Source organism: Oncorhynchus clarkii, chromosome 13, assembly GCF_045791955.1.
Source record: "Oncorhynchus clarkii lewisi isolate Uvic-CL-2024 chromosome 13, UVic_Ocla_1.0, whole genome shotgun sequence".
Classification (NCBI taxonomy): Eukaryota; Metazoa; Chordata; class Actinopteri; order Salmoniformes; family Salmonidae; genus Oncorhynchus; species Oncorhynchus clarkii.
Window position 1 is genome coordinate 39,642,180 of NC_092159.1, and position 72,089 is coordinate 39,714,268.

General features: G+C 43.5%; 1 protein-coding gene and 1 non-coding gene across 2 annotated transcripts; one reads left to right on the forward strand and one right to left on the reverse strand.

Annotated features, from left to right (window-relative positions):
• Positions 1-19,114: 19,114 nt before the first annotated feature.
• Positions 19,115-40,323, reverse strand: LOC139423936 (C1q-related factor-like). The gene is made up of 2 exons (XM_071175586.1): positions 39,596-40,323; positions 19,115-19,839 (listed from the first exon to the last, which is right to left on the reverse strand). The coding sequence occupies exons 1-2, from the start codon at positions 40,196-40,198 to the stop codon at positions 19,660-19,662; spliced, it is 783 nt and encodes a 260-aa protein (XP_071031687.1). The 5' UTR covers positions 40,199-40,323; the 3' UTR covers positions 19,115-19,659.
• trnaa-ugc (transfer RNA alanine (anticodon UGC)) lies at positions 21,670-21,744 on the forward strand. Its single transcript has one exon. It is a non-coding gene; the product is annotated as a tRNA-Ala (tRNA).
• Positions 40,324-72,089: the final 31,766 nt, after the last annotated feature.

Here is a 72,089-nt window from a genome sequence, read left to right on the forward strand (position 1 = left end):
ATAGTTTTGATGTCTTCACTATTATTCTACAATGTAGAAAATATTAAAAATAAGAAAATCCCTTGAATTAGTAGGTGTGTCCAAACTTTTGACTGCAACTGTATGTGTGTGCGTACATGGTGTGGGTGTGTCACATTTTGCTGCGTCACTAATGTGTGGGTTGTGCAGCCGGTGTACAGTATTACACAGTATTTACAACAGTGGGAGTGTTTCACTTGCATATTGAATACTTTGAAAAAGATCAGGGTGGTTAATGATGAACTTATAACCAAATGTTAGTGACGGCAGTTGATTTGTTCATCCTTAATAGTTAGTTAGAGGAAGTCCATTTTTAACATAGCCCCATGCTAACACACAAACTACAGTCTTAATTAGCCACAGCAGATCATCTGGCCTTTAACAGTGGCACTGAGACTCTGCCAAACTTTGCCGACTGTCATGGCAACCGGTGACACTGACATTTTCAAGTGGCTGCGTCCATCCCCCCCACACCCTCCCTGTCCCCTCCATCTCCCCACACCCTCCCTGTCTCCTCCATCCCCCCACACCCTCTTTGTTCCCTCATGCTTGTGCATGTGTGTCTGTTTGCACACTCCACTGAGCACAGTTTTCTCACCTGAGTTGCTGATTGTTTTCATGCTGTCTTTACGAGCAAGTGAGCGTGATCCAAATAACGGGTGTTATGATATAATGTACCTATAACATCCTCGGTGTTGACACTCATGCATGCATGTGTTGTGCATGTACAGTGAACGTATTAATTTGTCTGTATAAGTGTCGATCCGAGTGTCTGAGTGCTAGTGAGTTTATGTGCTTCGGCCCTTTAATCGAAAAGGAAAATAGAATGGCAAAAGTGTGGCCGTGCAGCCTAATTTGGCAGATGGCTTTGGTATTCTCAGCAGAACCATTCCTTAAGTGTTGGCGTGGGTGTGTATCCCACTTTGGAGACAAAGACTCCTTAAGCGTCCTCTCAATGAATCCAACTTAGGCTGTGAATGCTGCAGAGGGAGAGAGGGGTTGGAGGGGTGTGATAGCAGAGTTAGAGCCAGACAGGGAGGGCTCCCTAATCACCCATTTCTCAAGGCTCCTCTCCTCTCCTCACCTCTCCTCTATTCTTATCTCCTCCTTCACCTTGTACAGGCTCATTGCCTCCTCTGCTTAGGGGAGCTCCTTCTCAGCCTCACTGAATCACTACGGTAACGAGTTGAGCCTCTGAGATGTGAAGGTGTCAGCTGATTATTTGTTGTTCATTCTACCGCACGTCTTTTGTGTGTCAGTGAATAGGCCCTACTACACACCGACGACAGGGTCAGTCATTTGATTGTTATGTTACCATTGTTTCATTGACAGCTAAGTGCAGGGAGGTATCTCCTAGCGCTGTGCGTGCTATACAGTAGTGAGGAGAGATCCCATTGTTTAGCCTCTACCACTCCAGAAAGTTCCTGTGTGTGTTTACAGGGCTCTGTGCTCTGAACGTATGGCAGAGACTAGCTCTGATGCCAGACCCGCAACCCCCTCTCTGTGTTGGTGTGTGCCCATGTGTGTATGTGTAGGCCTCCTGGGGGTCCTCTCTCTCCTCGTCCTCCATGCTCCTGAAAAACATGCCTCATAAGTCATCCTGTATCATCCACGGGCCCTGGGCAATTGTTACCTGGAGCTTATGGACGACGTGTGAAACTATGCAGAGAGGTAGGGAGGAGGGGGAGGAGTTTGTGTTTGTGTTTGTGTGCGTGTGTGGGGGGGGGGGGGGGGGGGGGGCCTTCCGCTTCCCATGGAAAATTACAATTCAGACAATGTGCTTCCTAGGATGCATTGGCATCTAGCTCATTACCAGGGCTGATGAACTTCAAGTGACCTAAAATGGGTTTCAAATGTTTGCCCATAGAGTAGAATTTGTAGCATTTTTATTGAACAGTATAATGAGTCAAATATCCCTTACACAGCCTGGAGGTGTGTTGGGTCATTGTCCTGTTGAAAAACAAATGATAGTCCCACTCAGCGCAAACCAGCCATGCTGGTTAAGTGTGCCTTGAATTCTAAATAAATCACAGACAGTGTCACCAGCAAAGCACCCCCACACCATCACACCTGATCCCTCATGCTTCACGATGGGAACCACACACGTGGAGATCATCCATTCATCTACCTTGCGTCTCACAAAGACATAGTGGTTGGAACCAAAAATCTCAAATTTGGACTCATCAGACCAAAGGACAGATTTCCACCGGTCTAATGTCCATTGCTCATGTTTCTTGGCCCAAGTAAGTATCTTCTTCTTATTGATGTCGATTAGTAGGGTTTCTTTTGCAGCAATGCGACCATGAAGTCCTGATTCACACAGTCTCCTCTGAACAGCTGATGTTGAGACGCGTCTGTTACTTGAACTCTGTGAAGCATTTATTTGGGCTGCAATCTGAACTGCAGTTAACTCTAATGAACTTATCCTCTGCAGCAGCATTAACTCTGGGTCTTCCATTCCTGTGGCGATCCCCATGAGAGCCAGTTTCATCATAGTGCTTTATGGTTTTTGCAACTGCACTTGAAGAAACGTTCAATGTTCCTAAAATGTTCCATATTGATGGACCTTAATGTCTTAAAGTAATGATGGACTGTTGTTTCTCTTTGCTTATTTGAGCTGTTCTTGACATAATATGTGACCCGATTCAGGAAACTAGGCGAATGATGCATGTCGCGACTTCACAGGAGAGACGTTTGAACGTAAGAAAATATGTTTTTTGTCGAAATGCGTTTTTTGGCAGAAATGCCTTCTCAAACATGTGAACTTGTTGGTTAAACCACAGAAAAAAATAGCAACCTTCTCACTAGCCATGATTGGCTGAGATAAGGAGTGGGCTGGACATGCCAAGAGAGGAGTTTGGATTGGTCTGCCAAATTGAAGGCTTCTGTTTATTTGAGCTCGTCAGTCTGTGTTGGTAATCCTATTGAACGTGGCTGTTCTTTTTAATGTATTGTGTAGTGGAACTGCATAAGTGTTGCTCTCCACTTTCTGGAGGATCAAGTTTTGAAATCAGTGGAATTAGAGTATGGTAGCTAAAGAGATGGAGAAAACACCTGTCTCTGGATTACATCTTCAAACTAAGGGCAACCGATGTATGGCATCCTAACAGGGAGATGCGTCCATCATGCATGATGACGTATACAGGTAAGATAGTCTAGCGTTAGCTAGCTACATTTTCAGATAATACACATTTCTAATTTTGACAGAAAGTAGTTTCATTTGAAGCTAAAGTGTACGGTTAGCTAGCTATCTAACGTTAGCTGTCTGGCTCCCAAGCTGAAGTTATTATTTGTTTCCCAGAGCCGTTTGCTTTTCTAGATAGAGCCTAATGTTAGCTAACATTGGACCTGGTTGGTTAGCTCCCAGCACTGTGGCATTGTTGGCACTTTGTTCCTTGTTGTTTAACGAGCTAATGGCTTGCTCGTTAGCTAACGTTACGTGACTTGTGTGTTTTTAAATGTTGTTTACCTAGCTAAGTTCATTATTTACCTAGTTAGCTATATGTCTTAAACTAAAGTGTACTGTTAGCTAGGTAGCTTATTAGTTTCCCAGAGCTGTTAGCTTTCCTAGTTATAGCCAAATGTTAGGCATTGTTGGCACTTTGTTCATTGTTGTTTAACTTGCTAATGTTAGCTGGCTGGCTCGTTAGCTACGTTACGTGACGTGTGTACAACACCCGATGAATATGGTCGGTGTCAGTAAACGTCTGCAAAAAAGCATAATGAAATTGTTGCCAGCAGAGCTGGTTAGGCTGTTTTCATGTTATCCAGAGGTAAACAAATCATCAGCCAGAGCGTCAAGTGAGCACTCCAAAAGCGAAACGAGATGGATGGGGCTAAAGCTTAAGAGGGTGTGAACGATGCTGAATGAGTGTAGACAAAGAACAGCGTTTCACTAGATACCAAAACATTCAAAGGTGATTTTCTCAAAAGTGAGTTTACAAGTTGATCAACTTTCAAATCAGAATTACTTTCCCATTGTTCCTCAAATGCAGTGTATGATATACAATTTTGTAGCTCTGAGTTCTACTTTTATCCAATGTAAAAAACACCATTTCACATTTTGCTACATAAGACTGAATCCAGGTGGTGAGTCACATATGGACTCGGTCTTTTACCAAATAGTGCTATCTTCTTTATACCACCCCTACCTTGTCACAACACAACTGATTGGCTCAAATGCATTAAAACTTCTTAAGTCTAGGGTGCAGTATTCAGAAGTGCAGTTGACTGACGTGCCCAAAGTAAACTGCCTGTTACTCAGGCCCAGAAACTAGGATATGCATATAATTGGTAGTATTGAATAGAAAACACTCTGACGTTTCAAAAACTGTTAAAATAATGTCTGTGAGTATAACAGAACTGATATGGCAGGCGAAAACCCGAGGAGAATCCATCCGGAATTGTTTTGTTGTTGAGGTCATCACCCTTTGAAAATGCTTGTATATGGGAAATTCAAAGGAAATCCTCCCAGATTGCAGTTCCTATGGCTTCCACTAGATGTCAACAGTCTTTAGAAATTATTTAGGCTTGTTTTTTGAAAAATGAGTTTGAATTTGTAGTTTTTCAAGGTGGCTCTCATTTGGACTGTAGTCTTGTGGCGCGCGTGGATGAGGGTGCGCACTTCGTTATTTATCTCCGGTATTGAACATACTATTCTCCATCTTAAAAACCTATTGCGACTAGGGGGCGATATTTTAATTTTTGGATGAAAAACGTTCCCGTTTTAGACAAGATATTTTGTCACGAAAAGATGCTCGACTATGCATATAATTGACAGCTTTGGATAGAAAACACTCTGACGTTTCCAAAACTGCAAAGATATTGTCTGTGAGTGCAACAGAACTGATGTTACAGGCGAAACCCAGATACAAATCCAATCAGGAAGTGCCGCATTTTTTGAAACCGCCTCATGCCAATGACTCCTTATATGGCTGTGAATGAGCTACGAATGAGCTTAGCAAGGTGTCTACAGCATTGTGACGTCTTTTTACGCATTTCTGTTGAAGAATAGCCGTAAGGGACCACATTTAGCAAGTGGTCACATGGTGTCTCCCGCAGAAAATCTTACGTAAAATACTGAGGTAGCCATTTTTCCAATCGCTTCTTATGAGAAACCAATTGCCTCGACGGATATATTATTGAATATATATGTTAAAAACACCTTGAGGATTGATTCTAGACAACGTTTTCCATGTTTCTGTCGATATTATGGAGCTAATTTTGAAAAAAGTTTGGCGTTGTAGTGATAGCATTTTCCGGTCTATTTCTCAGCCAAGCATGATGAACAAACGGGAGCTATTTCGCCTACAGAAATAATATTTCTGGAAAAAAGGAACATTTGCTATCTAACTGGGAGTCTCCTGCGTGAAAACATCCAAAGTTCTTCAAAGGTAAATAATTTAATTTGATTGCTTTTCTTATTTTCGTGAAAATGTTGCCTGCTGCCAGCAGAGCCTAGCATAGCATTATGCCATGATAAACTTACACAAATGCTTGTCTAGCGTTGGCTGTAAAGCATATTTTGAAAATCTGAGATGACAGTGTGATTAACAAAAGGCTAAGCTTGTGTTTCAATATATTTCATTTGCGATTTTCATGAATAGGAAAATTTTCTAGGGGTATTTATGTCCGCTGCGTTATGCTAATTCGTTTGAGGCTATGATTACGCTCCCGGATCCGGGATTGCTAGTCGCAAAAGGTTAAATTTGATCATTTATTTACATATTAGGGTACCTGAGGTTAGATTAGAAACATTGTTTGACTTGTTTGGACGAAGTATATTGGTAACTTTTTGGATTGCTTTGTCTGCATGTTGAACAACTGGAACGGGTGGATTACTAAATCGAACGCGCCAACTAAACTGACTTTTCTGGGATATAAAGAAGGCCTTTATCGAACAAAACAACCATTTGTTGTGTAGCTGGGACCCTTGGGATTCCAAACAGAGGAAGATCTTCAAAGGTAAGTGATTTATTTTATCGCTATTTCTGACTTTTGTGACGCCTCTGCAGGTTTGGAAAATGTATTTAATGATTTTGTATGCGGTGCGCTGTCCTCAGATAATCGCATGGTATCCTTTCGCCGTAAAGCCTTTTCGAAATCTGACAAAGTGGCTGGATTAACAAGAAGTTACGTTTTTAAATGGTGTATGACACTTGTATTTATATGAATGTTTAATATTACGATTTTTGTATTTTGAATTTGGCGCTCTGCAATTTCACCGGATGTTGTCGAGATGGGGTGCTAGAGTCCCACCTAGCCTTAATTAAGAAGGAAAGACATTTCCCAAATGAACTTTTAACAAGGCGCACCTGTTAATTGAAATGCATTTCAGGTGACTACCTCATGAAGCTGATTGAGAGAATGCCAAGAGTGTGCAAAGCTGTCATCAAGGCAAAGGTTGGCTACTTTGAAGAATCTCAAATGTAAAATATATGTTGATTTGTTTAACACTTTTTTGGTTACTACATGATTTCATATGTGTTATTTCATAGTTTTGATGCCTTCACTATTATTCTACAATGTAGAAAAAAGGACAAATAAAGAAAACCCCTTGAATTAGTAGTTGTGTCCAAACCTTTGACTGGCACTGTATATATAAATCAATGTCTTATGTCATCAAACTACACAAATCCTCAGTTTCAGGCAAACATTCTATGTTTTTGCTAAAGGATCTGGGGAGGTAATATAACCTTATACAGACGACATTCATATACAGTACTGTATATACGTTTTTATTATAGCTAACAATTCAGTTATTAAGGATTGGCCAGTATTACATGATGTTTGAATGAGAACACTTAATTAAGGCCTAACATATGGCTAATAAGACATAATAATTTAGAGGCTAATATGTGTACCTTAAAATAAAGTGTTATCCTTCATAAACAGTATTTTTTGTTCAAACGCCTCTAGCCAAGTGTGATTTTGTGTGAATGTGTCTGTGTTCTATGAATAGACAGTGACATGTCTGTATGTATTCATCACAGATGTCTTTTCCTCCCCCGGTCCGCCCTGGTCTGTTCATGACCACCCATGGCTCCATCCCTGCCTGTCCGCCTCTCAGCGCAGGTGGGCATGAATACTACTCACCACACACCCTACAATCAGATCAGGCAGGAGGAGAAAAAATTGGTATGTTTGAGGTAGTTATTTAAATTGTTTATTATTTTGCTACTAGGGCATATTAGGTAAACTATCTGTTTGCGTTTGTCAAAAAGGTAGGTGAACTCCATGCCTACATACATGTATGAGTGTACTGTATGTCTTCATGTGTATACAGTATATTGAGTATATTGTGAGTGTAGGAGGTGTGGAGAGCATGTCTCCTGTGGCTTCTCCCCCCCCCCTGACTCTGCTCATCTTTCCCTGTCGGATCCATTTCACTTGCAGTCTAACTAACACAAATTCATGCGTTGCAATTAAATGCATGTGCTGCCGCCCACCCACGTCTGTGCTCAATCATGTCGTGTTCAGAGGAAAACGAGAGATCATCATGGGAGTTAAGGGACACTGGCCCTCAATGTTCCACTGTTTGAAATGGACTCTTCACAAATACCAATTTGTAATGGTGTGACAGACGCTACACCGTTTTCAGAAAGTTTTCACACCCTGTGACTTTTTCCACATTTTGTTGTGTGACAAAATGGGATTAAAATTTATTTAATTGTCATTTTTTGTCAACGATCTATACAAATGACTCTGTGAAAGTGGAATAAAAATTAGAACATTTGCGATAAAATGTATGGAAAATAAAAAAATATCTTGATTAGATAAGTATTCAACCCCCTGAGTTAATTAATACATGTTAGAGACACCTTTGGCAGTTATTACAGCTGTAAATATTTCTGGGTAAGTTTCTAAGAGCTTTCCACACCTGGATTGTGCAGTATTTTCCCATTATTCTTTTCAAAATTCTTTAAGCTCTGTCAAATTGGTTGTTGACCATTGCTTGACAACCATTTTCAGGTTTTGCCATAGATTTTTAAGTAGATTTAAGTCAAAACTGTAAATCGCCACATTCACTGTCTTGGTAAGCAGGGGCGGCAGGTATCGTAGTGGTTAGAGCGTTGGACTAGTAACTGGAAGGTTGCAAGATAAAATCCCGTAGCTGACAAGGTAAAACATCTGTCGTTCTGCACCTGAACAAGGCAGTTAACCCACTGTTTCTAAGCCGTCATTGAAAATAAGAATTTGTTCTGATCTGACCTGCCTAGTTAAATAAAGGTTAAAAACAGCAACTCCAGTGTAGATTTGGCATTATGTTTTAGATTATTGTCCTGCTGAAAGGTTCATTCATTTCCCAGTTGTCACGACTTCCGCCGAAGTTGGTGCCTCTCCTTGTTTGGTGCGGCGTCACCGGCTTTCTAGCCTCCACCGATCTACATTTCTTTTTCCATTTGTTTTGTCTTGATTGTACACACCTGGTTCCCATTATGTTTTTATTATTTCCCTATTTAACCCTCTGGAGCCATCATGGCTTTGTGCGTGTTTATTGTTGTCAGTTGTCCCGTTTATGTGATTCTGGATTTTCGTTCTCCTTGTTGGAAGATTATTTTTGAGTAAAGTTACTATTATTACTCATCTCTGTGTCCTGCGCCTGACTCCGCCTTACCTACATCCCCTAGACTCTGACACCAGTGTTGATGGAAAGCAGACTAAAACAGGATTTCCTCTAGGATTTTGCCTGTGCTTAGCTCCATTCTGTTTATTTTTTTATCCTGAAAAACTCCCCCGTCCTTAATGATGACAAGTATACCCATAACACGATGCAGCCACCACTATGGTTAAACATAAAAGTATTCAGGTCAAAAAGTTAATATTCTTTGCCACATTTTTTGCAGTATTACTTTTGTGCATTGTTGCAAACAGGATGCATGTCAGTAAGGACAAGTGGGGCAGGGCCCCAAATTTTTTGCAACAAAAAAAATCATTAAAAAAAGGTATAGATATGCACTACTGTTCAAAAGTTTAGGGTCACTTAGAAATGTCCTTGTTTTTGAAAGAAAATCAACTTTTTTGTCCATTTAAAATAACATCAAATAAATCAGAAATACAGTGAAGACATTAATGTTGCAAATGACTATTGTAGCTGGAAACGGCTGATTTTTTAATGGAATATCTACATAGACGTACAGAGGCCCATTATCAGCAGCCACCACTCCTGTGTTCCAATGGCACGTTGTGTTAGCTAATCCAAGATGATCATTTTAAAAGGCTAATTGATCATTAGAAAACCCTTTTGCAATTATGTTAGCACAGCTGAAAACTGATGTTCTGATTAAATGAGCAATAAAACTGTCCTTCAGGCTAGTTGAGTCTCTGGAGCATCAGCATTTGTGGGTTCGATTACAGGCTCAAAATGGCTAGAAACAAATAACTTTCTTGAACTCATCAGTCTATTCTTGTTTTGAGTAATGAAGGCTATTCCATGTGAGAAATTGCCACCAAATTGAAGGTCACGTACAATACTGTGTACTACTCCCTTCACAGAACAACACAAATTGTCTCTAACCAGAATAGAAAGAGGAGTGGGAGGCCCTGGTGCACAACTGAGCAAGAGGACAAGTACATTAGAGTGTCTAGTTTTAGAAACAGATGTCTCAACTGGAAGCTTCATTAAATAGTACCCCCAAAACACCAGTCTCAACGTCAACAGTGAAGAGGCGACTCCGGGATGCTGGCCACAAGCAACTGGGAAGTCAGACTAGGAAAATACATTTTCATCTTGGAATTGTAAAACTATTTCTTTGATGACAAAATTTGCCAACCAAGGACCTCCACGCACAACAAGGTGAGTCCTAAAATGTCTTATATTCTACTGCATAAATTATGTAATAAGCTAGGGAGATATGGTCAGCCTTATCAGCTATTTTTTTTGAAAAGGCAGTAAACGAGGCTGAATTAATTGTTTCGCTGCCAGACAAGGCTCCGCTGATTGCCAGGTGTAGCGGTGATAAGGAATCACTCCAATTTGCTGGAAAGAAAGCTCTGCTGTTGGGACAGCTTCGTGTAGGCCAGCTTCGTGTAGGCCAGCTTCGTGTAGGCCCTAACAGTTTGTGTGCACCACTTGTCGCCATTATAGTGCAATTAATGATTGTATTGTTTAGTCCTGTGTTGTGTATTGGCTTTCCTGGCATGCATCTAAAACAAAATTGGGGGGGAGTTTTCCTCTACCAAGATTTACATGCTAAAATCAACACTGATGTTTTGGAATATTTGTGATCTCTAAAGGCTTCCTTCTTTTCACTCTGACGATTAGGTTAGGATTGTAGATTAACTACAAATGTATTTTATTTTACCTTTATTTAACTAGGCAATTCAGTTATGAACAAATTCTTATTTTCAATGACGACCTAGAAACAGTGGGTTAACTGCCTTGTTCAGGGACAGAATGACATATTTTTTTTACCTTGTCAGCTCAGCTCAATGTTGCTGATCCATCCTCCATTTTCTCCTATCACAGGCATTAAACCTCTGTAACTGTTTTAGTCACCTTTGGCCTCATTGTGAAATCCCTGAGTGGTTTCCTTCCTCTCCTGCAACTGAGTTAGGAATGATGCCTGAGTTAGGAAGGACGCCTGTATTTGACTAGTGACTGGGTGTATTGATACACAATCCAAAGTGTAATTAACAACTTCACCATGCTCAAAGGGATAGTCAATGTCAGCTTTTTAAAAATTTTACCCATCTACTAATAGGTGCCCTTTTTTGCGAGGCATTGGAAAACCTCTCTGGTCTTTGTGGTTCAGTCTGTGTGTTTGAATATCAGTGCTCAACTAAGGGACCTCACAGATGTGTGGGGTACAGGGATGAGGTAGTCTTTCAAAAAATCATGTTAACTATTATTGTACACAGTCCATGCAACTTATTATGTGAATTGTTCATTTTACTCCTGAACTTATTTCATGTTGCCATGACAAAAGCGTTGAATACTTATTGACTCAAGACGTTTCAGCTTTTCTTTTTTAAAATTAATTTGTAAAAGTTTCGAAAAACATTATGGGGTAATGTGTGTAGGCCAGTGACAAAACAAATCTAAATTTAATACATTTTTAATTCCGTATGTAACACAACAAAAAAAAAAATTTGAAGTCAAGGGGTGTGAATACTTTTTGTAGCCACTGTACCAAAGTCTATTCTATTATTTTCAGCTTCAAAGCTAAACAGATCTGAGAGAATGCTCTGTGTGTGTTGACATGTCTACCCAAACATTAGTGTGATCACAATATTAGGACAGATAGCTTGATCTCTGTTTAAAGTGTGTCCTTGTTTTTCTGATGGGCTTGTGCATAACACTAGGGGGAACTAAGCTTTGAAAGGTCACAGACACAATCCGCTTGCTGAAAGGGGAAAAAAAGGCATGTCGGATGTTTGTTTGTGTCTTTTCATGTCGATGCTCAGTAAGTTCTCTGGAGACATGGTGGTAGCTACATCATGTGAGAATACTGTAGTTTGTTCAGTCGGAAGGAGAAAAAAACTCTGCGATGCTGTACACCATGACCTTCTCTGATCTGCACTGTGTATCTCAGGCTGCAGCCATGAAGGAGCATTGTGAAATGTGACGATGCATTTACCAAGAGGAAGGTGTCTGTAGGGGAAAAAAAGGATGGTTCGTGAAGAATAGGTCTGCAATATGAAGGTTAGAGTGGTATGGAGTTTGTTCAAGTAAAGTTGTGAAGTGATCGTGAACGCAGAGACGGAGAAATGGAACAACAAGGCAGGGTAGAAACCTTGACCCTGGAGTCCGCAACCTTCTAGCGCTCCGTTCTCTTTTTCTCTCTCTCTCTCTCTCTCACTCTCGTGTATTCTCTCTTTCTTTCTCTCTCCTGCTCTTTCTCTCTCTCTTGCTCACCCTCGCGCATTCTCTCTCTCTTCCTTTCTTTCTCCCTCCTACTCTTTCTCTCTCTCTCTCTCGCTTGCTCTCTCGCTTGTAAAGGGGACTGACTGTATAGTACACCTGTGTTGGCGGCCTCAGCCCATCCAAGGAAAACTGGAAAAGGCTTCTTCCTCGGCTGTGCCCTGAAGTGACAAAGGGAATCATGTACGGAGGCAGGAGCAGACAGAGTCGGGGTGACTAGGCGGCTGGGGACGGGGGGAGACTGAAGGAGGGGCTGTGGGGGACAGAGCCGTGCTGACTGGGCTGTGCTGGGTGGCTGTGGGTTGGGGGACTTTGGGAGTCTGGAGGGTGGGTTGGGGGCTTGTGGATGCTTCCATTACAGCTGGGTGTTTCTCTGACCCTTGTGTTTGTCAGAACAAAGGAAAGACTGGTACAGCTGAGAAAAAGGGAGAGAAGAGAAAAGAAAGAGCCATAGAGGGTGAGTGTACTGTAAGCAGGTTATATACAGAGAGGGAGGGAGCTGCAGATTAGAATAGGATTTTGATAGGAATGTTCTTTTCTCCCATAGCTGTGGTTATGTTTTAGCACCACTGGTATTATTAATTAGAAGCATGTAGTGTAGAGGCGGTGATGGCCTTCCCAAGAACCAGAGCAGACCAACATTTCTGCCCACCAGTGTCATATCCCATTCCTTCCTGGTCTAAGGATGGTCCACCCCTCCCACTCTACTCCTAAAAGCAATCCACTTCCCTCTCTCTGTTCACCCAATCTATATTAGTCCCGCCATCCCTATCCTTCTGTCTAGTCCTCTCTTTATCTCTCTCCCTCCCATCCTCTCCGCCCTTTTCATGTCTTCCTCATCCCCCTCTGGCTTTTCTCTCTATCTCTCCGTCATTCATTCTTCCTCTCTCCTCTACATTTGTCTCTGTCACAGCACCTTCTGCTCCTATTCTATCTCCTTCTCAGTCAATTAAATTAAATTCAAGGGCTTTATTGGCATGGGAAACATATGTTAACATTGCCAAAGCAGGTGAGGTAGATAATATACAAAAGTGAAATAAACAATCAAAATCAACAGTAAGCATTTAACATACAGAAGTTTCAAAAGAATAAAGACATTACAAATGTCATGTTATGTATATATACAGTGTTGTAACGATGTACAAATGGTTCGTGTACAAAGGGGAAAATAAATAAGCATAAATATGGGTTGTATTTACAATGGTGTTTGTTCTTCACTGGTTGACCTTTTCTTGTGGCAACAGGTCACACATCTTGCTACCGTGATGGCACACTGTGGTATTTCACCCAGTAGATAAGGGAGTTTATCAACTTTGGGTTTGTTTTCCAATTCTTTGTGGATCTGTGTAATCTGAGGGAAATATGTGTCTCTAATACGATTATATATTGGGCAGGAGGTTAGGAAGTGCGGCTCCGTTTCCATCTCATTTTGTGGGCAGTATGCACATAGCCTGTCTTCTCTTGAGAGCCATGTCTGCCTACGGCGGTCTTTCTCAATAGCAAGGCTATGCTCACTATGCTAGTCTGTACATAGTCAAACTTTCCTTAAGTTTGGGTCAGTCACAGTGGTCAGGTATTCTGTCACTGTGTACTCTCTGCTTAGGGCCAAATAGCATTCTAGTTTGCTCTGTTTTTTTGTTAATTCTTTCCAATGTGTCAAGTAATTATCTTTTTGTTTTCTCATGATTTGGTTGGGTCTAATTGTGTTGCTGTCCTGGGGCTCTGTGGGGTGTGTTTGTGTTTGTGAACAGAGCCTCAGGACCAGCTTGAAGAGGGCACGACAAAGTCGATTCCCCCTCAGGAAACTAAAAAGATTTGGCATGGGTCCTGAGATCCTCAAAAGGTTCTACAGCTGCAACATCGAGAGCATGGTTGCATCACTGCCTGGTACGGCAATTGCCCGGCCTCCGACCGCAAGGCACTACAGAGGGTAGTACGTACGGCCCAGTACATCACTGGTGCTAAGCTGCCAGCCATCCAGGACCTCTACACCAGGCGGTGTCAGAGGACAATTTTCAGGGCCTTCAAAGACCCCAGCCACCCCAGTCATAGACTGTTCTCACTACTACCACATGGCAAGGTAACGGAGTGCCAAGTCTAGGACAAAAAGACTTCTCAACAGTTTTTACCCCCAAGCCATAAGACTCCTGAACAGGTAACCAAATGGTTACCCGGACTATTTGCATTGTGTGCACCCCCCAACCCCTCTTTTACGCTGCTGCTACTCTCTGTTTATCTTATATGCATAGTCACTTTAACTATACATTCATGTACATACTACCTCAATTGGCCTGACCAACCTGTGCTCCCGCACATTGGCTAACCGGGCTATCTCCATTGTGTCACGGTGTCTGTATATAGCCGGTGTCTGTACATTGCCTTGCGAAAGTATTCGGCCCCCTTGAACTTTGCGACCTTTTGCCACATTTCAGGCTTCAAACATAAAGATATAAAACTCTATTTTTTTGTGAAGAATCAACAACAAGTGGGACACAATCATGAAGTGGAACGACATTTATTGGATATTTCAAACTTTTTTAACAAATCAAAAACTGAAAAATTGGGCTTGCAAAATTATTCAGCCCCTTTACTTTCAGTGCAGCAAACTCTCTCCAGAAGTTCAGTGAGGATCTCTGAATGATCCAATGTTGACCTAAATGACTAATGATGATAAATACAATCCACCTGTGTGTAATCAAGTCTCTGTATAAATGCACCTGCACTGTGATAGTCTCAGAGGTCCGTCAAAAGCGCAGAGAGCATCATGAAGAACAAGGAACACACCAGGCAGGTCCGAGATACTGTTGTGAAGAAGTTTAAAGCCGGATTTGGATACAAAAAGATTTCCCAAGTTTTAAACATCCCAAGGAGCACTGTGCAAGCGATAATATTGAAATGGAAGGAGTATCAGACCACTGCAAATCTACCAAGACCTGGCCGTCCCTCTAAACTTTCAGCTCATACAAGGAGAAGACTGATCAGAGATGCAGCCAAGAGGCCCATGATCACTCTGGATGAACTGCAGAGATCTACAGCTGAGGTGGGAGACTCTGTCCATAGGACAACAATCAGTCGTATATTGCACAAATCTGGCCTTTATGGAAGAGTGGCAAGAAGAAAGCCATTTCTTAAAGATATCCATAAAAAGTGTTGTTTAAAGTTTGCCACAAGCCACCTGGGAGACACACCAAACATGTGGAAGAAGGTGCTCTGGTCAGATGAAACCAAAATTGAACTTTTTGGCAACAATGCAAAACGTTATGTTTGGCGTTAAAGCAACACAGCTGAACACACCATCCCCACTGTCAAACATGGTGGTGGCAGCATCATGGTTTGGGCCTGCTTTTCTTCAGCAGGGACAGGGAAGATGGTTAAAATTGATGGGAAGATGGATGGAGCCAAATACAGGACCATTCTGGAAGAAAACCTGATGGAGTCTGCAAAAGACCTGAGACTGGGACGGAGATTTGTCTTCCAACAAGACAATGATCCAAAACATAAAGCAAAATCTACAATGGAATGGTTCAAAAATAAACATATCCAGGTGTTAGAATGGCCAAGTCAAAGTCCAGACCTGAATCCAATCGAGAATCTGTGGAAAGAACTGAAAACTGCTGTTCACAAATGCTCTCCATCCAACCTCACTGAGCTCGAGCTGTTTTGCAAGGAGGAATGGGAAAAAATTTCAGTCTCTCGATGTGCAAAACTGATAGAGACATACCCCAAGCGACTTACAGCTGTAATCGCAGCAAAAGGTGGCGCTACAAAGTATTAACTTAAGGGGGCTGAATAATTTTGCACGCCCAATTTTTCAGTTTTTGATTTGTTAAAAAAGTTTGAAATATCCAACAAATGTCGTTCCTCTTCATGATTGTGTCCCACTTGTTGTTGATTCTTCACAAAAAAATACAGTTTTATATCTTTATGTTTGAAGCCTGAAATGTGGCAAAAGGTCGCAAAGTTCAAGGGGGCCGAATACTTTCGCAAGGCCTTTCTACTCCTATATAGCCTTTCTACTCTTATTTTCAAATGTCTTTTTACTGTTGTTTTATTTCTTTACTTACCTACACACACACACACACACACACACACACACACACACTTTTTTTTCCTCCGCACTGTTGATTAGAGCCTGTAAGTAAGCATTTCACTGTAAGGTCTACATCTGTTGTATTCGACGCATGTGACAAATAATCTTTGATTTGATTTGCTTAGGGGACTCTTCTCCAGGTTCATCTCTCTGTAGGTGACGGCTTTGTTATGGAAGATTTGGGAATCGCTTCCTTTTAGGTGGTTGTAGAATTTAACGTCTCTTTTCTGGATTTTGATCATTAGCGGGTATCAGCCTAATTCTGCTCTGAATGCATTATTTGTTGTTCTACATTGTACACGGGGGATATTTTTGCAGAATTCTGCACGCAGAGCCTCAATTTGGTGTTGTGAATTCTTGGTTGGTGAGCGGACCCCCAGACCTCACAACCATAAAGGGCAATGGGTTCTATAACTGATTCAAGTATTTTTCGCCAGATCCTGATTGGTATGTCGAATTTGATGTTCCTTTTGATGGCGTAGAATGCCCTTCTTGCCTTGTCTCTCAGATCATTTGCAGCTTTCTCTCCATCCTCTTCTCTCTCTCCCTCTCTCCCTCTCCCTCTCTCTCTCTCTCTCTCTCTCTCTCTCGCTCTCTATCTCTCTCTCTCTCTCTCTCTCTCTCTCTCTCTCTCTCTCTGTCTCCCCCTCTAGCCTTCTCCGGTGGATAAATGGTTCTGCTGTTGATGAGTATCTGTGGGTATAGGCTGAGATCTGTTTTTATTTTCTTACCTTTATTTTAACTTTACTGTGGTGTTCCTTCAGGAGTCATCATATTCAGTAGATTTATTCCACTGCTGCGCTGGCAGAATTTGCTGGAGTCAGATGGACTTTATCTTGCAGCCCACCTTTTCAGATCCATAGCTTCTCCACAGGAGAGGAGAGGAGTGGAGGATATTGGGAGGGGTGCACCCTTCCTACCCTCCTTCTTGCCTCCCTGATACCTATCATCCCAAATCATCTCTGGTTAGACTGATATGAAGGAGAGAGAGAGAGGAGAAGGCATTTATAACAGGATCTGTTTCATGTTTGCTTAAACAGAAAATTGGTTCTCTGGTGCTCGGTTGGTAGAGCATGGCGCTTGCAATGCCAAGATTGTGGGTTCGATTCCCAGGGGTCACCTATATGTAAAATGTATGCATGGTTTATTATATACATTTTTGTAAAAGTTTAAACGATACTGAACAAAAATATGAATGCAACATGTAAAGTGTTAGTCCCATGATTTATGAGCTGAAATAAAAGATGCCAGAAATGTTCCATTCACACAAAAAGCTTATTTCTCTCAAATGTTGTGCACACATTTGTTTACATCCCTGTTAGTGAGCATTTCTCCTTTGCCAAGATAATCCATCCGTCTGACAGGTGTGGCATATCAAGAAGCTAATTAAACAGCATGATCATTACACAGGTGCACCTTGTGCAGGAGACAATACAACTCTACAATGTGCAGTTTTGTCACAGAACACAATGCTACAGATGTCTCAAGTTTTGAGGGAGTGTGCAATTGACTGCAGTAATGTCCATCAGAGCTGTTGCCAGATAATTTAATGTTAATTTCTCTACCATAAGCCGCCTCCATTGTTGTTTTAGAGAATTTGGCAGTACATTCAACCGGCCTCACAACCATGCTGTCTGCACTCTAAATAGTTCAACACAATAAGAGTATTTGGGGTAAAATAATTATCTTGAGACGAGTGACTCCAAAAATCCCATTTATTATTTAAATGTATTCAACAATTCAAAAAGATAAAATTAGATAGACAAACATAGCATAGATTTCATTTACAAGCTGTTTGTTCTTCTCATCATCTCTACAGAGGCTCCCCTCCCTACATAATGCAATCTCATTGTCTGCTGAGTAAAATATCTGTCATTGGCTGTAGCACAGAATAACAGAAAAACAACAATGTAGCAATGGCACGGCGCATGCTCTGATGCAAACACTCAAATACACCAACACACACAGTCACACACAACACACACACACACACACACACACACACACACACTCCCACACACACACAAACACACAATGCTAAGAAGCCAAGTCACTCACTCACCCAATCAACTTCATTCTAAAGCAAGCTGTCAGTCCGCCATGTTGAGTAAATATTACCATAATGCTTGTATGTATCAGTGAATATGCAGCTAATGACATCCAGTGAAGCCTCAGACACTGAAACCGAAAATCTGCCTCGCCTTTAAACTTCCCATCTCTCTCCCTCTCTCTCTCTCTCTCCCTCTCTCTCTCTCTCTCTCTCTCTCTCTCTCTCTCTCTCTCTCTCTCTCTGTCTCTCTCTGTCTCTCTCTGTCTCTCTCTCCCTCTCCCTCTTCCTCTCCCTCTCTCCCTCTCTCTGTCTCTGTCTCTCTCTCTCCCTCTCTCTCCCTCTCTCTCTCTCCCTCTCTCTCCCTCTCTCTCCCTCTCTGTCTCTCCCCCTCTCCCTCTCTCCCTCTCTCTGGCTGTCTCTCTCTCTCTCCCTCTCTCCCTCTCTCTGTCTCCCTGTCTCCCTCTCCCTCTATCTCTCTCCATCTCCCTCTCTCTCTCTCTCTCTCTCTCTCTCCCTCTCTCTCTCTCTCTCTCTCCCTCTCCCTCCTTGCTCTGCTTGATATTTTTTACTTCACCACCGCAGAGTGCTCGAGGACGAAGCTGAAGTAATGGACACTGTTGTTTTATAAAATGGGTTACCTCCGAATCGGAATATGTGGCTTCATTGAACGATTCTGGTGGTGAAGGATATCTACATAACTAGAACATCTAATATTAATTTGAGTCTATTCTCAACCCACTTTGGCCCTGTATAGACAAATAGGATAAGGGTATAGAGACGGGACAAGGGGCAAGGATAGAGACTCTAGATGCGTTGGATGGGACAAGGGAAAATGTCATGTTGTATCTGTATAACATGCCTTGCATGAATAACATTCAGCCACAAACCAGGTCTGTGTTCCCACAGCTGACATCACACATAAACAAACACCATGTGATAGCCAGGTGTCAAATGCAAGAAATCATTATTAGAATCATCTTCAGAAACCATAATGGCACCTTTTCATTACCGTTTCTCAACTGAAGGCTTCGGAAATCACAATCAACATCTCACAAAACCGTTCTCTCAAAGTCAAGTTTTTTTTTAGGGATAAACGTATTTTTAATATCCTCTTTTGTGTAAATATACGATGCAGTAGTATCTTTCACAAAAGTCAAATACTGATATTCTAAGGAAAAGCACACAACCACAAGATAGGACAATTTCAGTCAACAGAGTCCATATAGCCAACTGTTATGGAGAGAAGATGATGAGGCCGGATCCACTTGGCGTTAGTTGGTTTATTTTCCAGTTTGAGGAGGAGAAATATTCAGAAAGCGAGGAGCAACTGACAGGATAGAATTCTGATGAGGAGGGCACCTCTCTCTACCAAGCTTCACCCCCCCCACTACTCCCTCCCCTATCATCGTGTTCTCTCTCCCTCCCTCACAGCACGGCAGACAGGCAGGCCAAGCTGAGCTGGAGAACCTTGATTTAGGGCTGATGTGTTTTATAAGCAGAGGTTGGTGTGACGATGGAGAGAACCAGGAAACTAGAAAGCATTCTGGCTTTTAACCCCCTCCTTCCCTCATTAGAACTCTTTCTCTCAATCTCTTACTTTCTTGTCTTTCTCTCTCTGGACGTGGCACCTGCGTGGGTTCAGTCGGCGTAGAGGATGAACCCAGAGAAGGTGCTGTATTTGTTGTTGTTGCCGCCGTGAGCCTTGCCCCCGTCCAGCTTGATGTAGACCTCGTCGCCTGCGTCTAGGTGGAGGATGACGCTATTGGAGGCGTAGTCATAGTTCTGGTCAGCGTCCTGGGCGATGGCGCTGGCTCGCACCTGGAACAGAGAGGAGAGGAAAGAGAGGATGTGTAGGTTAGAAAAACATTCTGCACTCATTTGATCTGAAATGGAAGTCATTTCTGTTACAAAGCTTTGATTTAGCCTTGTTCACAAAAACAACAAGTGACGGGTCAGGAGCCTTCTGGCGCATCACACACCACAACATGATTTTAATTAGGCTGTCATTGGTGCGTCATTGAACGTTCCGCCATGAATTGAAGGCGGTGGGCTGGGGTGTTGGGTCAGATGGTTGTTGTCTCTGCTCAAAGCGCTGCTCAGTGTTCTCCACCTGAGTAGACGTTCTAAGAACGTCTCACTCTCTGACCTGGTTCTATTATACACATAGAAATATAAAAGTACCAGCTAGAACCTTAAAAGCTTTTACTGCAGTGGGCGAAATCAGGGTAGTCTTGGTAGTCTTGGGAGTCTTACATTTAAAGTTTGCATCCCAATATTACACATGATATACGTCACAGAAGACTGAAATACAACAAAACCTTTTGATGTAGAAATAACGGATTTTCGGCAGTTTGTTTTCTATGTAATGTTTCTCAATTATGAGAAATATGAATAACATTCCACCCATGAGGCCATTAGGTCATTTGACTGCAGGAAAGGGCTACAGGGTAATTTGGCTGTCCCCATAGGAGAACCCTTTGTTGGTTCCAGGTAGAACCCATTTGGTTCCCCCTCTGTATAAAGGGTTCTACATGGAACCCAACATGCTTCTACCTGGAACCCTTTTTTCTGAGTGTAGAGGGAACTGCTGAGGAGTCACAGTGAAATACATCAAGGACACCCACCTCACATCAACTTATAAGAAAGTGAAAAATAAATCCTTATTCTTTAGTGAATGAGAGAATACTGTGAAAGTAAGATATGGTGTGATTTAATGAATACATTACTGTAACACTACCACAGCAATTGCATTTATGTTGGCCGTAGCCTATGTGGTGAGTATGGTATTGCCAGGCTGCTTGGCAGTCTGAGTGTTTGGAGCTGGATCTCCCTGACCTCTGGTCCTGGCTAATTAAGCTTCCATCTGAAATGTTAACCACTCTCCTGGGAGAACAGCGTGGGCTGTAGTGAGATACGGGTGCCCTGACAGTAATAACTGTGTGTGTTTAAGTGTGTGTGTGTGTGTGTGTGCATGAGACATAAATAAATACTTTAAAAGCTAACCATTGACCATTCATGTAGAGTTTTACAAAATATAAACTGAAGTGCGGCAGTATTGCACTGCACTGAGACATCACCAGTACACAAGCGCACAAAGATAAGGGCCTAAATAAATAGCATCAGCACCATACATTTTGGAAGACCAAAGCATCTGAGATATGCATTTAGTTGCCATAAACCCGGATATTGTCTGTAGTTAAGGATCTTTTATAATCTGCCCAATGAAGAACACAGCTGTCATAAACTCAATCAAACTACTATTTTCCCCGTGCATTTCTTCTCTAAAAAGCTTCTGGATCTGAATCTAAAGTATGGGCAGGGTCCCAGATCTGGTGTGCCGCCCGGCAGCCTGGCTGAGCAGGTGGCAGGGATAAGATGGGACAATTAATTGGCCCGTTTAACCAGGGGCCACACACAATGGATTTATTGACACATCTGAGGGCCAAGGGGCTGGCACAGACCTCCTGCAACAACACACTGATGGGTTTAACCCTGTAGACCTGTCAGTGATTGTCTGTGTGCCAGGGTTAGGGGAGAGCGGGAGATCAGAGGGATGGGTGGAGGAGTAGAGAGAGAAGGTGGGAGACTTGCTGTCTAATGAATCTATGTATTTCACTTCCCTCCCTCTGCTACTGCTGTAATTATGAGGGTCCCGTGTGGCTCAGTTGGTAGAGCGTGGTGCCTGCAACACCAGGGCTGTGGGTTTGATTCCCATGGGGACCAATACGGTATCTACTGAATGTTGTTCTGGATAAAAGTGTCAGATAAAATGTCTTTGTTTGTTTTATCTTTTCCAAGTCGTGAGAGCAGATCGTTAACTATATGCATTATGTCCTGTAATGTCAGTCTTTAAATGTTTTACTAGAAGGTAGCCTATATAAAGACAAATTCATCAACAACAAAAACAAATATCTGACATGACAGCCATTTTAATTGGAGAAACATAATGTGCACGTTGTGAAAATGCAATGCAAGCTAATTCAATGGAAGCAAAAGGGAACTCATGCCGAATACCTGTGATAGGTTGTGAGTCACTACAAGCAACAGGCAGGGACATTGAAGCTGTCTATTCGATTTAATCAAATAACAGCGTTTGAGTCAGTGCTGAACAAAGTGTTTTGAGAGATACATGTATTGGTTTGACACACTGTGTTTAAAAACCTGTCTAAGCTACGCTATGGTGTGAGTGACAATGCATGATCAATAGATCACAAAATTGACTGAAAACGTCCCGTCATCGCGAGCATAACGACATCCGTCAGAGAAAGAATTAATGAGTCCTCTAAAGGCTTTAAGAAATCAACCAATATGAAAAAAACATGGTCATATTTTTGTCCCCATTAAAGCTGGGAAAACTTTTGTCCAATATTCCAAAGAAGGTATATGAAAGTCTTTAGAAACTGTGAAAGACTAGTACTGCGTGAGAGAGAAATGGAAAGCTTCTCTAAGGGCATGCGAAGAAGAGTTGAGAATACCTCAACTACCTCTGTAACGATTGTTGTCGGGAGAAGGAGAAGAGGACCAAAGTGCTCGTCATCCGTTTAATAAAGATGAATACCGGAACAAAAACGACAAGCGAACAGTTCTGCAAGGTGTAACAAAAATCACTAAACAGAAAATAACTACCCACAAATCATAGTGGGAAAACAGGCTACCTAAGTATGGTTCTCAATCAGAGAACAACGATCGACAGCTGCCTCTGATTGGGAACCATACCAGGCCAAAAACAGAAATACAAAACCTAGAACAAAAACATGGAATGCCCACCCTTAACTCACACCCTGACCAAACTAAAACAGAGACATAAAAAAGGAACTAAGGTCAGGACGTGACAACCTCGTTACCCTGTCCATTGACTCGGTACTGGTACTCCTTTTATATAGCCTCATTATTGTTATTTTATTGTGTTACTATTTATTTTCTAACTCTACATAACTCTGAATGGGCTTGTAAGTAAGCATTTCACGGTAAAGTCTACACCTGTTATATTTGGCGCATGTGACCAATAAAATGTGATTGGATTTTTAGAAGAATGCCAACTGCAAGATCATTTTCAACATTGATAGGGCACACATCCACTGCTAACACCTCACGTGCCTGTCATCCCTTCTCTTTAGCAGGTCTTGTGACAGACGGAAAAGCTTAACTTCTTCACCGTGGAGACAATACGATAATACACTATTTCACATGGAGCAGCATTTTATCCACTGACATCAGTGCCTCATCGCTTTCATCACATTCAGGCATCTTGGAAGCCTTGCCAGTCCTTTGGAATCAGCCTACTTCTTTGACAGCTGGGTATGAAGCACCCTGCTGACCCTCAGACAGTCACGATAATGAGAATCTGAGAAATCTCAGTGATTTCATGAAGCCTTCTCCTTAGTGTATCTCCCTCTTGTCTATTCCACTCTTCTCACAACAGAGGAAGAAAGTAATTGTGGCTGTTGAGACACATCATGCCAGACGCCTTAGATTATCCTCAGCCAGAATAAGAGGAATGTTCAGTAACAGTTGTCTGTAGCTAAGAAATTCCAGCTTGCATGGAGATCTTTGCCATATCTGAGAGTACTTTCAAGGTGAAGTACTCTGGGTAATGCTATGAAGGACTATGCCAAACAGTTATGCTGAAGCCAGCCTTAAAGGTGCAGGTTTATTTATGGCACATTGTACTATACGCATCTTTGATTCTTTTTTTTCATTGTTTACCTTCCTGATTAAATCTCGCAAGGCTCATATCGATGTGCAAACAAAGCCTCTATCCTGATCTGTAGCAGCAGTCGTCCAGTTTATATTAATATGAGATGATTCGCCCTGAGCACACAAAGTCAACACGCTCTTATTAGAAGGTTGCTGCTTTGTGCCGGATGGGGGCGGCGGACAGGGGCTTGGCTGGATCTGTCTATGGGGATTTTGATGAGACTTCTTCAAATATTTCTCTTATTGCCTTCAGATTGAACTCTGGGACCTCTGATGTCAGAGGTGTGTGATATGACTCGCTTCAACTCCTTGTGTTAGAAAGTTAAGGAAGTCAACTTGCCAAGGACTATCCTGAAGCTATTAGAAATCCGATGCATTTGTTCCCAGCAACGGTTGATCATAAAGAATCTGACCACGCTGTAGTTGTATTACATTATTGAGATTGAAGCTGTCATTCATTGCTCAATTCATTGTTCATTCTCTATTTCTTTCACTCAGTTGCTGTTGTACACAATGACAGAGAAGCCACATAATTTACCCTCACACTATACTCGGAACAACTCACAAGCTGGAAGCGCAAGCCATAGGTTAGACTTTGGAATGCGAGAGAGAAAGAGAGGGAAAGAGGGAGTGAGCAAAAGAAGCAGCGAGATGGAAAGGGAGAACAAAACGGAAACTGGCAGAGCATGGCCTCAAAATAGAATACGACGTGGAACTTTTGACACAACAAATCAAAGCATAAGCGCCCAGGCCAGCCTAGCCTACCGCAACAAATGCAAATGGCTCCAGAGTCGTCTGACGTTGTCTCGTCTCCCCCCAGCCGTAGCTGCTGAAGCATGTTAGCATCCGTCACATTGTCGCTGTGATGCCTCTGATTGAATAATGCTCTGCGTGGTACTGGACCACTAGAGAGAGATGGGAGCTGAGGGCTGAGGCTGGGCTGCTTCAGCCTAATAGATAATGCACCCCCCCCCCCCCCTCCCCCCCCACAGACTACACAGTGAATACCACTCCACTTGGCTCCTCTCGCATTCTGAAAACATTTGAATATGAATGTGGAGTTTATCAATAATGACAGCACTCGTACCTATAATAGGCCTCTGAGATGAAGGGACGACAGCTTTTTGCATATTCACTGTCCTCTGCTAAAGCTGATTAGTCCTACAGAGTTGGGAATCATGTTGAGTTGCGATGGCATTTTGCATTATCCTATAGCTAACAGCTGAAATGTCTGGTGTTGTGTTGTTGTCTCTATTGCCAATACAAAAGATCCAAACAACCCATTGAAATATTGTACTGGAATAGGGCCTCGTTGGCCGAGCTGTTTGCTGGTGTCAGTAACAGTCCCTTTCTTGGACACTCTTGGACACTGATCTGTTCTCTCCAGTTGGAGTGACAAGGACATGTCTGGATGGAGGACAGCTTCTGACGTTTCTCTGGCAGGGACTTGTTGACTCACCGTTAAGCTTCCATTCTTTAAACTTCGCTCGCCTCTTTCTAAATCCAAGTGTGCCGCCACCTAATTGGGTTTGAACACCCAACCGTGAGCCGCATGCCTAATGGCAGCTTAGCCACCTTGTCACAACCCTGTCACATCTCCTAACCCACACCACCAACACACACTCAAGCACACAGAGATACACATGCACGCTGGAGCAAACACACACACACACACACACACACACACACACATTTGCATGCGCTCAAAGACGCACACACACATACACAAATCTCCCTAGTCAAAAGACCGTTGCCCAACAGATTTTTGGTGTCAGGTGTTGTTCTGAGCAAGGTTGTCATGGTGTCAAAAACTTCCATTCCTCTTTTGTGTTATTGGTGTATTTGTGGTAGGAACCTGATTAAATACATGATGAGTTGTTGAGAGAAGGAGATGGTACGGGAGAGCCACCATCTGTCAAGGAGAAGGAGAGTAAGGCTTTGTGCATTAATCACCGCATCTGTTCTGTTTGTACCTTCGGGGCCTTTTTTCCCGGGAACGTAGCATGCACCTCTCCACAGTTTATACAATTGTTTATATAATGCCAAGTGTCCCTCCCACTGGGTGTCAAGTCAAATCAAAGCCTGTCATCATGGAAATGCCTTATGTATTACAGTTCTGTGTCCTATCGGTTAGTAACAACGACCACTCGGGAGGATAATGACACGACAACACACAGAGGCGATGGATGGGGCAACCGTGATAACGATGGGGCTGTAAAATCCTCTGGCTTGTTGTGATGCCGATGTATTGGCACAGACTTATCACTGGGGAAGGGGAGGAGGAGGAGAGGAGAAACAGAGAGAGGCAGAGGGGAAGCGTCAACTCTGACCTACGCGTGTCCTAGCCACCCTTGTCTGTCGGTGACTCACTCTTGTCAGTCAGATACTGTGAGAAATGCTCAACTTTCAGCACTGCTCAGTCTCAATCCCCACTCACTCCCTGCACCTTGGTAACACAGTGTTTTTAGGGTAGAATCTGGTGACACGTTGAACTCCCTGCATCTTGGTACCACAGTGTTTTTAGGGTAGAATCTGGTGACACGTTGAACCCTTGCACAACATAAGGCAAGTTTATTTTAGTCGCTATGAATTTTAAAAAACAGTTATTGTTTGAAATGCACCACAAAGTATTGTGGGATATTGAGAGGAGTGTTTTGCAGTGTGAGAAACCTCCCTAACGAGGCAAAGCTTAGGCAGAAAGTGCTAATAGTCTTGAAGGAGAGGCAGGTTCAGACGTTTTGCTGCCACATGCATTTTTCATGAAGTGCCCTATTCATCATTTCTGGCTGGATGGATTGTTTATATCTCACTGTTGATATCTCCCATATTCATATTTAGAGGGGAGAGCCACCTTGTTAGGCACATGCAGTAACTTAGCCATCTGAGTGTGAGTCACTTTGGAGCCATTGACATGAGGGTTCCCTGTGCTGTGAGAGAGGGGGTTGGGGGTTATCACAATGGATTGAATTGGGTGATGGCGAGATGTCAGGGCTTACAGAGAGATGTTTACATAAGGACAGGCCCATGGGTGCTTTCCCGTCCCCCGTATGTGCTCTCATTATAATGAAGGAGTCTTGTGAGTCAACACCAAATGTCATGCGGGAGTCAGTCATCTCCAGACGGAAACCCAGAGGCTATTTTAGACCATACGCTCCTGTGTTTCAAGGTACGGGGATGTTACAGCACTTATTCATAAACTATTCAATCGGAGATGACAGTGGAGATGAAGTCCTAGCGAGTTCTGGCCGCTGCTCTGCTATTTAGAGGGACAAGACCGCAGAGAGGCTGAAGAAGAGATGGCGTTGGAGAGAAGCAGTAGTATGGGGATTGTGTTTGCTTTCCGTTGGGAAACTTTTACGATAAGTGATAGATTTTCTTCCGTTGGTTGGCGATGACAGCCGGGTGTCATCTTGACATTTCCAATGTGTGTGGTATTTCTTAACAACATGGGCAAATATTCATTTAATAGTCCTACCGCACCTAATTAGACTGCTTCTAATGTTCCACTCGGCAGAATGTCAAATCCGATGTCCAATTACACAGCAAATCAAGGCCAGAGGGCCGCCTCTGCTACCCCTCCAGCTGATTATAGAGTGGGGGTCATAGACTACATGCCGGGTCTGTCAGAGTGGGAACGGGTTACACACACGCAGGCACATGCATGAATGCACGCACACAGACAGAAACACACGCACGCACATGGTGGGATCGATACCAAGGGCCTAGGGCAGCTCGCCTTTCCCTACCCCAGACACCTCCGTCTACTCTAGACATGATGACATACAGAGATGAACAGCGGCCCCTCAGTCTCAGTGCTATAAAACCCAAACCTATCCCAAAGATACTAGCAACACATATTAGCAACTAATTAAGTTTATAAGTGTGTATATAAGTAGCTTATAAGGCCTTAATGAGGTCTTATTAGCCATATATTAGGCCTTAATGAAGTATTTTCTAATTCAAACATTATAAGTCATGTATTACTGGACAATCCTTAATAACAGCATTATTAGCAATAATAAAGGCATATTAACATTTAATAAAGAGCAAGTAACACAAGAAACAGACTATTAACAAGCTGGCTTAATGTTGAACTGATAAGGGGATTGTACCTCAATCTGTGTTCCCTATTTTAACTATCCATAAATGACCTCATTGGACAGAAAGGGGCACAACTCCGTTCACATATGCCATACAGCCAACATTCTAGTCAAACTTCTTATGTAAACTACATTTCTATACAGTATATACAGTAGTTCCATATGTATATATATATATCAATTTTGGTTGGATAAGGCTGTATTATGAATTGCAAAGGGTCACACCTCCCCACACCTTTGAGCAAAATCATATAATGTTTGCCTGAAACTGTGGAGTTGTGTAGTTTGATGACATAAATTGATTGACATATGTCAAATAACCCACATTCAAGTCTGATTTTAACAATTGATGTAAACAATTAGTTTCAGGTAAACATTATTATGGTTGTGCTCATTTGTGTGTCGGGAGGTGCACTCCCTTTTGAGATTCACATTATATCATGCAACATCCATACATGGAAGTATATATTGAAGTTTAGTTGCTCATTTAAAAAAATGTTCATGTCAAATGACTAGAATGTTGGCTGTATGGCATTTATGAACGGAGTTGTGCCCCTTTCTGTCCAATGAGGTCATTTATGGATAGTTAAAATAGGGGACACAGATTGAGGTACAATCCCCTTACCAGTCCCACATTGAGACAGCTTGTTAAGAGTCTGTTTCTTGTGTTACTTGTTCTTTATTAAATATGAATATGCCTTTATTATTGCTAATAATGATGTTATTAATGATTGGCCAGTAATACATGACTTTGAATAATACATGGCTAATATGACATAATAAATAAGATCATTATATACATACTTATAAACCACAAATAAGTGGCTAATATGTGTACCTTAAAATAAAGTGTTACCACAGATATATATTGATTCAATGTCGAGACTGTTCTGAAATAATAGATGCTACAAAGTAAATGAATGCAATGCATAATTGTGTATTTTAATACCAAACATTTTGTGGATTGAATCATTTGATAATTACGGGAAAATGCTGCTTTTTTTCCCACCAAATTTTCAAACAGGTTTCATTAATCACGACAGACACTAATATAACATGCCAGATTCGGATCCAGATGGTTCATGTTTGTTCAATTTGCTGTGTATAGATTGCCATGCTAAACACACTGCATGGGTCACACCTGGATACACAGCAATAGGCTAAACAGTCTTGTGTTGATGTGCACCAGAGCATAAGAAACCCCCAGAGACATGAAGAAGGAACCACTGAGATGCATGTTGATAGGTTGGGAAATGACACGCAGGTAACAGCTTTATTCACACAGTATTGTATTTCCAACAGCCCTCTAGGGGGAAATACAAAGACATTTTCTAAATGTTGCTTTGGATAATACTTTTTACACACATAATAGGGTTGGATCTGTGACATCCACTTGTATTGATTATATCTTCACTAATGCTGCAGAGCTTTGATGCAACGCTGTATCAGTTCCCATTGGCTGCAGTGACCATAACATTGTGGCAATAACAAAGCCAAAGTGCCCAAGGTTAGGCCTAAAGTAATTTAGATATGACATTTTTTATAATACATTTTTGTTCATTTTATTTAGTATTTTTCACACCAAATACAAACATACAAATACGAACAACAACTTACAGACAACGACTACATCTCATCTGCCCAGACCCACATGCTCACACCCCCTTCCCTAGTGCCTGAACGATTGTTTGCCTTAAATTGTACCAATTTGTTCTCCTCGACCATTCTATTTCAATAATTTCAATAATATATCATTCGATTTTTCCATTATGTTAATGACAGATTAATTTCCACATTTTTTTGTATCCGTTTTTTCAAGATGAGTGATGATACTTTTGACAGACAACTTTTAATCTCGCCCATAATTTATGGACTTTATAGCATTCCCAGAGATTATTGAGTCATTGTTAGTTTTACACTTAAGACATGACTCTGCCGTTGTGCTGTAAAAAAAAAAAAAAAAAATGTCTCTTCCATAATACATTCTATACGTTTGTTTATACCGGATTAAACATACATTGTCGTTACCTGTAATTTAGTTAGTTATGCTCCAACATTCCCTCCATCTTGTGCCAACATCAGTTCTTTTTAAGTCTTGTTTCCAATAATTTATATTTTCTTCTAAGAGATTGTCAGTTGGATATGCTCTCTGCAAGGTTTTGTATACCTTACCTATCATATGAACATCCTTTTCTGACTCAAATAAGATTCCCTCAAGGTTGCTCTGATGGCCAAAATATTTCATTTGAAAATCTACATTGTTCAGTCCAATATTGCTTTTTAATTCTATCATGGAAATAAATGTATTTCCTGTTACCAAGTAATTTACGGTTTCTATGCCTTTAGTTTTTATCTGTGAATTCTGAAAAGCTATCCAAGGATTGTTCAATAGGGTTGTGTTATTAGGGAGTGATATTGATTCATTTTCTTCCATATTGTTAAAGTGTTCTTAACTATGAAGTTATTTATGTTTTTTAGCTTTAACCTTTGAAAACAGACACATAAATATTGATGGATGAGCGTATCTTCAATATGCACCCATTGTTCCTCTTTAGTCCATTTAACTGTTCTGTATGTAGCAAGTAAAAGCCTTGGGTAGCGAGTTAACACAATTCCCAGTCTGGAAGGTTAAACCCCATATCAGACTAAGATGTAAAACTTTCCTTTTTATGCCATGATTTTTTTTTCCCATATAAAATTTATTATGACTAGTATACTTTTTAAAAGAATGTCTTCGGTGGGGTAATTGGTATTACCGAAAATAAATACAAGAACTTTGGAATCCGTGTAATTTATAAGAGATTATACCAAATGTTTTCTCAGGTTTCTCAGGACTCAGGTTTTTGAAGATGTGTATGAGGAAATGAATCCAGATCCAGCAATGGGAGTATTTGTAAAAGTATTCATGCCAATTGCTGACAAGCATGCACCTGTTAAGAAATGAACTGTGATGAACTGTTAGAGCCCTCTGGCTTAACAAGGAATTTAAAAAGGGTACGGTTCAAATAAATTATGCAAAAGCGGTGGCAAACAAGTCAGGCTGCTCAGCTGATTGGTTGACATACTGTACATTGAGACATTTGGTGACTACAAAAAGAAGAAATGATATTACCAAACCAAGATAAATTACATAAAACACAATGGAAAAATACTCTTGAGTATCTTAAATGATATCATGGCAAGAACTATTGTTGTGCATCAATAACCGCCAGGTATAGACAACCTTGATGGGACACTATTGAGAATGGTAGCAGACTGTATTGCAACCCCCATTTTCTTTATCTTGAACCAAAGCCTAAAGGAGTGTATATTTGACCAAATACAATGAAATTCAACTTGTTCTGTACTGACTCAGATGACAGATGATTGGTTAAAATAAATGGATAATAAATTATAGTTGGAGCTTTATTGTTAGATTTCAGTGCAATATTTGATGTAATGGATCATAAATTGCTATTGAAGAAACTCACTATGCTATGGCTTTATATCACTTGCCAGCACATGGTTGGAGAGTTATTTATCCAATTGAACCCAGAGAGTGTTCTTCAATGGAAGCTTCTCTAACATCAGATATATTCAGTGTGGTGTCCCTCAGGACAGTTGCCTTGGGCCATTACTCTTCTCTATTTTTTCAAAATATTTGCTGCTGGTCTTATACAAAGCTAGAATGACTATGTCTGCGGATGATTCCATACTCAGCATACTGTATCAGCACCCAAAGCCAGTGAGCTCACTGAAATTGTAAATAAGGAGTAACAGCATCAGAATGGGTGATTAGTAATAAACTGGTCTTAAATACATCTAAAACTAAAAGTATTGTATTTGGTTAAAAAAAAAACTTAAACCTCAACTGGAGTTGTGTATAAAGGTAGTGACCATTGAGCAAGTTGAGGAAGCTACACTCCTAGATATAACATTAGATAGTCAATTATCATGGTCAAGTCATATTGACAAAGTTGTTGTGAAGATGGGGAGGGGTATGTCTGTTATTAACAACAATCAACTGTACTAGTTGTTCAGGCTCTGGTCATATCTTATCTTGATTACTGTCCGGTAATATGATCAAATGCAGCAAAGAAAGACCTAGAAAAGCTGCAGCTGGCATATAACAGAGCAGCGCAACTTGCCTTTAAAATATACTTTTCATGTTTTGCAACCAAATCAAACATTTTGATGTAAAATGCTATAGAAGGGTCCAGACACCTTCCGTATGATTTCACATGTTTTTGAGAAACTTACCCCAAACACCAAATCACTTCCTCATCCTTGTTGTGTAGTATGGGGGCACCGAAAAAACATGAACAAAGGTTCCAAAACACCCCAAATACGTCCTTTTACAAACGGCAACACTCAGTATAGTGATACAAAGCACAAGATACAAGTGTCACGCCCTGACCTGAGAGATCATTTTTATGTATCTATTTTGGTTTGGTCAATGTGTGATTTGGGTGGGCATTCTATGTTCTATTTTCTATGTTTTTGTATTTCTTTGTTTTGTTCGGGTATGGTTCTCAATCAGGGACATCGTTGTCTCTGATTGGGAATCATACTTAGGCAGCCTTCTTTCCCTGTTGTATTTGTGGGTAGTTGACTTTTGTTAGTGGCATTATAGCCCTGTGAGCTTCACGGTTGTTTCTTCGTTTGTTGTTTTGTTTGCGACATTTTTAATAAAAGGACAATGTACGCTCACCACGCTGCACTTTGGTCCACTTCTTTCCACGGCCATGACAGAACTACCCACCACCAAAGGACCAAGCAGCGTGGCCAGGAGAGGCAGCCCCCCAAAAAAATAAATTGTGGGAGGGGCACACGGGATGGTCGGCGGAGCCGAGGATGGAACCAGAGCCAGTCGGGGTGAACTTGGAGGGGAGCGAAGGGAGCGAAGCAGAGACAGTGAAGGAGTTGATGGGGAGATTGGAGGGGAGAGTAATGAGAGAGCTGCTGTGTTGGTGCATGAGGCATGACATTCGCCCTACGGAGCGTCTCCTCGGTTTGATGTCACCTGAGTCAGCTCTCCATACTCGTCCTGAGGTGCGTGCTAGCCGTCTGGTGAAGACGGTATATTCCAGTCTTTAGTGGTTGAGGGTTGACGAGAGAGTAGCTGCTTCTCTTCTAGTTTTTATGAGAAATATTACTGTGATGAAAATTCCTGATTGTCTGCATAATCAAATAACATTCAGCTCAGACACCCATATGTACCCCACAAGACATGTCACCAAGTCCAAAATGAATTCACTGCAAAGCACATTACTATACCGAGCCATGATCACATAGAACTCCCTTCCAACTCCAATTACTCGAGCAAATAACAAAATTACCTTTAAAAAATCTAATCTCATTGAATGGTGGGGACTGTGAGTGGACACAAATGAAAACAAACAAACACGCACACACAAACACACTCTGTTGCATTGTTTGTGTATCTTTGTGTTAAAAATGTGTGTGACTGTCCTATTCTATCAGTTAATAAGTGTTTTGTTACTTGTCATGTTCTGTGTCTTTTTGTGGATCCCCCGGAAGAGTAGCTGTTGTCTCTGCAAAAGCTAAAATGGGGATCCAAATAAACAAGTAAATAAACCAGTCTGTGAAGATGATCGCAGTACTTCACTCCACAGCACCGTGTGTCTACTTGGATACATCAATTCAAAGGCGCCAGTGACGGACTGTGCCAAGATTTCCCCTAGTTTCTATAGTACAGTCCAGAATCTTTCAAGTGCGTTTTTGCTTTCTAAGCAAAACAATATTCCTGAAGTTAACCTCCAAGAGCCAAACTTTATGTCTCCAATAATAATCAAGACACATATTGATATTAAATTGTCAATAAAGGGATGGGCGTAAACTGTGCACTTCTGGAGGTCACCTTGGATGGCTAGAACAGAGCAAGGAGATGTAGAGGTCAGTACACAGTGGGGGGGGGGGGTTGCGTGTGCATGGTGGGAAGCAGGGAGCAGTAATTGTTGGGGAAGAGCCATATGCGCTGCTCGGAGGACGCTGGAGCTTATTAAAGAAGGAGACAGAGTGATTATTCACACAGGGCCCTCCTGAGAGAGTGACGCTCACGTCATTGCTTTTAATTAACTCTGAAACGGTTCTGCGGATTAATAAAAATATTAAGAAAGGAACCGAGGAGGAGCACAAACACATCCTGGATCTTGTTCAAGGTTCTATACTACGATTAAGAAGGCTCTTTGGCATGACAGAACCTCCCGTTTTTTTTCTCCATTTGTAGTAGCGTGGCAATGGATTTGTCTTTACTGTCATTGCCTCGTCTCCCAGGGTGTCTCCAACTCAGGGAATCGAGACTCTGACACATCCGTCTGAGAAGATTGGGATTGGTTGGAGATAGTTGTCAAGCGAGTAAAAGAACGTCAGAAATAAGAAGCCAAGGAGAGAGGAGAGGAGTGGAGAGGGAACTTGGAGAGCAGATGAAGTGCACCGGGCTGAAAATAGAATCGCATTTGCCTGCTTACCAAGAGCAGCTAACTCTTTGGTGTAGCTTGAAATGTGTCAAGGTGCTGGGGACAATGTTGACACTCTCCCAATGCAACCCACAGAACCAAAAGAGGGAGAGGGAAGAAGGAGAGGGAGATAAAAAAAAAAACAGCAAGGCGTGGAGATACAGGGTGCAGAACAACTGCAGTGCTCGGGCCTGAGAACCTGCAGTTTCACATGATGCACCAAGGTCAAAGGATGATAAAATACTGTCATTGTCTGCTATTCCCAGTCCTCCCCAGCCTCCTAGTCCCTACACAGCTTCTCTCGGCCTTAAATGAGCAGAGGAATGCTCCGGCCCAGAGAGCGCTGCTCTACGACCATCAGCCTTCCCGTGGCCACTTCATCAATGACACAGCACGAGTTACCCCACATTTATAACCATTCACAGTAATTTACACAGACAGACACACTGGGGTCTCACCTCCACACCAGACCCACAGACAGACGCGCACACAGACCCACACAAGGATAGACCTTTCTGGCAAGATTCTCTGGCTATAGTGAGTGTAAGCTACATCCCCTTCTAAGCTATTCAGAGAGAGAGAGAGAGAGAGAGAGAGAGAGAGAGAGAGAGAGAGAGAGAGAGAGAGAGAGAGAGAGAGAGAGAGAGAGAGAGAGAGAGAGAGAGAGAGAGAGAGAGAGAGAGAGAGAGAGAGAGAGAGAGAGAGAGAGAGAGAGAGAGAGAGAGAGAGAGAGAGAGAGAGAGAGAGAGAGAGAGAGAGAGAGAGAGAGAGAGAGAGAGAGAGAGAGAGAGAGATGTTTCATTAGCCAAGCAGTTACCACTTTACAAACATTACCCCAGTCTCTGGAGATGTCTGTTGCCTGTGTCTAACTTAAGTGCTTCCCCTCCCTCCCCTTAGGAACACAATGAAGCGGGAACAGAAGGTGCTTTATAGGAACATATGTTCGCCTATTATGTATCAACACTTTTACACCCCCATAAACATTATGGTGGAGTGAGACATTATATATAGAGGAGAGGCCCTTCATGGAGACGCCACCTCCCCTCTCCTTGGGTTTGCTGGGTGAGAAGTTTGTCAGCTTGAATAGGTCAAAGGAGTTGAACTCAGGGAGCCATAGTGAGACTTGGAAAATGACTGCAAAGAGCTGTGTCAGTAGCAAGCAGACTGATACTTTTTCTGATCTATTTGATTTCTTGCCCTCCATGCTTATCATGTCGACACTCTAACACGGCAGAAATGGATTTCACTTAATTCATCACTTCTTATTCCAGTCCAGTTCAGTGATCTTATCACGTTTCAATTCATACATCACCAGCACACCAAAACACAATTTTGGATGAAAATAGAAAGTAGCCTAGTCTATAAAAAGTATTGCACAAAATGTACAGTACATCAGATAGATTGTTACTGACATTTATCCCGACCTTTATGTTGAACCCCTCACATGCATTATCTTCCTACAATGTTACATTAGTATTCCATGGCTGAAGCCTCCAGGTGCCTCAGGGGTGATATGTCAAATGCAGCCGCGGAAAATAGGCCTTCCCCACGAGGACACACTCTCAGTATCTGTCCAACAGACACAAGATCAGAAACACCACACTGAACCGCCAACAGATATGCCTCTGAAATGGTATTTATCTTTCTGAAATATTGCCAGAAGGGCCCGTTGCTCTGGTAACAGTGCCTTCATGTCACAATGTTAGTGGATGATGGAGAGCTCTGACCTCACTGGTCACAGAGACCAGACCCAGCACTCTTTACAATTACACACTGAGTGTACAAACCATTATGGACACCTTGCTAATATAGAATAATTTGCCCTCAGAACAGCATCAGAGGGATGCTGGCCCATGTTGACTCCAGTGCTTCCCACAGCTTCCAACAGTTGTGTCAAGTTGGCTGGATGTCCTTTGGGTGGAAGACCGTTCCTGATACACATGGGAAACTGTTGAGCGTGAAAAACCCAGCAGCGTTGCAGTTCTTGACACAAACCGGTGTGCCTGGCACCTACTACCATGCCCTGTTCAAAGGCACTTCAATAACGCCACTTTAATAATGTGTACATATTTTGTATTACTCATCTCACATGTATGTACTGTTTTTTATACCAGGTATTGCATCTTGCCTCTGTCATTGCTCATCCATATATTTATATGTATATATTCTTATTCCATTCCTTTACTTAGATGTGTGTATATTAGGTAGTTGAGGTGGAATTGTTAGATTACATTTTAGATATTGCTGCACTGTTGGAACTAGAGGCACAAACATTTCGCTACACTGGCAATAACATCTGTTAAACATGTGTATGTGACCAATAAAATTTGATTTGATTTAATTGCCAATTCACCCTCTGAGTGGCACACATACACAAGCCATGTTTCAACTGTCTCAAGGCCTTAAAATCCTTCTTTAACCTGTCTCCTCCACCCCACCTACACTGGTTGAAGTGGATTTAACAAGTAACTTCAAGGGATCATATCTTTCATCTGGATTCACCTGGTCAGTCTTTGTTGTGGAAATAGCAGTTGTTCTTAATGATTTGTACACTCAGTGTGTCTGTGTCCTTTCTTTCCATTTCAGTCATATTTTCTCTGTAATTGTAAAAGTGAGCAATGGCCATTTCAAGTGGTTGGACAATAGAATTAACCAATTAAAACAACCCTTCTGTGACCATGGGATGGATATTTCTCTATGGCAACATATGAAGAGCATTGCACAACAAATAAAGACTTGATCAACATATCTGTCTCCTATCCTCTATTTGACAACAATAAGTTTTACATTAGATGAATAATGCTGCCAGACATACCCTAAGGCCTACATAGATTTCAATTGAGATTGTGTTTTATAGTTGCTAGAAATCTATATGCCTTTATGAAAGAAAGTGTTCCCTATTTCTTTTTTTTTTAAGAATGAGGATGTTCTCTCTCTGACCTATACTGACAACGGTTGATTCTTTGGAGATCCCCATCTAAATGTAACATATAGCTGCAATCAAGTCCACAGAAGTCTTGAGTCGAAGGCAGGAGTTGCCTGCGCATGAATCGGATTGCAACCGATTGTGAATTGTGAAATAATCGATTATATTATGTGTACAAGTGTTAGGCAAAACACCCGTTAAAGCATAAAATATAGCAGGGAAGCATGTGCTCAACAGAAATGGCATGATGTTGTGTTGAGCTCAACCCCCAAAACCCTAACCTCTGCGTTAGCAGTAGGCCTACAAGGTAACCTTACAGATGAAGTCTACTTTAAACATGTTGAAACTGGCCAACTAAGACAGGTTGTATTCAGTCATGATGACAAATACATTTACAGTACACTATGTGAACTACATATTAACGTTTAATTCCATTATAAAATATCATGTAAACCTTAAGTGCTGTAATATCAGGGTAATAAGTCAAACAGATATACCTTGGGTTTATAATCGAATGTTCTGCAGAAACACCGGGAGCAAAAGTTTAGACCTAGAAAAATAAATAAACGTAGCCTAATTAACATTAAACAAAGTAACTCAAAAGTCTAATTAACAAAGCAATATGTTGGAGACCATGCTGTTAGGGCATTGAAAAACATTGCATGGGGCTTAATGAAAGATAATTGTGAGGATTTTAATTATACACTATAGGCTAATGGAGCTGTAATATGTCATGTAAAAGAGTGATGTGACCTTTACCCTATAGGCAAGTGGTCATGAACAAATAATAAGAGGAGATTCAATCACAAAATGTTTGATGCGCGCTGAAGCTGTAGTATAATTTATGATTGCCTCGATGCATATTGCAAATGACTTGACGGTAATAATATATATATTTCTCTTATACTCTCCTGCGCGTTAAACGTTGCCGCCTTTGCTGGACGCGAAAGTTCTCGAGTCGCACACACTCGAGGTACCTGAGAGCACCCCCAGGGCGCAATAAATCCATCTCCAGACCCGTCAAGTGACGCGGAAAAAAAAAAAAGAGAGAGAATACATCATGCAAATTATATTTATTTCAAGCGGATGTTACGCAAATATTCCCTTGTTTTATCAACCATATACAACCGAAATAATAAGCAATACTTACATTTCCCAGTCTGTGCACACTGTGACGGATAAGTAGACTAATTGTCATCCTCTTGTTTTACGCACGAGACGTTCGGATAATTGCGGTCTTGTTGAGTCTCTCCAGGAGTACAACGTTAGATTACATGTAATTAAATATGTGAACTCGACAGTTAAATGTAGCACAATGTAATTTGTGTCTGAACGCATCACTTGCTGACTTGCTGCAGTTCACAGATGTATCGAGCACAGAGAAGCAGACCGTTCTTGGTTCACAATTAAACTTTTCGCAATAATAATGATAGCCACTGTCTGGGATTTTTTTTTAAATTCTTAAAATATCTGCCGGCTGACTAAAAGCTGCATCTTCTATAGTGCGCTTTCACACCACTCCTGTGACTCCACTTATTTAATGTACTTTCCCTGTCTAATCAATTTAGTCTACACAAGCCGAAATGCGAAAGTAATACGATCCGAAATTACTGGTTAATATCTTATTTCTGAAAAGATAAATGATTTGTTACAATTGCGTAAAGATCTGAGTCAATTAAATAGCGCTAGTCCTAACTGACAAATAGAGATGCTTCCATAAATCAGGCACATACACTTGTTTCACCTTATATTACATTCCAAGTTAAATAAACAATTACACCAGTATAATATTGCAAACGAATCAAGTTTGAAACAAGTAGAAAGTGACATGGACTTCGGGGGTAACTGTCTGTCCTTTGATTTGAGGGATGCGGGCAATGTCAGTGTGTATTTATGCAAGGAGGGGACGCGAGCCAGATTAGGCATCATTCTCTCTGGGCGCGTTTGGTGCCACAGCTGTGTGACCGTCATCTGCTCGCTCAGGGGGGGGGGGGGGGGGGGGTCTTGGGAGCGCACGACAGATGCTTCCGCTACCCACCAGCCTTCCGTCTCCTCGGAAATAGAGCCTCTGTATTAGAACGCGGTTTCAGGGCAATTTGATTGTGAAGCTCCGATTAAATCTCCACCAACCAAGTTACCACAGTGACATCAGGTGACACCCAGCGATAGAAAGAGAGAGGGGGAGGGAGAGAGAGCACAACAGAGTAGCAAGGCATAAGGTGAGATATCTGTAGTTTAGAAGGAACCTGAGTCTGTAGCAGAGAAACCATTGGAGTGCTAATTAAAAAGAGCAGTGTACAGTGAGTGGTACAATGTGTAAGATCCCTCTATGCTGAGTGACTGAGCAGTATAAGACTTGGACAAGTGAAACTTGGAGAAGCGAATTGACTCACCTGTTCGTTTTTGCAGAGGTCTGCCCACATACTGGTCCCATCCCCACCTCTCATTAGCACATGGTAGATGAAGAAGTAGGTGCCAGGGATGCTGCAGATGAACTTGCCTGAGATGCCGTCGTAGTTGTTTCCCAAGTTGGTGACCACGTCGTCAAACTTGAGGATCTCATAGCCTTCATGGGGGTTCTTAAGCCCTGCGTAAAAGGCCACCCGGGGCACTGTGCTGTAGGTGGCCGTGCTGATAGCTCCGTTCCCCCCCAACCCCAAAATCCCAGTCCTCCCTCCAGACCCTCGGTCTCCAGGGGGTCCCACTGGCCCCGGTGGCCCTGGCTCTCCAGGTGGTCCCGGGAGTCCAGGTTTACCTGGCCTGCCTTGCTTGCCCTGGGGGCCCTGCACCAGCGTGGAGGGCATGTTGCTGTTGTCGCTGAGGGCCTCGGCTTCTGCCTGGATGCCACTGGAGCTGGTGCTGCTGGCCGTTGTGCCCTTGTTCAGGTAGGGGTCACACACCATGCGGCAGGTACCCAGCATTTCAAAGTGGCTGGTGTCGGTGCCCACGGAGCTGACCAGAACGGGGATGAGGACCACCAGCACCAGGACCAGCATGACCCCGACGGCAGCCGCCACCAGGGTCTTCCTCCCGATGCTGAGTCGGGGAAGGGGCTGTGCTGCCAGCGTGGCTCTCCCTGGGGCGGAAATGGTGACTGCTGGGTGTGGGGAGCCTGCCACCGAGGAAAGGGACACAGGGATCCCAAGTAGAGTAGGAGGAGGAGCGGCGAGTGTGTGAGTGTAAGAGAGAGACCCACATACACTCACTGATATGCCTCGCTGCTTTCACTCACACAGAGGTAGTTCCCGTACACTCTCGCTCACCAGCGTGCACACTGACGCACATAGGGAGCACACACGAGCCGACATACAAAATTTAGTCCCAAACTCTTGGCATGAAAAAGGAGAAAGAAAGAGGATGCAAAGGAAGGAACACTCAGGAGGAGGAGTGTTAGAGAGAAACAAGAGGAATGGTAAGAGGACGAACAGAGAGTGAGTGTGAGAAAGAGAGACGGAGAGAGTAGTCATAGAGTCCGCGTGCGTACGTGTGGTGTGTTTGTGGTGACGGATTCTCAGGCTTGGCTTTTTATATGGCAGTAAGAGTGGAGCCCCCCCCTCCACTCATCCTCCCCTCATCCTCCCCTACTCCTCCCCTCTCCTCCTCCCTTCTCCTCCTCCTCTCTCCTCCTCCCCTCCTCTGGTTGGCGTGGTTACGAATAGGGGGAGGAGGGAGCCCCACGCTGTCCCCTCTCCCTCTCTGTCTCACTCAGAATGGCTCTCATCACATTACTTTCTACCACACTACACTCCCTCTGAGCCAGTGATGAGCCAACACACGCTCCCTCCCTCTCTCCTTCTCCCTTTCTGCTCTCTTACCCTGACTCCTCACTCCTTCCTTCCACTTTTGATGCTTTCTCTCTCTCTCTCTCTCTCTCTCGCTCTCTCTCTCTCTCTCTCTCTCTCTCGCTCTGCTTTCCTCTCACTTTCCTCTCTCTCTCACTCCTCACTTCTTCCACTTTTGATACTATTTCTCTCTCCTCTCTCTCCTTCTCTCTCTCATCAGCCTCCAGCCTCTAAAAATAAAGATGGAGCACAGGGAAGGGGAGCTGCAATTTCCTGGAGGTGCCAGGAATGTATATGCTTTCAACACTTTCTATCTGGCGTATCCACAAACACAAACACACACACACACACACACACACACACACACACACACACACACACACACACACACACACACACACACACACACACACACCAATCTATGGAAAGGAGAGACTCTTGCGAACAAGTGCCACGGGACTCATCTGAAGGTGACCAGTACTGGATTAAAAAAACAAATGGAAGTATGAAGGTAGTTTTGTGCCCCCCCAAAAGGGGTAGGCACAAATATAGGCACAAATATCTCCTAGATTTAGGGCAGACACTTCAAAACCTTGTTTCTTATGATTTATATTTTGACTATACTTTTTGCCATTTATGAATGTGTTATTCAATGCATTTCTATGGGCTTTAGTAGTAAAGACCAAAATCAATATTTTATCAAATCATTTTTGATATATATATTTTGTTTTATACTGTACCTAAAGGGGTCCTAAAATTCCAAATCAAATAGCTAAATGATCCATAGTATGACCATCTTAAAACAATTCCATCTGTTAGCTTAGCACCCATCCCCCCTCCCCCAGCGTCTTAGACGCTAAAGAATTCAAATGTGTATGGTGTTTATTAAGAAGGCTAATGCTAAATACCAACACATGAGCCAACAGCACATACTGTGCACACTAGTAACACGAATCATTAATCTACTGTTGGGTGGCGCCATCACTTCCTGGTCTTTCCTGGCAGACAGCCTCCTCCCGGGGGAGATTTTATTCAGGGAAAAAGACAGGGTTAAAGGACAATGGGGAGGTGCCATCCATGGTTAATGTGCCACTGACATTGACTCCATTTTACTGTTGCTGGAGTCCACTTTTTGCCCTCTCTCAGCGTCAATAACCGCACTTCTGCACCTCAATGCGCTGACACCGTTTCTTATTGGTATCTTTTTTTTGAGCTATTGATCTCATGGTTTTATTCAATTAAGGGTCCCCCGTTTGACGGGGGATAGATCTCTGCGCAGTGGTGATGTCATATATTTGACATTTTCATCTTTCAGAGTGATGAATGAGAAATATGGAGGGAAATGACAACATTAGAAAATAGTCATTCGTGCACAGTTCTCCTCCTCTGGACCATGTCTTTGGAGAGGAGGTCAATTAAATGAGGTCTGGATTTATTTAGCACAACACGTAAGGCTGAGTGAGTCTATGTATTACACAAATCCACTCGGCTTTTACCGGGGATGTGCATTAGAATTTGTCATAGCAAACAATTGAGGCTTATATCCTCGAGTGCTGTTGTTCAGCATTTAATTGAAGTTGTTGTTGTTGTTGTGCCGTTGCTGTCGTGTAGGGATGAGGGCCAGGCCAGCATGGTGAAACATGATGTAAACCTCCCCCAGATGGAGGGCTTTGGCGTTGTTTGCACTAGGTTTGGACAGGGCTCTCATGGAAGATTGAGATGGATCAATGCACACCAGGACGCCTGAACATTTGTCACCACTAGGCTTGACTGGTCACCAATTAGAGCATTCCACTTCTGTCTCTTTATCATCATCAAACAGCCATTGCAGTGTTATGGCGTAACCGGTTGGCTCTCAAATGTATCTTCCAGGGTGAGTCCATCCACAGACTCAACACACAACCCAGATCACTCACAAAAGACCAGGTGTGCGTCTGACTCGGTCGGGCGTATATTTGACCACTGTGTGTTAAGCTTTATAATTGTCATGGAGTTTGTCCGTATGAAGAAGCAAACAATACCTAAATTGCTTTCTGGGTTTGCTTAGTCGGATTTGTTTGTTTTAGGCACCTGCCGGCAGTACCTGCCAGTGAGTCTGTCGTCAGTGACCCAAATCTCTACATCCTTTAACCACTGAGAGATCAGTTCACAGCACAGAGGACAAACACAGAGGTAGGGATGCGAGAGAGATGAGAGAGAGAGGAAGACGGTCTGGAGAGAGGGAGACAGAAGGAAATGAAAGAACAGGAGAGAAGTCATTGGAAGCTGTGGGAGTTGAGGCATCTCAGTGGAGTAGGTTGGCTTTGATTGGTTGGTTGGGAAGTAAGTAGGGCGGAGGGAGTAGGGCTGTTGTGGTGAGAGAAGAAAACGGAATTAAAAATGATGATTAAGCTGTTATACAATACATAGTCTACCGCATATTACGCATGCACAAAATCTTTTTTTTTTTATGATTTAAGATGTCTTTGGTACATAATTGGTGTAGCCTACTGTATACTCACTTGATGAGAGATTGACTATGCAGCCTGAGGCAAGGAACAGCTTTTTTGCTACTTTTTGCTACTATAGCCTATAGTCGCATCATGCAGCTCACTTATGTTCATTTTAAGGTTTGTATCATTCACAACTAAAGTTACCAAATCATTCTAAATCTAGCATACAGGACCTGTTTCAAATGATCACTTTTACTCTCATACTGTATGTGCAATCGTGCCGAAAGGGAAAAATATCCTTTCTATTTTATTCAGCTAAGTTCAATTATATTCTTCTTACTATAAAATCATATAGTATAAAATAATGGCACGGGACTTATAATATCTTGTCAGCTAAATAAACAAGCCTACATCCTATGGCATGGAGCATAAGCAGATAACATACAGTAGGTCAACTCCTATTCTCTTCTTCTGAAATACATTTTCTTCATATCATGTTTCTTTAGACCTGACTACTAATGAATAATGGATTATTGTGATGCTGTATATTAAAATGATTAATTCCTTTTTTTTAAATGTAGATGTTCCAAAGGTGCGCAACAGTGGCTTGTATCCGTGGAGATGCTAGAGGTGTTTATGTTAATTACCGCTCAATTACCGTGAGAGCGGCAGTCTTTTGCGTGACAATGACCCGTCTGACAAAATTTTATGGCCAATGAAAATCATGTGTTTTATGGGGATTGATTTATTGAACGGAAGGAAATGTCTCGTATTGAAGTGACAGAACATTAAGGGTTACGCAGTAATACAACTCTCTAGGACTTTGGAACAAACACTTGAAAGGTTACACCTCCTCCCCCTTGTAATACAATGAGGATAATTCACTTAGCTCCGTGTCCAAGTCTTCATTACCCTTAAAACATAGATGTCAATCTCAATGTGACTTCCCGGGTTAAAAAGGATAAATACAATACAATTGAAAAAAAAACTGACCATCCTCTAAGGGACATTGTTTCGGAAATCAGACCTGCTTGGTTTAGAAAAGATAATTAGGAAAAACATTGCGGGAGGCTCACAGCTCAGTTGAGCCTTCCCCCGATCCCATGGAGCTGTTCAGTGGAAGGGGGTGCTGAAATCCCCCACTGCTCTGCAACTAGCACCATGTGAGAGAGAAGTTAAACCTGATATTTAACTGATGGTGGTTATAAACAAGGTTATTTAGTGAGTGAGAGGCTGATTAGTGGTATCTTATGTTGATCAGGTGCCAATAGCCAAAATAGCAGACAAAAACAAATATCAAGGTTGAAATGGACGTTTTCAGGGTTTAGACATCCGGTTTGTTTCTGTGAAAGGGGGGTTTGAAGGGGGGAGAAGAGGGTGCAGAAAGCTTTTAAAATTGAAAGAGTGAAATGCTGGTCATGGCCTTAGCCCTGTGGCCTGCATTTCCTCAGAGATGTTTTAACACGTGGCTGGCTGGGGTCAGGAGAGGAGATCGTCTCCACTGAGGCATCAGACACAACCAACCAAACATAGCTCAATGCACTACAGCTTTGTAGTGTTTTTCTCCTCAAGAAAAACAAAGATCTCAAAATGTGTTTGAGAGAGAGAGAGAGAGAGAGAGCTTCAGAGGTCCACAAGGAGGACAGACTGAACATACCGGAGTAAGAAAAGAAATAAATAAAAAAAAAAGGGTCGGATTCTTTTAAGAGAAACCTGGACCAGGTCAAACAGTAAAATAAAAATGGCCAAGATAAAGCAAAGCAGTTCGACACATACAACAACACAGAGTTACACATGGAATTAACAAACATACAGTCAATAATACAGTAGATAAAAAATATATATATACAGTGTGTGCAAATGAGGTAAGATAAGGGCGGTAAGGCAATGAAATAGGCCATAGTGGCGAGGTAATTAAACACTGGAGTGATAGATGTGCAGAAGATGAATGTGCAGGTAGAGATACTGGGGTGCAAAGGAGCAAAATAAATACATAAATACAGTATGGGGATGAGGTAGTTGGGTGGGCTTTTTACAGATGGGCTATGTACAGGTGCAATGATCTGTGAGCTGCTCTGACAGCTGGTGCTTGAAGTTAGTGAGGGAGATAAGAGTCTCCAGCTTCAGAGATTTTTGTAGTTCGTTCCAGTCATTGGCAGCAGAGAACTGGAAGGAAAGGTGGCCAAAGGAGGAATTGGCTTTGGGGGTGACCAGTGAAATACACCTGCTGGAGTGCGTGCAGCGGGTGGGTGCTGCTATGGTGACCAGTGAACGGAGATACGGTGGGGCTTTACCTAGCAAAGGCTAGTGGGTTTGGCGACTAGTATGAAGCGAGAGCCAGCCAACAAGAGCGTACAGGTTGCAGTGGTGGGTAGTATATGGGGCTTTGGTGACAAAACGGATGGCACTGTGATAGACTGCATCCAATTTGTTGAGTAGAGTGTTGGAGGCTATTTTGTAAATGGCATCGCCGAAGTCGAGGTTCGGTAGGATAGTCAGTTTTACGAGGGTATGTTTGGCAGCATGAGTGAAGGATGTTTTGTTGCGATATAGGAAGCCGATTCTAGTTTTAATTTTGGATTGGAGATGTTCAATGTGAGTCTGGAATGAGAGTTTACAGTCTAACCAGACACCTAGGTATTTGTAGTTGTCCAAGTCAGAGCCGTCCAGAGTAGTGGTGCTAGACTGGCGGGCAGGTGCGAGCAGCGATCGGTTGAAAAGCATGCATTTAGTTTTACTTGCATTTAAGAGCAGTTGGAGGCCACGGAAGGAGAGGGGTATGGCATTGAAACTCGTCTGGAGGTTTGTGTGTCCAGAAGTATACAGAATGGTGTTGTCTGCGTAGAGGTGGATCAGAGAATCACCAGCAGCAAGAGTGACATCATTGATGTATACAGAGAAGAGAGTCGGCCCGAGAATTGAACTCTATCAGAGAAGTAGTTGGTGAACCAGACGAGGCAGTCATTTGAGAAACCAATGCTGTTGAATCTGCCGATAAGAATGTGGTGATATCGTTTAGGACCTTGAGCGTGGCTGAGGTGCACCCATGACCTGCTCAGAAACCAGATTGCATATCGGAGAAGGTACAGTGGGATTCGAAATGGTCGGTGATCTGTTTTTTTTTTTGTGTTTTTATTTATTTATTTATTTTTTACCCCAATTTCGTGGTATCCAATTGTTAGTAATTACTATCTTGTCTCATCGCTACAACTCCCATACAGGCTCAGAAGAGACGAAGGTCGAAAGCCATGCATCCTCCGAAACACAACCCAACCAAGCCCCACTGCTTCTTAACACAGCGCACATCCAACCCGGAAGCCAGCCGCACCAATGTGTCGGAGGAAACACGTGCACCTGGCCACCTTTGTTAGCGCGCACTGCACACGGCCCGCCACAGGAGCCGCTGGTGCGCAAAGAGACAAGGATATCCCTACCGGTCACAGCCGGCTGCGACTCTGGGCGCGAACCCAGAGTCTCTGGTAGCACAGCTTGCGCTGCGATGCAGTGCCCTAGACCACTGTGCCACCCAGGAGGCCCGGTGATCTGTTTGTTAACTTGGCTTTCGAATAACTTAGAAAGGCAGGGTAGGATAGATACAGGTCTGTAGCAGTTTGGGTTTAGACTGTCTCCCCCTTTGAAGAGGGGGATGACCGCGGCAGCTTTCCAATCTTTGGAACAGTACATAGACACAGTCACTGTCCTCCTGTCTATCCAGTTGGGTTTGGCTCTCTGATTGACTCCCCTGTGCTGTGCTGTGTGGGTCCTGGCTGGGCTTTATCAATGGGCTCTTTTCATACATAGCTGAAACAAATCACCGCTGTCTGCGCATGGTCACTTGGCTCCCACTGAGAGGACTCACAACACAGAGGAGAGAGAGAGACAAAGTCAAAGTGCAGTGAGCTGGCGGGGTAGGAGGGGAGAGGTGGGAGGGAGGAAGGAAGGAGGAAGAGATGGGGTGCATTTAAGGGAACTGGGTGGATGGTGTATGATAGGGTAGGAATGTCGGAAAACAGTTGGCACAGAGATGACATGGAAAGTTGTAAATGTGCATGTGTGTGTGTTAATGTGTGTAAGCCTGCTCTGCCTCACTGCTTTACTTGCTGATGTGGCACTTTAACACACTGCACATCCAGGTGAATGAAGAAACAGAGCGAGGGGCATGACTTCAGTGAAAACAACAAACACTAACACTGTACCCTCAGGGTGTGTGTTCCACTAGAGCAGCCATGACTTCATCAACTGCATTGTTTACTAATGTGACAGCACTGACGATGGCCAGAGCTTTCCCATGATGTTGCACGATGATTTAAGTCCATAAGTCATCATTTTAGTCAAACAATTATATATTTGGGCTTGATGTGACAAATCCAAACTCCCCACTTCGTGCAAATCTGTGTGAATGCGGTATATTTTACTATGATATGATGTATAAATTATTTTCAGCCTAGGTATCGTTGAATTTTTATGTTTCTGCCCACCAGCATGGCGTTGTTTATTAAAACAGCTGCAAAGTTATTCCTCTTTGTGAGTGAGATGAGCCAATCAGTCTTGTATCCACTCGGCCGCCAGAACCATATAACTAATTAAAATATGGTAAACCTTTTTCCACCTTTTTTACCAAAAAATGATCACAATCTATTGGCTAGTTGGTGAATTTGCACTTATTTTTTAGCTAGTCTGTAGTAAAAAAAAAATATATATATATAAATATATATATATGCAATTATTTTCTAAATGGTATAATTGGTTGATATGATAGCATTTTGCAACCCCCTCTCCCCGTCACCCTAAGATGAATGTTTTTGATCACAAAAATGTTGCTTCACTACATGCGCCACTGCTTTGATTAGTGTAACGTTAACTAGAAACCACAAGTGTCTATCCAGATACTGAAAAGGCACCCGCAAAATAAGTTTCATTTGCGACGTGCATGATCATGAGCAAGGTCATTGGAGTCTATCGTTTCACTTCCCCTGTGAGAACCATGAGCACGGGCTGACTTGGCTTTGTTGAACCGCAGCCGAAGCCTGCCAGCAGCTTACCCACCAAAGGTTGCACCTCGTCCATTATGAGGTCGAAAAATGCATATCATCGATCTTTCCATAGTTATCCGTATTACCGGTGCTTCATCTTATTCTTTCTAACTATTTCTGCAGCGGAAGATGCCAAGACTTTGGAGAAAACAATAGATGGTGAAGTCAAAGATAGGCCAGTGGTTTCCATCTGTGACAAAGTTTTCCCTAAATCAATGCTTGATGACAAATCCAGCTCCAGAATCAGCTATAGAGCCAGCTGGCTAATCTTTTTAATATGGTGTAGCAAAAAAAAGCAATAGCATTAGCATTAGCATAACATTAGCTAGCGAGATGAGATTAGCCAGATGTCAGTGCCCTATTTGTTGATGTTTATCAACTCAACGTGGAAATTCCCACACCCATTTTGTGACTACGTATAGGTAGCCTTCGTAATTCTTTCGAGGTGGAACCTAAAGTGCATTTCCTCTCAGGAAAGTACGTCAAAATAGTGGTGGCAACTTCCTCTGGGGGGGGGGGGGGGTCCTTTAAGTTGGACGTGTTGAATGTCTGTGAATAGAATCATTAATGCGCAATGAGGTCTTTAGAGAAACATGCTCTTAGGAGCAGACGAGCAATGACTAATCCAGGTGTTTAGTCGAGGTAAACAACCGAAGATCAGTACTTCTGTGGATGGTTCTTTTTTCTGTCGGTGGTTATTTTTCCGGGAGAGCGAAATAGATACTTCAGTGCACAATCATAACTCAAAGGTTGTGCAAAACCAGTCAAATTACTGTACCGCTGTCTAGACACATGCCTGGTGCTTTAGTTCAATAAAGTGTACAGTTTCTTTAAATACACACTGCATTCACTAAAGCTAACTGTCAAATGAGAGATTATGTACCTGCTATGCACAGGCTCAACAAACCCTCATTGCAGCCTGCGCTGTTAGGCAGTAATAAGAAAAACAATCATTTGTCATTCTTCATTCCCTAAATCCCGTTCCCCATGGTCATGGCTCAGTGTGTGTTTGTTTATTGTCTAGTCCATTTTCCCTGACAGCGACATACAGTGACCCAGGGTAGACAAGGTAGGGCCTTATGAAGTAACTATTTTTCATGCAGTGTGCTGACACTCACTGGGCTGTGACATGCTGTTGAGTGAATAAGAGTGTGAGATCATGAAGAGGCCTTGCTGTCTGTCCCAGGGGTTCTGCTCTGTGAGTCACATGGCACGTAGGGCTACACAGTTTTGATCATGATAGAGTTATCATTGATAGTACCCTTAATCAATAACATTATTCCAGCATCTTATATATCCTTTCGCGATGAGGGCTTCTCTCTGTCTAAAAATAGGGAGATTCATTGGCAGTCCTCCCACTCCGCCAGACACTACTGAATATCAGTCTTACTGACTACATTTAAATACATATTCAAAGAGGTGCTGCTAGTGCTTGATGCAGACAAAAGAGGTGGTCAGTCTGTAGAATATAAACTTAGAAAGGGTTCTGGACAGCCACTTCAGAAGTGTCCCTCATGCATCTTCTAACCCACAGGGAAAACAACCGACAGACACTGTGCACTACTGCAGTGTCCAAGAACATAGACGTTTTCCGGCGCAGCGTAGTCCTCTACAGTGACGTTATATTTGATTAAAAACCTTGCTGCTTTTAAACAACTGCTAGAGCTATTGCTCCGGGTAAATGGCAATATGTATCGAAAGAAAACCACACTAGGGAGTAATAACACTCAAACGTGGAAACATCTCACAACTGTAAGTGATTCAGCTGCAATTGAATGCGTTTTGGGCTTTTTGGTATTTCCTTTTCGCTCCTCAGTCGTGCCTAGGGCTTGACTGGCTACCCAAAACCCTTGCTCTGGCCAAACGCTACACCAAGCCCACGGGCGCTGGTTTCTTCTCTGCAATGAGTCTGGATTTGAGTACCTCCACAATGATTTTGAGAATCGATATTCATTCTAGACCGTCTGATTGGTGTCAGAAACTGATGGGTGGGCCAGAGCCAAAACACACATGGGTATAGCGGTGAATTTGTCATTGGCTTTGATACTCTTCTTGGTTTGAGATGATCCAATCACTGATTGTTTTGTAGATCACCCCTCTTGTTGATGTCTCCACAAACGACTTCAATGATGGCAGTCTCAGACTGAAGTATGTCGTGAACGATAGAGCAGAGGAAGACTTCCGTTTGAGTCATCAGGCAAGCCAAGGTCATGGCAGTCAGAAATCCTTAGTGAGTCGGACCCTTTGGCCTGAGTTTAACGGATAGAAGGATTCAGTGTTACAAACTCTCTCTTTACCCTACCTCCCCTGCACACACACACACACACACAGGCATACACACACACACACACACACAGACAGGCATACACACACACACACACACACACACACACACACACACACACACACACACACACACACACACACACACACACACACACACACACACACACACACACACACAAGCCATAGGTCCTATTCCTGGCTGGACTGCTTGGTGTGTCACTCACATTGTTGTCATTGGCCATGCCCAGAGGTTGCTGCCATGGAGGATGCCACTGTTGACAGTCTCCAAGCAGTGAAAGGTTGCATAGAATGAGACAGTGCAATAATGTATACAGTGGGGAAAATCACATTATAGGATTTTTAATGAATTTATTTGCAAATTATGGTGGAAAATAAGTATTTGGTCAATAACAAAAGTTTATCTCAATGCTTTGTTATATACCCTTTGTTGGCAATGACAGAGGTCAAACGTTTTCTGTAAGTCTTCACAAGGTTTTCACACACTGTTGCTGGTATTTTGGCCCATTCCTCCATGCAGATATCCTCTAGAGCAGCGATGTTTTGGGGCTGTTGCTGAGCAAAACGGACTTTCAACTCCCTCCAAAGATTTTCTATGGGGTTGAGATCTGGAGACTGGCTAGGCCACTACAGGACCTTGAAATGCTTCTTACGAAGCCACTCCTTCGTTGCCCGGGCGGTGTGTTTGGGATCATTGTCATGCTGAAAGACCCAGCCATGTTTCATCTTCAATGCCCTTGCTGATGGAAGGAGGTTATCACTCAAAATCTCACGATACATGGCCCCATTCATTCTTTCCTTTACACGGATCAGTCGTCCTGGTCGCTTTGCAGAAAAACAGCCCCAAAGCATGATGTTTCCAGCACCATGCTTCACAGTAGGTATGGTGTTCTTTGGATGCAACTCAGCATTCTTTGTCCTCCAAACACAACAAGTTGAGTTTTTACCAAAAAGTTATATTTTGGTTTCATCTGACCATATGACATTCTCCCAATCTTCTTCTGGATCATCCAAATGCTCTCTAGCAAACTTCAGACGGGCCTGGACATGTACTGGCTTAAGCAGGGGGACACTTCTGGCACTGCAGGATTTGAGTCCCTGGCGGCGTAGTGTGTTACTGATGGTAGGCCTTGTTACTTTGGTCCCAGCTCTCTGCAGGTCATTCATTAGGTCCCCCGGTGTGGTTCTGGGATTTTTGCTCACCGTTCTTGTGATCATTTTGACCCCACGGGGTGAGATCTTACGTGGAGCCCCAGATCGAGGGAGATTCTCAGTGGTCTTGTATGTCTTCCATTTCCTAATAATTGCTCCCACAGTTGATTTCTTCAAACCAAGCTGCTTACCTATTGCAGATTCAGTCTTCCCAGCCTGGTGCAGGTCTACAATTTTGTTTCTGGTGTCCTTTGACAGCTCTTTGGTCTTGGCCATAGTGGGGTTTGGACTGTGACTGTTTGAGGTTGTGGACAGGTGTCTTTTATACTGATAACAAGTTCAAACAGGTGCCATTAATACAGGTAACGAGTGGAGGACAGAGGAGCCTCTTAAAGAAGAAGTTACAGGTCTGTGAGAGCCAGAAATCTTGCTTGTTTGTAGGTGACCAAATACTTATTTTCCACCATAATTTGCAAATAAATTCATTAAAAATCCTACAATGTGATTTTCTGGAATTTTTTTTCTCATTTTGTCATTTTGAACTTACACAATTGGTGGCTGACTAAATACTTTTTTGCCCCACTGTAGGATAAGTTAGTGATTGGAAAGGATTACAGTGAGACGGGGCTTGGCAACCTGAAGAGCATAACTGTGGGAAATTATATTCAATCTACCAGGAAAGTTTTAATATCATAATAATAACTTTATTTGTATAGCGCTTTTCAAGTAACAAAGTGCTTCACGTCATAAAATAGAATTACTAACAAAGAAACAAAAACAGCAGGAAGGAGAATGAAGAAAGATAGCCCATTAAAATAACACATTGAAATCATACATTAAAAGCATTTGTAGCACTTTAGAATAAAGCATTCATAATGGATTTGTAAATAGTTTATTCATCGTTTATTAATCATTATTCCCACATTTGTAGATGTTAGCAACCTAGTTATTCAAGGATTTATCAACAGCTTTTAAAGTATTTAATAATGATTCATGCCATTAGTAAACATTCCAACAGTACCTGATGCTCCTTAAGGTCTCAAAATGGCCCCTAGATTATCAACGGTTACAGGGCCGGCCCGCTCATTAGGCAGGATTATGTGGACGCCTATGGAGACAGATTGATGAGGGCGGATTTTTAAGAGCTAAACTGACCAAGACACACCTCCAACAACATAAAACTTCACATAAATCTGCCCAAAAACAATTTCTCTCAACGAGTGGCATATGGGCATTTCAGGTGAGGGCTGATTCTGCCATGTGATAAAAGCAGTGCCCACTTTGTCAAAGACAGGGGCGCAAAATATTTTGTTTGTCCCTGTTGGAGAGACGCTTAGCTGTGACGCTCAACCAACATTCTGACAAAAACGTTTATCTAACATAAATCATGTAGCAGATATAGCCAGGGTAACACATTCACAATAATTCAGACAAAATGCTATTACACCACTTTTTATCATTACCGCATGTCATAGGTATGACTCCTTTCCCTTGTATTCCCCAGGTAGTTTACTCTAAATGAGAATGTGTTCTCAGTCAACTTACCTGGTAAAATAAGGGTTAAATAAAAAATAAAATAAAGAACAAATAGCCATTAATTAATAGCCAAATGTGTCATTACACTTTTTTTGTGTTTTGTGTAACAGTAGTGATTTCTTTGAAGTACTTATTTGACAATCAGATGAAAATATCTTGACTTGGGTTGGGTAGCTGATATTCAGAGTTTAAATAGCCAAATTGATTAGTCACAGGAATCAGGACTAATAAAGCCAATGCAACTGCCTGTTTCACAAACCGTGGGCCTACCACATGGATGGGCATTCATGAAATGCATTTGGGGGTCGACATGGTAGAGTACACCACAGTAAGCACAGACCAACGTCGACGTTGGTTTTTAACCTGTTCCGGACTAAATCTGAACCAATCATAGACGTCTATGTTTTGTTCAAATTTCACAGCCGTGAATGGTTAAACAATAAGGACACAATACAGAGGATGTTTAAGAAAATATGTTGAGAATTGTATTCCAAAACAGTCACACTGTTGTAATAGTGTGCTGTGTAACTTTAGACACACTATGCTGAGTAAAATAAAAGCATGAATTCTGAAAATGTTTCTTGGCACTGACGTTTCTACCAAAACCTCCCGCTCATTTTACTTCACATGCGAAGCAGTCGAAGGTAAATGCACTGCCTTCGCCCAAACCTGGTATGTTCATCTGTGATGAAAACACAAACTCCAAAACGACTCCTTATCCTATGCATTATGTCGTAGTCGCAACAGATTCTTCGGGTTATGCGTAAAATCTGCCCACGGGCGATTAAGAGCAGTCTAGAGAATTTCTTACGAGGTAACGAAACATACCTGAATAGATTATTTCGCTGAACTATCCCATGACGTTTAAAAAGTTACTACGTTTAAAGAACAAGTAAAGGTGCCACCAAACAAAGCCATGTGCCAAAATAGTCTGGGGTTAAAAGACTGAGGCACTGGAAGCAAAACATAGATAAAGTATTTATAATTTATAAAGTATAAACAGCCCACACTTTAGATGAAGCCATGCAAAAGACAGCTAAGTAAATGTTTTATAAGGACCTATATTCAACATCTGATGAATGGAATAATGATTCCTAAATGATTTACTAATCCATTATAAATGCGTTATTACGTGGAGTTATAAGGTTCTATCAAAGCATCTTTATAAAAGTGCCTTCAGCAGGGATTTTGAAAAGAGGCACTGAATCTGCAAGCTTGGCCCCATGTGGCAGACGTTTCCAAAGTCTAGTGGCCATAATGGCAAATGTCCGGCAAATGGCAAATGTGGGAGAGTGGCAGGGAAAATGGAATTGGATTGTGAGTTGGGGTAAAGTATGGGAATTAGGCTTTGAGGAGAATGGCAGCTGACCACGAGATTTGATAAGAGCCATGGAAGGCATTGTGGACCTGGTACAGAGAAGCATCTTGTGAAGGTGATGGCTTGATTTGTCTGCCTGTGACATTATACAACACTTCCTTTCCCACAACAAATTGCAGTGAAGGAAACCATTCTGAACATGGGAGAGCGAAAGGGAATACACACAAGGTGTTGATCGATACTCCACTCTTTGAGCAGACAATATCCCCAGTTTAGCCTTGTTTATACCTGGCACTATCATGCATCATGTGTCTTGATCTTGTCCCCATTCTTATTGTGACCACATCTTCAGAAATGTTTCTACACATGGTATTAAAGTGTGTCTGTTATCCGTCCACTGTGACTGCATTGTGAACACATTTCCTGGTGTCACCCTGTATGCAAATTATTTGTAAGATATCGTTTCAAAATAATATTCATGTTATCTGAAATAAAATAAAAAAGCGACCAGAACAGGCTGCGAAATTGCTAAATTACAGTGAATTTCCATATTATGTAAAACGGAAATGTATACATTTGTCCCTTAAACTTTTTCTTCCAAAGTACATTCCACATACACACTTCAGAAAGTATTCACACCCCTTGACTTTTTCCACATTTTGTTGTGTTACAACCTGAATTTAAAATGTGTTCAATTGAGATTCTGTGTCATTGGCCTACATACATAATATCAAAGTGGAATTATGTTTTTAGATTTTTTTTTCAAATTAATAGAAAATGGAAAGCTGAAATGGCTTGAGACAATAAAGCAAAAACAGGTTTTTAGAAATGTTTTCAAATGTATAAAAAAACAACTGAAGTATCACATTTCCATAAGTATTCGGACCCTTTACTCAGTCCTTGTTGAAGCACCTTTGGCAGCGATTACAGCCTCAAGTCTTCTTGGGTATGATGCTACAAGCTTGGCACACCTGTATTTGTGGAGTTTCTCCCATTCTTTTCTGCAGATCCTCTCAAGCTCTGTCAGGTTGGATGAGGAGCGTTGCTGCACAGCTATTTTCAGGTCTCTTCAGAGATGTTTGATCAGGTTCAAGTCTGGGCTTTGGCTGGGCCACTCAAGGACATTCAAAGACTTGTCCCGAAGCCACTCTTGTGTTGTCTTGGCTGTGTGCTTAGGGTCGTTGTTCTGTTGGAAGGTAAACTTTCTCACCAATCTGAGGTCCTGAGCGCTCTGGAGCAGGTTTTCATCAAGGATCTCTCTGCACTTTTCTCCGTTCATCTTTCTATTGATCCGCTGAAAAACTTCCCCACAGCATGATGCTGCCACCACCATGCTTCACCGTAGGGATAGTGCAACGTTTCCTCCAGAAGTGACATTTGGCATTCAGGCCAAAGAGTTCAATCTTGGTTTCATCAGACCAGATAATCTTGTTTCTCATGGTCTGAGAGTCCTTTGGGTGCCTTTTGGCAAACTCCAAGCGGGCTGTTTTGCTGAGGAGTGACTTCCGTCTGGCCACTCTACCATAAAGGCCTGATTGGTGGAGTGCTGCAGAATTGGTTGTCCTTCTGGAAGGTTCTCCCATCTCCACAGAGGAACTTTGGAGCTCTGTCAAAGTGACCATTTGGGTTCTTGGTCATCTCCCTGACCAAGGCCCTTATCCCCTGATTGCTCCATTTGTCAGAGCAGCCAGCTCTAGGAAAAGTCTTGGTTGTTCCAAACTTCTTCCATTTAAGAATGACAGAGGGCACTGTGTTTTTGGGGACCTTCAATGTAGCAGAAACGTTTTGACACTCTTCCCCAGATCTGTGCCTTGACACAATCCTGCCTCGCACCTCTATGGACAATTCCTTCGACCTCGTGGCTTGGTTTATGCTCTGACATGCACTGTCAACTGTGGGAACTTATAAAGACAGGTGTGTGCCTTTCCAAATCATGTTCAATTTATCATCAAGTTGGAGAAACATCTCAAGGATGATCGATGGTAACAGGATGAACCTGAGCTCAATTTCGAGTCTCTTAGCAAAGGGTCTGAATACTTATGTAAATAAGTTTGTTTTTTAGTTTTAATACTTTTTAATAATAATATTTTTTTAAATGTCTAAAAACTTGTTTCGCTTTGTCATTATGAGGTATTGTGCATAGATTGATGATTTAAAAAAATACATTTTAAAATAAGGCTGTAACGTAACAAAATGTGGAAAAAGGGAAGGGGTCTGAATACTTTACGAATGCACTGTATATATATTTTATTACATTTGGAATTTGGTCTTTACTACTATAGCCCAAAGAAGCGCATTGAATAACACATTCATAAATGACAAAAAAATATTTTAAAAACGTATTTTAAAATACAAGGTTTAGACGGTTTAGAAGTGATTTTGATGGGGATTTTTTTATTATACTACTTAGATTCAAGCACCGGTGCGTCAATCGATTTTTCAGGGAATATACACCAATACAGGCACTATATGTACATTTAGAGGGTAGATGGTTTCTGTATTACAGTTATACCAAGTAATTATACCACTGACAGACTTTTATGAGCCGTTTTGACTGCAACTAAGCATATACGTCAGGTCATTTTTATTTTGTACATGGTCATGCCTTGTTATAACCAGTTATAACCATGGGCGAGTATATAAGGTGCCTCCTTTCTGCATGTGATCTGTCTATGTGGTCAAAATCCCTTCAACAGTTCCCCTCCACCCTGTGAGGATATGTATAACTTAATATTATATCTCCAGAGAAACCTGGAGTCAAATAAATGCATTTATTCATTTGCCGTAAATGAACTACTTTTCGGACAATACACACCAATACATCGCTCTGTGTCGATTCAGACTGTATCTGAGTTCTGTATTGCTGTCACGACTTCCGCCGAAGTTGGCTCCCCTGCCTGTTCGGGCGGTGCTCGGCGGTCGTCGTCACCGTCCTACTAGCCACCATCGATCCCTTTTTCGTTTGTCTGTTGGTTTTGTCTTATTAGTTTCACCTGTGTGTATTTTAGTTTATTGACGTCCTTATTTATAGTAGGTTGTCCCGCCCTTGTTTCGTGCGGGATTGTTTTGGTTTCATGTATTTTAGTGATTACGTATTGTGCTATTTGCTCCGATATATCTTAATCCTGTGTTGGATTATTTCACCCTGTTTTCGGGTTTTCAGTGTTTGTTCCGGAGAATAAACATTCGACTCACTGCACCTGCTCTCTGCGCTTGATTCCACCTACCTTGTTAATACGTGACAGAATCCCGCACCACCCATGGAATCAGCAGGAGCAGCCGCGTCTCCTCTCCCATCGATGGAGGAGAGAGTCCTCCACCACACCAGCGTGCTCCATCGGATTGGTTCTGCCATGGACCAAATGATGGAGAGGATGGATCGATGGGAGAGGAGTGGTCTTCCCACATCATCACTAGCACCCCCTTCTCCAGCACCTCCTGTTCCTGTGACCACATCTGGCTCCGGGGCTCTGCGGTTGACACTCCCACGGGAGTATGACGGAACGGCGGCTGGGTGCCAGGGTTTCCTCCTTCAACTGGAGCTATACCTGGCTACCGTGCGTCCTGCTCCCTCTGGAGAGGAGAGCGTGAGCGCCCTCGTCTCCTGCTTGACTGGGCGAGCCCTCGAGTGGGCCAACGCAGTATGGAATGGCCCGGACTCGGCGAGGGATAATTACCCAGAGTTCACCCGCCGATCCCGAGCTGTTTTTGACCATCCACCAGAGGGTCGGGCGGCGGGTGAACGGCTGTTCCACCTGCGGCAGGAGACGAGGAGCGCTCAGGACTTTGCTCTGGAGTTCAGGACCCTGGCCGCAGGAGCAGGATGGAACGACAGGGCCTTGGTCGACCATTTCAGATGCAGTCTCAGGGAGGACGTCCGCAGGGAGCTGGCATGTCGGGACACCACCTGCACACTGGATGAGCTCATTGACTTGGCTATCCGTCTCGACAATCTGCTGGCTGCTCGCGGGCGTTCGGATCAGGCCCTGTCGTTTCCACTTCCCAGCCCTCCTGCCCCTATCCCTATGGAATTAGGAGGGGCAGCTTCGAGGGAGACCGGAGGAGGAGTGTCCTCCTGCACCAGTTGTGGTCGACGAGGGCACACGTCAGACCGGTGCTGGAGGAACTCGTCTGGGAGTCGGGATGGCAGGCGGAGCACTGCTCGATCACCCCAGGTGATTAAGCACCAGACTCACCCAGAGCCTCCTGTCGGTCATGTGTATGTTTTGATTTCTTTCCCTGGGTTTTTTCCCTCTCTACAGCATAAGGCGCTAGTCGATTCAGGCGCAGCTGGGAATTTCATGGATCGTGGGCTTGCGTTAAGGCTAGGGATTCCCCTGGTGTCGGTAGATCAACCTTTCCCCGTGCACTCATTAGATAGCCGACCATTAGGGTCAGGAGTGATTAGGGAGGCTACGGTGCCACTGGACATGGTAACGCAGGGGGATCATAAGGAGCAGATTAGTCTGTTCCTTATAGATTCACCTGCGTTTCCGGTGGTGTTGGGGGTTCCCTGGTTAGCTCAACACAACCCGGTGATTTCCTGGCGACAGGGGGCTCTTAAGGGGTGGTCAGAGGAGTGTTCAGGTAGGTGTAGAGGAGTTGCCGTTGGTGCGACTACGGTGGAGAGTCCAGACCAAGTTTCCACCGTGCGCATTCCCTCTGAATATGCCGATTTGGCTATCGCCTTCAGTAAAAAGAAGGCGACCCAATTACCACCTCATCGTCGAGAGGACTGCGTGATAAACCTTCTGGAGAACGCTGCACTTCCTAGGAGTCACGTGTATCCATTGTCCCAGGAGGAGACGGTAGCGATGGAAACATACGTTACTGAATCACTGAGACAGGGGTACATTCGGCCCTCCGCATCACCCGTCTCCTCGAGCTTCTTTTTTGTGAAGAAGAAGGATGGAGGTCTGCGTCCGTGCATTGATTATAGAGGTCTAAATTCCATCACAGTGGGGTTTAGTTACCCACTACCTCTCATCGCCACGGCGGTGGAATCATTTCACGGGGCGCGTTTCTTCACAAAACTGGACCTGAGGAGCGCGTATAATCTGGTGCGTATCCGGGGAGGGGATGAGTGGAAAACTGCATTCAGTACTACATCTGGTCATTATGAGTACCGCGTCATGCCATACGGGTTGAAGAATGCTCCAGCCGTTTTCCAATCCTTCGTAGACGAGATTCTCCGAGACCTGCTCGGGCAGGGAGTGGTAGTGTACATCGATGACATCTTGATCTATTCTGCCACACGCGCGGCGCATGTGTCTCTGGTGCGTAAGGTACTTGGGCGACTGCTGGAGCATGATCTGTATTGCAAGGCGGAGAAATGTGAGTTTTTCAAACAGTCCGTTTCCTTCCTGGGATATCGTATTTCCACCTCTGGGGTGGTGATGGAGGATGACCGCGTTACAGCCGTGCGTAATTGGCCGACTCCGACCACGGTGAAAGAGGTGCAGCGGTTTTTAGGGTTTGCCAATTACTACCGGAGGTTTATCCAGGGTTTTGGTCAGGTAGCTGCTCCCATCACCTCGCTGCTGAAGGGAGGACCGGTGCGCTTGCGCTGGTCAGCAGAGGCGGGCAGAGCATTCACTCGTTTGAAGGAGCTGTTCACCAATGCACCCGTGTTGGCGCATCCGGACCCCTCTTTAGCGTTCATAGTGGAGGTGGATGCGTCCGAGGCTGGGGTCGGAGCCGTGCTGTCCCAACGCTCGGGCGTGCCACCCAAACTTCGCCCTTGTGCTTTTTTTTCGAGCAAGCTCAGCCCAGCGGAGCGAAACTATGATGTGGGGGACCGGGAGTTGTTAGCTGTAGTCAAGGCTCTGAAGGTGTGGAGACATTGGCTTGAGGGGGCTAAACACCCCTTTCTCATCTGGACTGACCATCGTAATCTCGAGTATATCCGGGCAGCGAAGAGAATGAATCCACGTCAGGCTAGATGGGCCATGTTTTTTACCAGATTCCGGTTTACCCTCTCATACCGGCCCGGCTCCAAAAACACCAAGGCCGACGCGCTGTCCCGCCTCTATGATACCGAGGAGCGGCCCGTTGAGCTAACTCCCATCATTTCACCGTCATGTCTCGTGGCACCGGTGGTATGGGAGGTGGACGCAGAGATAGAGGGGGCCTCACGGTCAGAGCCGGCCCCCCCCAACTGTCCAGTAGGAACCCAGTACGTACCGAGGGGGGTCCGGGACAAGCTGATTCGGTGGGCCCATACTCTCCCCTCCTCGGGTCATCCGGGCATCGAGAGGACAGTGCGGAGTCTGAGAGGGAGATACTGGTGGCCCACGCTAGCTAAAGACGTGAGATTTTATGTCTCCTCCTGCTCCGTGTGTGCTCAGAGCAAGGCTCCTCGGCACTTGCCTAGAGGGAAATTACAACCCCTCCCCGTTCCACAACGGCCGTGGACACACTTATCGGTGGACTTTCTTACCGACCTTCCCCCGTCCCAGGGAAGTACTACAATCCTGGTCGTTGTGGATCGGTTTTCTAAGTCCTGTCGTCTCATCCCGTTGCCCGGTCTCCCTACGGCCCTGCAGACTGCTGAGGCCTTGTTTACCCATGTCTTCCGGCACTATGGGGTGCCTGAGGACATCGTTTCTGATCGGGGTCCCCAATTCACGTCCAGAGTATGGAGGGCGTTTATGGAGAGACTGGGGGTCTCGGTCAGCTTAACCTCAGGTTTTCACCCCGAGAGTAATGGGCAGGTGGAGCGCGTAAATCAAGAGGTGGGCAGGTTTCTGCGGTCCTATTGCCGGGACCGGCCTGGTGAGTGGGCAAGGTATGTTCCCTGGGCTGAACTAGCTCAGAACTCCCTACGCCACTCCTCAACTAACTTGTCTCCTTTTGAGTGTGTGCTAGGTTACCAGCCGGTCCTGGCTCCATGGCATCAGAGCCAGACCGAGGCTCCTGCGGTGGAGGAATGGGTACAGCGCTCCAAGGACACATGGAAAGCCGTTCAGGACTCACTACGGTTAGCGGGCGAACGGCAGAAGAGGAGCGCTGACCAACACCGCAGTGAGGCCCCCGTGTTTGCACCGGGGGACAGGGTCTGGCTCTCGACCCGGAACCTGTCCCTCCGCCTGCCCTGTCGGAAGCTGGGGCCGCAGTGTGTGGGGCCGTTTAAAGTCCTGAGGAGAATAAACGAGGTGTGTTACAGGTTACAACTTCCTAGGTATTACCGTATTAACCCCTCGTTTCATGTGTCTCTCCTCAGGCCGGTGGTGGCTGGTCCCCTGCAAGAAGGTGAGGTGCCTGAGGTCCCTCCGCCCCCCCCTGGACATCGAGGGGTCCCCGGCGTACACAGTTCGGGGCATTCTGGATTCGAGACGCCGGGTGGGGGGCCTACAGTACCTCGTGGACTGGGAGGGGTACGGTCCGGAGGAGAGATGCTGGGTTCCGGTGAGGGACATTTTGGACCCTTCTCTCCTGAGTGATTTCCACCGCCTCCACCCGGATCGCCCAGCACCTCGTCCTCCGGGTCGTCCTCGAGGACGGTGGCGGCGCGCTGCGGGGGCCGCGCGTCAGGGGGGGGGTACTGTCACGACTTCCGCCGAAGTTGGCTCCCCTGCCTGTTCGGGCGGTGCTCGGCGGTCGTCGTCACCGTCCTACTAGCCACCATCGATCCCTTTTTCGTTTGTCTGTTGGTTTTGTCTTATTAGTTTCACCTGTGTGTATTTTAGTTTATTGACGTCCTTATTTATAGTAGGTTGTCCCGCCCTTGTTTCGTGCGGGATTGTTTTGGTTTCATGTATTTTAGTGATTACGTATTGTGCTATTTGCTCCGATATATCTTAATCCTGTGTTGGATTATTTCACCCTGTTTTCGGGTTTTCAGTGTTTGTTCCGGAGAATAAACATTCGACTCACTGCACCTGCTCTCTGCGCTTGATTCCACCTACCTTGTTAATACGTGACAATTGCAGTTGTATTAAGTATTTATACCATTGGCAGACTTTTCATATACCATTACATATTTTGGAATTCCCAAAAATATGGTAACTTTGGTTTTGTACACAGTCAGACAAACGTGGTATAGAAAAGGACAATCTTGAGTGAGTACATGGGGAGTCAAAATCACTGATGCAGGTCCTCCTCCACCCTTTGGTGGTCTGGATAACTTCTGTCTCCTGAGAAAATAAAGGTCCTATCTACAGTTTTACATTACTATAGACTAACTGTAGGTGTTATTCAGCCTCCAGTGTTTATACTGCAGTAGTTTATGTGTCGGGGGGCTAGGGTCCTGGAGTATTTCTCCTGTCTCAGCCTCCAGTGTTTATACTGCAGTAGTTTATGTGTCGGGGGGCTAGGGTCTGTTATATCTGGAGTATTTCTCCTGTCTCAGCCTCCAGTATTTATGCTGCAGTAGTTTATGTGTCGGGGGGCTAGGGTCAGTCTGTTATATCTGGAGTATTTCTCCTGTCTCAGCCTCCAGTATTTATGCTGCAGTAGTTTATGTGTCGGGGGGCTAGGGTCAGTCTGTTATATCTGGAGTATTTCTCCTGTCTCATCCTGTGTCCTGTGTGAATTAAAGTATGCTCGCTCTGATTCTCTTTCTCTCTTTTTCTCTCTCTCTCTCTCTCTCTTTCTTTCTTTCTTTCTCTCTCTCGAGGACCTGAGCCCTAGGACCATGCCTCAGGGCTACCTGGCTTGATGACTCCTTGCTGTCCCCAGTCCACCTGGCTGTGCTGCTGCTCTAACTGTTCTGCCTGCGGCTATGGAACCCTGACCTGTTCACCGGACGTGCTACCTGTCCCAGACCTGCTGTTTTCAACTCTCTAGAGACAGCAGGAGCTGTAGAAATACTCTGAATGATTGGCTATGAAAAGCCAACTGACATTTACTCCTGAGGTGCTGACCTGTTGCACCCTCAACAACTACTGTGATTATTATTATTTGACCCTGCTGGTCATCTATGAACACTTGAACATCTTGGCCATGTTCTGTTATAATCTCCACCCGGCACAGCCAGAAGAGGACTGGCCACCCCACATAGCCTGGTTCCTCTCTAGGTTTCTTCCTCGGTTCTGGCCTTTCTAGGGAGTTTTTCCTTGCCACCGTGCTTCTACACCTGCATTGCTTGCTGTTTGAGATTTTAGGCTGGGTTTCTGTAGAGCACTTTGTGACATCAGCTGATGTAAGAAGGGCTTTATAAATACATTTGATTTAATTAGATTTTTGGCTCGTGTCAAAATGACCCCAAAGGACTTCCATTTTTTTGTTGATACAGAAACACTATAAACTATAAAATATTTAATCTCCCAGTAATTTATTGGGTAAATTGTTTATATATAGAGTGTGCGACTCTCTTTATTTTCATAGTTTATAGTTTATGACCTGTTAGTCAGCACACCCACAAAATACTATTTTCTGGGTGTGCGCCAGCTCATGTTTATTATGATACAGAAACACTAAGCAGTGATTTAGATGTATTAAAAACAAGTTGATTGAAAAAGTAATGAACAATTTGAAGAATTGAATGAACCACCTTTGGACCTCATTTGGTATGAGGGCTAAGTCAGTAGTGCCCCCTGTCAATAATTTTAGAGGGCGGGATAGTGACGATTTTAACAGTTTCACTGTCCAGATCTGTCTACACTTGTAAGATATCCAGATACATTGTGTGCCTGACTACCTCTGGGTGTGGCCAGGAAGATCCGATCAAGGTGCATCTTTTATTTGTTTACACCTTTCTGAAAATGTGGGCACAATCAGAATGTGGAAAAGCGTTGGACGAAGGATCCATGTTAGAACCAGATATAAATGGGGCTTTTGTGTCTGTGTTGTGTAGTATCCAATGATTGAAATGTCTTTCAAAGTTTTTGGTTAAAAAAAGTATTTTCGTTGAGTTTCGTTGAGCTTTTGTTGAGTTTTTGAGTGCTCTCAACAACCTATTTGTACTGACAGAATATATAAATAAATGGGAGACTTTTGAGTTGTCTGTTTTCCTCTCTTTTATGTGACCCAAGGGAGAAATCCCAGAGTGGTTCCCATCATCCAGGCATTGGAGACAGGGGCCTGTCAAAGCCTCAGCAGGAGCGCAGCTAGGGTGCACTGTGACCTGGCCTCGCTCACAGCCTCGCTAGAGTGTTTTGGAAGAACCATGGAGGAATTGTAGGTCCCATGGGAATAGAGTCTGGTGTGAAGTGGGGTGTTTCTCTGGAGACAGGAAGGATGGATGGTAGAAGAGGAGTGGAAAAGGCTACCTCCATCCTTTCAGCTCACCGAACCTTTGTCATGTATCACCTTTTTAACATGTACTATAGCTTGGTGTTCCCTTGTGAATATGAATTGAATTGAGAAAACACCATAAAGACATGAATATACAGTAAGCTTATGTTTTAGCTCATGGCCTGGGGGTTATCGCTGTATTTTAGAAGTAGGTTCATTTTGTTAGGGCTGTCTCAACTAAAATAGTTCAAGTCCAGCAAACCATAGATTTCTTACCATAGATTTTAGACCTGTAGATTTCTTTACTTGAATGTTGAGAATGACTTATTAGGCTTACAGGCGTATCGCTGTGTATTTCACTGAGGCAAATCCAAGCTCTGTTAACTTCTCGACTTCAAATCTCCAACAATCCGAGCTGAGCACTCAAGTGCCCTCCACGGTCCTTAAGTACCTTAACAGCATGAATCTAAAATTAGCCCGAAATATTAAACAGCATGAAGTGCTTCGTGGCAATGTAAATATTGATGTCATTGAAGTATTATATAATGGCGTGGCTCCTTATTACTGTTCAGCAGTAAGCTCATAAGTACACAAAAGGACGAGGAGACTCATAGGGGAAATAGATGCGTGATCACTACATACAGTTTGGCCTGAGGAGCTGAGGGGGGACGTAGGGGGAAGACTTTGAGATAATTGTAAGTGCTGAATAAGCAGTACCCCAGCTAGAAAGCTCTCAACTAATATCAGTGCAAAACACACACACCAATAAGCATGACAAAGGCACACACTACAGTAACACACAGACACAATAACAACACATAAACTAGCACACTCAAAGAATTATACCCACTCACTCAATTATACCCACTCGTCTTGGATTGCCTATACCCCCCCCCCCCCCCTCCTTTGATGAATACATAGTATATTCATGTCCTTATAGTGTTTTTGAAGAACAGTTCCTCGTTAGGCTGTGAGGCAGACCCCCCATGTCACCACAGTGTTGCACCTTGGGACTCTTGCCCAGCCAATCACCAAAGACTACCCAGCCGGAGGAGGGAGAACCCGCAAGCTTTGTACCCTTAAGTATTTATGGTAATGAAGTGGTCTGGATTAATCATGAGCAATGTGGAAAGAATTCTGATGAACTTGGAGTGCATGGCTGTGAGTCACACTCATCATCGGCGATCTGAGTTCCACTCCAGGCACGGATATCTCCTCTCTCAATTATACATCATCTAGCTGCCAGGGAGGAGTGTATGCTACAGAACATAATTAATATGGATCTGAGAGGAGGGAAAGGACACAGCTTGATATAATGAGAGGTGCTCTGATTACTATTACAGTCGCTATGTCCTATAACACTGGTACAGCAAGCAGAGGCACGTTTATTATTTATACTTATAGGACTATGTAATATGTTGATGTTTATGCTTGATCATACAGTAGTAGTGGCAAGTGTACGGCTCTGATACTCAGAAAACCTTTAACTGGGATACCCAGTAAACTTTAAGTGCTGATTCTCAGACAACCTTTAACTACTTAACCCTTGTTAGTGTCTGTCCTGAACCGCTATCTCGTTCCTTTAATCTTTAGCAAACTTAAACAACTTTGAACTTAAAGGGGAGGTGTGCTGTGATAGATCAATAGTCTGCAATGTAATGGTGGCTTCGTCTAAGGCCTTTTACTGCAAACTTGGCTTATTTTTGTACTGTCTGATTTGCTGTTTGTTTTTGGCTTCTTTTTGTCTCTAAAAGAGAATCAGTCCCATCTTACTGTACATTTATCCTGCTTAGTCATCTGACCAACTGACTGGCACACCTGAAGCCAGAAAGCGATCCTAATTTCTCCCATGAGAGAGAGATGTGGTAGAGAGAGATGTGGAAGAGAGAGGGAAGGGAGAGGGAGAGAGAGAGAGAGACTAAAAGAGAGGGAGTCAGATTGAGTGAGCGATAGAGCACAAATGGGAGCAACTGAAAAGCATTGTGTCGCTCCCTCCCCGTACCTCCCTCACCCTGTCTCCCCCCTGTGTCCCTCCCTCCCCTGCCTCCCCTGTACAGCAGTTAATTTAAATTCTGCAAGGAGACAACCAATAAATCACCTGCATTCTGACTAATGGTTCCTGCACTGAGGGGAAAACTCTCTCTCTTTCTCTCTCGCCTCTGTACCTAGAGACAGTTCACACTGCAAAGAAATATAGGGTAGTGCTATTAGCTAAATGTACACTACTTGTGCGCGCGCACACACACACACACACACACACACACACACACACACACACACACACACACACACACACACACACACACACACACACACACACACACATACACACACACACATACACATACACATACACATACACACACACACACACACACACACACACACGTTATTGCATAAACATTCACATTCTCACAAAAACACACGTACCGTAATATCCACTGACAGGCTGCAGTTGTAAGAGTCAGCAGAAACACAACTCCCCTGCCAGGTTTGCACTTCCTCCAGAGGCAAACATCCCCCAAAGTGATGGTCCATAATTAGCTTCTTCAACTCCACCTCAGCTTTCACCGTTGATGTCTGAGACACAGAACTTAACCTTGAACCGTCATGCAAAAGCACAGCAATGGTGTTATTCCAAAAAATATACTGCAGCTGTGAGCTTGACAAACCACGATCATTAAAAAACCTAAACCTTCTCACCCCAAATCCAGGTCCACTATTGTTATCACCACCAGCACGAATACCATTTACTAACTATAGGATTGACTGCAGCGATATTAGGTTAGTAAAAATACTGAAAATCAGCCGTTTGTGGGGAACAGTAGAAAACAAATGCACTCAATAAAATGGGACTAAAATGACTGTGACTAAAACTAAACTAAAACGGTCCAGAGTTTTTGTCGACTGATAATAACTAAAACTAACTAAGGAAGAAATGACCAAAATGTGACTAAAACTATATTGAAAATAGCTGCCAAAATGAGCGCTGTATTGTACAGAACCACGTAGTTTAACTTACGCATTTTGATTAAAAAAAAAAAAAAAATCGTTCTAATTGCTCCCCTGTGAAGTCGTGACTTGCGACTCCCCTGAATCGGGTCACATATTATATTATAACATTACCGTGAGAAAAAAACACCAGCTAATTTCTTAATAGATTTTAGGACGCTTGTGCAAATGCTCAAATGTTTCTCTCACGTGGCCACAACTCAACAGCGCACGCCACTAAGCAAAAAATGTATTTGATTGAAACAAAACACAGTTATGCTACAGTTTCTTAACACCATCTGCTCACAGTCAGTGGCGGTTCTAGCTTGTATGGCTCCCTTAGTCGAACGCCCCCTTGGTTGGCATGCAGATGCTGTAGGGACATAATTCACGATTGACAGGGAGAAATGTGAAGGGAGGGTGGCCACAAAAATGTGTGTGCGTTAGGTAGCGGCAAAGAAACATGTGTGGAACATGACACGGATCTTTCCAGCGGGATCAAGGAGGTGGGACAGGGGCGGGGCAGGGGCGGGACAGGGGCGGAACTGGGCGGTTACCTAAGGATCCGCAGCCTCGGCCTATTGTAAAGGAGGGTGGGCCAGGGACAGAAAAACTGTATGCCCTTACTGGCACCAGAAGGCTTGTTCTCTCTGGTCTCTGCTGTTCTCTGTTTTGTGCCAGTGAGGCCCAGCGCTGAGGGATGAGAGATGACACCTCAGGCTCCCCTCTATTTCTTCCCGGCCCTCTCGTGACCTGTCACTATCAGTTTGTCACTATTCTACTGAGTCCGCTATGCTAGAAAACATGCATATTCTCATTACCACTCTCTTTCTCTCACTGACTCTGTCTCTCACACACGCGCACACAAACACATTTAGCACACACACACAAACACACACAAACACAGGAAAGGCTCACACTTGCACACATACATTTGAGTTCCTGTGAGCTAGCTAGTTTGATGCCACGGACAAGGGACCATTATGAAGGGATGGTGTATACACTCTATAATCTGTGCTACTCTCTTGGTCTTTAAACTGTTCACTCTTTGATGAAAAGGGGCTATCACTTGTGCAGTGACCTGGGGTAACCCGCTGCAGCAAGCCTGTACTCCCACTCCCCCCAACACATATGTCTGACTGCCAGCTGTGATTGGGGCCTCTGATCCCCCTGCGGGTCCTACATGTGTTTTTACACAGGACTGGACTACGTTCTCCGTCCCTCTCTCCCCCGCCATCCTCCTCTATTCTCCTCCCTTCTCTTCTCCCCCATCCTCCTCCCCTCTCCTCCCCTCCTTCCTCGCTTCCCTTCTTCTCGCTCCTCTCTGTTCTCCCTTCTCCTCCCCAATCCCTCCCCCACTCTCTTCCACCTTTCTCTCTCCCCTCCCCCCCCCCCCCCCCCCCCACCCCACCCCTCCCCCTCCTCCTGTGACTGGGCGGGGACTCCTGGGCAGCCGTTCTGTCCTGCTGACTTCTGACAGAAGATGATAGAGGTTGTACGCTGTGGGGTGTGACACAGATGGACAGAGCAGTGTGCAGGGAGTACACTCCACTGGACCACACCATCCACAGTCCCCAGTCCCCAGTCCCCAGTCCCCAGTCCCCCTTTCCACACCCTCGGCTTGGTCTACAGCTGCAGCGAGAGAGAAGCTCCCCTGCAGTCCTCTCCTCCGGCCTCCTCCAACCCCGTTCCTCCAGACCTGCCAAAAACAGCCAGAGTAGTGTAATGTATGTGGGACACTGACCTGTCTGCAGCTGATGCCACGTCTCAGACCCAGTAAACATCTCTTCAGCTGTCTCTCTCCATCTATCCCTCGTAGTATTGAGCCCACAACCAACATTTTTGCTGATATTCCTCCTGACAAAGTCAATTGGAAATGCAAAGGGAGACATGCTAAACGGACAGGCATCATCACCAGCTGAAATACTGTCAACAGCCTAAAGGGGTCTTAGTTCAATGTGAGATCCAAGGATTTTGGGAGGGGTTGTCATGGCCGCATGGCACGAGCAATGACTCATGGGTGTGAGACGAGGTGAGGTGCTCACTGGGATACTAGACATGGTTGGATGTTATGGCAAGGGAGAATACCCTTAATCAGCCATCTCCACCAAAGCTCCCGAGGGCCCTCTTAAGATCAGGTAAATCCCATGTACAGCTATATTGCCTTGCCTCGCTTACGCTAATCATCTCTCTGTCTCTCCCATTATCATTAAACAGATATTTAGCAGCTAACCACTCTGATCCTGACGGACGTGAGTACCCCCCCACCACGTACAGTGTAGTAGTACTTTCCCACTCGCCTCTGCTCTATAACCACGTCTCATTAGCTGTATAAATGGAGGGGTCTCACTGTGAATCCATTACAGGGGGAATCTGTCAGGCTCTTTGTATAATCTCTCCTCCACCACCGTGGGATTAATCATCCCAGAGAGAGCAGAAGTCAATCAATTTATCCAGAGAGAAAGAGAGAGAGGTGACAAAACACCTTACGAGAGGGAAACACTGGGAAATTCTTATAGGCACATTGAAATGCATGAGAGGAAAGAGGGAGAGAGCAAGAGGGAGAGGCAGAGAATGATAATGCCAATTAAAAATAGTTTTTAAAACATTGTTTTCATGGAATATCACGGTCTTCCACATAAATACACAATTCATGAATTTTTGTACTTCATATTTAGTATTTATTAGGATCCCCATTAGCTGTTTCCAAGGCAGCAGCTACTCTTCCTGGGGTCTAAGCAGGTTTATATTACTACATTATTACACTGTTATTCATCCCCCCCCTCCTCTCCCCTGTAACTATTCCCCAAGTCGTTGTTGTAAATGAGAGTGTGTTCATCGTCAACTTACCTGGTAAAATAAGGGTTAAATAAAAATAAATTAACATTTCAATGTACAATATAAAATACACAATACCACAACAGCATTACAACGTGTTCATGTTACTCTTTTGACGCGTGAACCCCTAGCGGGACACCTACGACAACATCTGGTGAAATTGCAGTGCGAAATTCAAAATACAAAAATACAAAAAATCTTCACTTCTTGTTAATTCAACCGCATTGTCAGATTTCAAAAAGGCTTTATGGCGAAAGCATACCATGCAATTATCTGAGGACAGGGCCCCACACAAATACTTTTTCAACCAGCACAGGCATCACAAAATCACAAAGAGCGATTAAATAAATCACTTACCTTTGAAGATCTTCCTCTGTTTGCAATACCAGGGTTTCCAGCTACACAATGAATGGCCTTTTTGTTCGATAAAGTACTTATTTATATCCAAAAAAGTCTGTTTAGTTGTATTTCCCATAGGCAAGCACTGAAATGGCCTGTGACCTCAAAAAAAAAAAAAATCAGGATGGATCTTCCTCTGGTTTTTGCCTGCCATATCAGTTCTGTTATACTCACAGACATTATTTTAACAGAAACTTCAGAGGGTTTTCTATACAATGCTACCAAGTATATGCATATCCTAGCTTCTGGGCCAGAGTAACAGGCAGATTACTTTGGGCATGTCAGTCATCTGAAATTCCGAACAAAAACCAGTCTCCAAAACAGGTTAGAGTGTTTGTGCATCTCTTCACACTCCGTGTTGTGCCATGAGGTATTGTTTTATATGTTTTCATTACTTAGTCATGGCTCTATGTAGTACTGCACATTTCCCAGAGTCTGTTCTGGACTTGGGGACTGTGAAGAGACCCCTGGTGGCATGTCTTGTGGGGTATATATAGGTGTTTGAGCTGTGTGTTAGCTATTTGAACAGAGCTCAGTACTTTCAACACGTCAATACCTCTCACAAAGACAAGTACTGATGCAGTCAATCTCTCCTCAACTTAGAGTCATTTGAGATTGACAAACACCGTATTGATATTGGCCGTCTATGTACATTTCACGCCAGTCGTTCTACTCTGCTTTGAGCCAACTGGAATTTGCTTGTGTTCTTTTTTTGTGGCACTTGACCATATAACTGGGCAGTGGTCCAGGTGTGATAAAACTAAGGCCTGTAGGACTTATTTTGTTGATTGTGATGCCAAGAAATAAGAGCAGCTCTTCATCACAGACAGACCTCTTTCCATCTTCGCTACCGTTGAATCAATATGTTTTGACTCTGTCAGTTTGCAATCTAGGGTTACACCATGTAGTTTAGTCTCCTCAACTTG

Coding starts and splice junctions, on each gene's coding strand:
- LOC139423936 (XM_071175586.1), bottom strand. CDS start 40,198: ATGCTGGTCCTGGTGCTGGTGGTCCTCATCCCCGTTCTGGTCAGCTCC. Junction 19,840..39,595: donor ACCTCTGCAAAAACGAACAG/GTGAGTCAATTC, acceptor TCTCTGTTCCAG/GTGCGAGCCAGCGCCATCGC.